Raw genomic sequence first — 72045 nt, forward strand, 5'->3', positions numbered from 1 at the left:
TACAGCTGGAGTCGTTGGATGACATAGACTCCTGTCAGAGTACATTTTTCCTTTCCTCCTATCAGAGATGTAGGAGGAATCTCAATGTTCCTCCTGCCATTGAGAGCTGCCCAATGTTTTAAGCACAATTAAAACATTGTTCCCAGAATCCATTGCTAAAGATATGTCATTAAAAACCCTTAAAAAGGCATTTATGTGATATGTTTTAAACCCAGATGAGAAATGCTTTATATATGGACAGAATCCCTTCAACTCCAATTTTTTCCAATATTTTGTACAAAATGGTAACTAAAAATCAAAATATTGACATATTACTTCAATGGAGATGTTGAGTGTTGAGCATTTTTAAAAGGAAGATTTCCTTTTATAAGGAAAGAGGGAATATAAGTATAAAGGGGAAATAAAATGCATGAATTTGGAAAATGTAATTTTTATTCTGGTGACTGTTTACAAAGGAAAGTTAAAGTTTTGAAGTTACATATTTGTTTGGCTAAATCCAATATGGAATATCATCTGTAATATAGTTATTAATGTATTTAAAAAAATATATTGATATATTTTTTTGGCAGTGTACCTCTGGTTGAGCCATTCACTGACTTAGTAAGACCAAAAGTCCAATAAATCTAAAACGTTCTTCACTAGAAGCTTTCCAGAGCAACACATAACATAAAATATCCAAAAATTAATTTGTGTTCATATTTTGGTGTAAAATTTCCAAAGCAGTCGCAATAGTTTCATAGAAAGTCTTCGTTTTACTGGGATAATGCTGTTTTTCATTGGACAAGAGGTGGGTCACCAGTCCAACATAGCACACATCTATTCTCTCAACAACAGAGATATTTGTTGTTTTAAATTTATTTAGCTTATTCAGCATCATATTGGTGCAGATTGCTGTTATACCCATCCAGCTTTCAAGTGTTTCAGAAACCAAAGATCACTCATGTAGCTTATTTGAAAAGAAAAAAATCCTTCTTTAGAAATATTGACTGTGGAAGCTAACGTTAGCTTTGGGGACGTCTGTGCTGCTGCAGCATGTTTAGCGTTGAGATGCTATTTTAGGCTTGAAGAGCTTCGTTGACTTCGGCTAACTCCTTTTAGCACAATGTGCACACAACGGGTCTTTTCTGACGTCCCATCAAATCATTTTTTGAAGCATAAATTAACATCCAGTGGGCCAAGAGAAGCAGCTTCGTCATCCACTGTTGTTTGCGGATGTGCATCAGTTTTATGGGCGTACCAGAAACACCTGAGTGCAAAGGTTGTGGCTAAAACCTTTTATATGGTTTAAACAAAAAGTAATTAGAAGGGTTAAAATTTTCAACACATTGCAATCTTTATAATTAATTAATTGAAATTACACTGCTAGAATCAGTGTAGCTAAAACAAAGGTAGCTGGTTATGGAATTTAACCATTACTGGAATCTATATCTTTAAGCCAGTATGTTTAATTAAGATTGATTAAGATTAGTTTTAATGGCCGACATTTAAAATTTCCATTTATAATGTATAAACATCAGCCTTTCTATCAGGCCAGAAAAATAGTTTGATAGAAACAAAAAATATAACCACATTAAAAGAAACGTCAAAATAAAACAATGCAAAACAGTCCCTCTTCTTTAGTTGTTCACACTGACTTCTCAGCCATCATTACATCATTAATCTGACACCGAATATATAATACTGAAAAGCATCACAGACTCTACTCAACATATCGCCTCTCCCTATAGCTGCGTAATTGACCTGTTCTTGTTGATGTGAGTTATTAAGTAGGGAAAAAGAGAACATTCAGTAATGTTCCCGAACCCTTCAACGGAGCGATTGTGTTGGAGGGAAGGCTTGTATTATGTGAAGGTAACAGCAGCCGGTGGAATGCAGGTTGTGATGGGGTGTAAGTGTCTGACAGAATTATCTCTGTCAAGTGGCTCTCTGACCACAGTTACATGATCTCATGAGGAACCCCCCTCACCCCTCATCCTCCACTCAACACACACAGATATATATACGTATATAATTATATACAGACACGGTCACAGTTAGAGCTGCAAGCCGCTCACACACACTACATCTGACCTAAAGGTCAAGGTGCACTGACTCCAGGGTTTGTCTGACTGGGCCTCTCTTTGCATTCCAGTGCCTGGAGGAGGGGGGTTGGAGCAGCCAGGCTTATTACCGGAGCGAGAGAAAGAGGGAGGGAGAAGGGGAAGCGTGGGGGGGGGGGGCTGAAAGAAGCTGGAAGATATTATGGACTATTTCCTTGCCTAGAAGCCCAGCGCTTGTTCCCTCCCACTCAGTCGGCAAGTTTTACAACAAAAGTGGAGAAAACGCTGAAAACTTGAACCTGCTGCTCTCCTCCGGCTGCCTCGGCCTTCCTAGCGGCTCGCTTGTTTTCTTTCCCCGCCGCTGCCTGCGCATGTTTCTCACTCACTTGCTCCCACCCTCCCTCTGCCTCCTTCTCTGGGCTGCATGTAAGGAGATCACTTTGTTTCCGTAGCCTTTTTCCGCGGTGCTGCAGACACACATGGAGAAGAGGATTGAATTTGAGGAGATACTGACAGGGTGGGAGGTGGAGTGGGTTGGGGAGGGGGTGGTGGTGTTTCACAGCTGCAAGAATCCCCTCCATCTTCCCCACACCAGGGCTAATGCTCCCCTCCCTCTCCCGCTCTCTTCTCGGGGTGTTTGACTCTCCCTCTGCCGCGCTGTCTATGCTTTCTGCCTGTCGGAGGGGTGGGGGTGCCATATGGAAGCTCCGAAAAATTTAAGCGGATCGGAGATAAAGCGAGAGGAATCTTACATTTGCGAGCTCAGATGTCGGGAACTATGTGGTAAGTGCTCTTCTGTTTCTAGCGAAGCACTTTTCAGAAGTTCTGTCAGTGAGAATCTCCATCTGCCTGCCCTGCTCCATAGCTAGCAAACTGGGTTTTTAAAAAAGTCTTGGACAGCTGTTTTGTTTTAGGCAAAATAATCAAACAAAACTTTTCTTTCACTTTATGTTTAAAGGTGTTTTCATCCCCTGGCTGTAAGAGGCTGTTGAGTTTGAAATTTTGAGGGTCAAGGTGGACTGATGCGGGGGGGGGGGGTGGAAAACGGGACCATATGGGGGAAGGGAATGTGGTGGGGTCAAAGAGAATGGCACGGTGGCTCAAAAAAACTTTTTTAGTTGTGACACTGACACTGAAGCGTCTCTTTTGTATTTAGAGCTGAAGTGAAGGAGATCTGCGTTTCTGCCTGATTAAATTTATCTAATGCTCAGTTGTGACGGATTTAAATTATAGAACACACACACACACTAAAAAAATTCTCAATTTCTTTAATAAATGAGGACAAGATCTAGAGAATTTACATATTACACAATTGTAAACTAAGCATGTCTGAAAACAAATTGTTTGCTCACTTGTTTTTAATCCAGAAATCTACAAAAGTTTCAGAGTTGTGAAGCCCTGTCGGCTGAGCGCCGATCTGGGTTTGGTCGGCCTTTGTTGAAATGCTTCAGGGTTGTTGAATTTTTTTGGTGGCGTTGCTGAAATGAAATGTAACGGATTATTATGACTACTGTCTGCTTCCTGCAGAAAGCTGAAGTAGATATTGGTAGATTTTGCTGCAGTTGCAAATGAACATTTCTCTGCAGGCTCCGTGAATGAGCCTTTTGTGTGATAAATTGAAAGGATTCCTCAGCAGCACTTTATGCATCTTTATAGTACATTTTGAACTATGTACTTATTTGACAATGAATTGTTGCATTTAGTATTTTATGTTTTAGTTTCTGTGCATTTCTAAAATCTTGAATTAGCTCTTTTATTTTTTTACAAATTATTTGCAAACTATTTTTTATTTCCTATTTCTGCACGCAACAGATAAAACTGCAGTTTCTCACTTGCAAAAACATTTGGTAAACGTCACCATTTCTAGGCTTGTTTATTCCTTTGCTCTTTTATTTTAACCTCACCTCTGAGAAACTTCTCAATCATCCTCACTTTGCATGAATGCAATGAGAAAGTGAAGTGGTTTTGGTCAGCTGCTGAACTTTAGTGCAGTGATTTATGTGCTTCACCTTGTTGGCTCATTGGCTGTTGACCTCTCTCTCGTTGAAGAAATCAGACCCCGTCTCTGTCTGATTCATCCTCTACCTCCCTCGCGCCCCTCTTATCATTAGACATGGCAGCAACATGGGAATTAAATGTCTTGACTTGCAATTGTGAGCATATTTCTTTTGTGGAAGGTGCTGTCAAGCTGTAATTTCAACTAATTGTGCCTTTGTTTTTAATTTGCCTTATTTAAATGATGCAGGGGATTTTTTTTTGTGTGTGTGTGTGTGTGTGTGTGTGCTGGATCTCAGTCAACAGCACTGTGTCTTTTATAGACACAGACACAATGTCTGCTGCAGAATCTAGTTCTCTATTTTGAGCATGTAGGTCACGGTATAATGAAGCAGCAGAACAGTAGGCCGTCATCATGAGGATTTGTGAAGTTTGCTGTCAAAAAGTTGCACTTTTAATAGAGGTGGCTCCTCTTTCTGCTCCAACTGTGCCTGCTAAAAACCACAAACTGCTTACTCAGCACTGAGACAAAGAAATACTATATTTTCTCAGTTAGGGATGGGTGATACAGACTTAAAAGTTTACCAGTGTATTTTCTGGTATTTATTGTAATATGAATAAAAATGATGATTAAAAATCCCTTGCAGACTTTTTTTTGTGATGGATTATGTCAAAATCCACAAACATAAATTTTGCTTTAAAAAAACAAACAGAAAAGTAAATAAAAATCTGAACAGATTATTGAATAGTGCTTCAGGACACAAGATACATGAAGTACTGAAATTTTCTGCAGTACTTTTTTTCGCTGCACTCATAGAACAGTGACAAAAAAAAAGTAATATTAACGTTATTCATATGTAAGCACTATCAAAATTCTCACTCAGAATAATAATTAAAAAATCATTATAACCAGTACAATAAATGCCTTTCCCTACTCTGAGTCACATTCCTCTCTCAGAATCTGTCCATATCAACTGGAAAAAGTTGAATCTAGAACTTTGGCTTTATTTAATTTTCTAAATAAAATTGTTGTCCAATCTGAAAGGAGCAAACATGTTTTTCAACTCTTGAGAAAGTATATGTGTGCATACAGAAGATCGCAGCAGCTTTTTGTCCTTCACACCAAGCGTAGACTTGTCAGATAACCCCTCTGACCCCCACAGCCAGTTTTAGCCTTTGCCTCATGCCTCGTCTGGTTATAAATTAGCCCAGTTGTTGTGTGCAAGCAGTAAAAAGGAAAAGCTCACTTAGCAGCAGTGATTTATTAGTTGTCGGGCTGCTGCTGACATCTGAATGACACAGGTGGCATTGAGGATGAAAACAGAAACTCAGAAGCGGGCAGGATCGGAAGGCTTCAGGAAATAGGAAGTGGTTTTCCCTTACTGCCACTCAACCAGCAGAGAAACAGTAGTTACGCTTCACTGTTTCCTGCTCCGGAGCTTTTCTTCCTTTCACTGAGCATGTTGGAGGGATGATTTTTGTTCAAACTATGCCTCTTATTACTTCAATACATTCATACAAGTTGTGCCAGTTGTTAACCTTTTCCACTTGTAGATTGTAAAAGCGTCATCTTCCTGTATCGTGTTCTGTATTATTCTATATACTGTATGCTGAAAGTCTTTTAAAAATCAATGGGTTATCCATCACTGTAAATCTAGTTGTGCATACTTCCATTACAACCATAATGCAACTAAGATAACATTGTTAGGATGTTTGTATGAGAGTCCCAATCTGGGTATTGTCTTACTCGAGCGCTGATCATATTACAAGAGTGCATGTAAATGAAATAAGTGGGCCTCTCTAGCCTCTCCTGTCCCCTTCACAACCATCTGTAATACACTTAAAGCACAACCTGTTTTTAGTGTTGATTACCACAAAGTTCAAACAACAACAGTTTGATGTGTAATTTTGATAATGTTTCTGCTTTAAATTGTTGGGAGATCATGCTGGGAGGCTAGCCTAATTTTGAATTTCACACTGTTGAAGAGAGCGGCCAAGTTCACTCAGTTTGAGCCAAGAAAACCGCTGAGCATGTAGCCCTAATAATGCTAACCCCAGTCACTGGCTCGGTTTTAATTATGTTGTCAAGAGACTGAGGAGGAGGAGGAGGAGGGACATTTGATCATTTTTCATTCTGCTAATATTTAAAGTAAAATAACCTAAATCCACTTTGAGTGTGTTGAGGTGGAGATTTTCAACACACCTAAAATCTGAAGGTGTTATTATTATATCATTACAGATAGAAAGATGGCTGCTCATTAAAAGGTCCATGTGACAAGACAAGCAATGAATCATAAAGTAATACAAATAAATACATGTTTGTTTCTTTTTCTAACCCTAACTACGCATTTTAAAACGTTCTAGTTGTCTATCGGTAATATTTGTAAGAGTCCTAAAGATTGAGCAAAGTTATATAAGAGATTTGTGTTAGGGAATAAGTCCAAACAGTAAACTGAGAGAAGAAGAATCGTCCAACTTTCCATTATTTCTTTTAGGAAAGTCTGTAAGTCTTTGGTTTCTTTTTCTTTAAAGTTTGTCCCAGGTAAGTTGGGTTGTGGATTGTTATAAAAGACTGAGTAATGTCAGGAAGTTGTATAGAGAAGTGGAAAAAGTCAACAAACTACTCTGATAAAGGAATCTGGAAGTTTAAATCTTATTTAAAAAGATGAAAACTTTAATGTCTTATGTGTCCAACACTGGCATTAAAATGATTAGAAGCTGGAGTCTAAATAATGCTCTGGGTACTTCGTGTCTTTAACAACTTTCATAAAACTGACCAGTAGACATTGGGCCACATGTAAGAAGAATGCAATAAATTCAACTTGATATTTAAAACAAAAATGTACATTTGATTGTTTACATTTAAAACACAAAAGCAACATTTACAACTTTTGGTTAAATAATATAGCATGGGGTATTGTGGTCCAATATTTATTTAGTTATTTAGACTTTGTGACATAGTCTCACAAAAATCTAGAATGATACCTAATGAGTACCCAAACTTATTGCACTAATTATTAATCCTTTTTGTTATTCTGGACATTTTGGACTCAAGATCTAATAGTAGCTTTTATTCTTTAGGCTAATCTGCTTGGGTTACCCATCAGCTGTAATAATAGTCATGCTGCTTGTAGCTTGCTAACTTTAGTCCTAGACACCATGATAAGTGGAATAGTTGGCACTGGTTTAGTTTCTGTACTATCCATGTTTTTTAAATTTATTTTTTGCCACTGTAGTTTAACTTTGTTTTCATAGTTTAGTTTTAGTTTTGAATATCGTCCTTCATATTCTCACTCCACCTTATGAGGGTTTAGTAATTATGATTTTTCTCCAGCATACTGATTTAGATTTCAGCTGATTTGCATATTTCGAGGTCTATGACATCTACTCCTAATTCGTGTAAACTTTATTTGAATCTGACCATTGGATGCTACAAACATCTGCGATAAAAACACCGTAGGAAGTTTAAAGTAGTTGTTTTGAGTCCAAAGAAGGGGTTGCAAGATCTTCCTATGTTTTCTGCAAAGCCCATGTCCCTAACTTTACTGACTACAATCATAGCATCGGAGAATATGCCGCGTGTTGATGCATTTACAGTTTGATGTATTAATAAAACAAAAAGATTTAGCAGTAATTGATCTGCTGATAAATTCTTAGAGCTAATCAGGGTAAAATGGGATGCTGTAATGTGGCCAGATGTTAACCCATTCCTAGTGAAATGACGAGACAAAGAGGTCGCTGCACCATTTCAAGGCCTCTCTCAGTGAAACTCCAAGATACGTTCTTACATGTTTTGTTTCGAAATCTATCTTCTTGAAGCAAGTCATGAATCATGAACACTGTTTAACTTTCACTCTTTTGGTGAAAACAAAAGTAAGAACTCGATACTCTGCTGGTTTGTCTTCAGCACTTAACTAATGACAGATGATAATGATCATAGATCGGTTGTTATTTAATTTTTAATGATGTTAGGCCAAGTCTTCGGCATTCCTCTGAATATCTATTATCTACTACTGTGTCTTGAATTGGTTCCAATTAATCACAATAAGCCTATTTTCTTATTCCTTAGGCAACATTCAAAAGGATATTGCAAAGTGGGGATGGTTGACAGGGTAAAATGATCTTATACAGATTTTCTTGCAGTAGAAATAACAATTTGCTTGTGTAGTTATTAAAGATAAAATACACAAATTCTTCATTTCTATTAATCATGAAAATTTTCTGCTTACAGCTAAAAAACATGACATTTAAAGTTAGAATATTACATTGGATGAATAAAATACTGTTTATGCAAAAAGAAATGTAGGCTTAATAATAAAAAGTATGTTGATACCTGCTTAGAGGTTGTCCTTTTCAAAAGTTACTTTTAATCTGAAAAATGAGATTCATCTGGACGAATATTGTAATTTATTGAATATGACATGATCCAAAGTCGTCATGTTGTCCGCCACCAGAACTGCTGCCTGCTTTCACCTGTTTTGACCTTTTGCCATTTTCCTGCAGTTTTGGCCCCTATTTCCATAATTTAGGAAAATGATCAATCACAAAAAAAATAAACTGATATACAGCATCAATGCCATGCTTAGAAATCATTTGTTTATGGGGACAAAATGGAAAAAGGTTGGGACAAAACGGGGTTAGGAATTGGTGAAGGGGCAAATTGACCCAGAGCCTTTTATTTGCACACACACAAATCCACAAACGGGATCGAATGCGAGCAGAAAAAGCCCCAAGTGGGTTGATGATGATGATGATGTCAGGATTTTAAATGAGGCTGCGTGACCCATTACCAGAGATCCATTTCGTATGATACACACAGAAGCATAGAACAAGAGATTTAAAAAAAGCTTTGTTTCTGTTCTTGTTTTCAATTAAAATCCCGTGATTATATTTTTTTCTGTGGACAGTATTTTGTTAAACTGATAAGGTTACTAAAAGATTGGAAACAGATGAGCAGTATTAACGTTTCAGTCTTTGGTCTCTAAATAATTGAGAAAAGGGTTCAGCTTTACATCCCTAAGGTGGAGCAGGAAAATGAAACAACTGGACCAGTTAGACCTTAATTAGCTCTAGCTACGATTCCACCCAATTGTGAATTTTGAGCAAACTTTTAAAATATTACACAAAAGGAAAATGCAAATTAGGCATAATTTCATCAGATGTTGACGTTAAATAAACATAATAAACAACACAATCTAGCATGGACTTCACATCTCAGAAAAATAGAAAGTCCTTCCCTCTGAGCTGGAGGTTTGCATTTTGACCTACCAGAGGATGGGAGCGTTCGTTACCTCAGAACGTTTTGGCAGAAGGTGTTTCTGTTCCCTCTTAGTGCATTAACTCTTTTTTTGTTGTTGTTGTTGGAAAAGCCTAACACCACCCCAAGCCAACATTTTGCAAAATTTTGCATTTTGCTGTTTCTGTCAATATTTGTTCAATGCAATCCTTCAAAATGCGCATAAAAAAACGTTGCTGGAAACGCGGCTTATGTGGAGTTAAGAGTTTTCTGCAGTTGTCTCGTACCGAATCTACTTGTTCTAATACAGCAGCTGTAACTGAGGTCACTGCAAGGTGCTTGGAACAAACTTGCCTTCTGAATGTTGGGTCATTTGACAAATTTCATTTCAAATAGTGCTGACATTGTTTATTTTCAGAACAATCCAATAAGTGTTTTATTCTGAGGGATTTATCTCATTTTGTGTATGAGCAATCTCAGAGATGTTTATTTTGGACAGCTGCCTGCTACTTGGGTCAAGAGATCATGATCAATTTGTCTGCTTCTCTTTGAGCAAACAGGAGTTTGTCCTCCTGTTTTGCAAACCAACGGGTTGCAGGACTTCTTTGTGAACCCGTGTGTGTTGTTGTGTGTGTGTGTGAGTCCGTCCCACGTGATTCCCTTTGTATCGTTTTAAACAGCTCTGCCTTTTGTGGACACACAAACTCTGTGCTGGGGGGAGAGAGTGAAGGGTACAGCTCTGAGCATGCAGGGAAATGGCGTCCATACATTTAGCGTTTCCGTTCTGAGGGTGGTGTGGCGTGATGCAGCTTGGCTGTTATTGGGGGGGTAGGGTGGTGGATAATGCAGACACAATGGTCTAAGTCAAACATTAGGAGTGAGACAAAGGACACTCCACGCAGGTCACTGGGGGGCAACTCTTCCCATTATCTGAGGGAAGTGATCTTAACTGGGGGAGTTTTTAAACCCATCAGCAAATTAGTGGCTGCTGGTGTGTGCTTGGGTCATGATCAAAGCCCCGACAGTGCATCTGTTTACAGAGAATCCCCTCAAAGCTCAGGACAGCAGCCACCAAACGTGGGGCTGGGCTAACAGCAAGCATGCTATCATGACTGTGTTATCGTTGTCACAGCCGTGGTGTTTACTCATGGGAAGCACAGGATACATTCTTTCTTATCTGCACTAAAGGCTCCGCTACAGGTCCAATGCACCACATACATCCACTTGGGTTTTCAGAGGAGTTAAGACTTCGTATTATAGGAATCAACTCCATTATTATGATGCGTTTATTAAAATAGCCAATAAAATAACATCTCACTAACATCTGAGAATGTACATTTTTAAATAATAGGGCGGCAACTAACAATTATTTTTATAATCGATTGTTCTGATTGAAAAAAAAGCCACATTCCGCAAATTTTTAATTTAATCACTTAAGCCTTCTTAATACAATTTTAGAAATACATTAAAAAATGCAAATAAACAAATAATTTAATTCCTTTTTAAATAAAGAAATAAACATCTTATTGCCTAAAATGCAATAACAACATTCCTTTTAGTGATTGTTTGATTGTTTAATTTTTTAGCAAAGGATGCATTTTAGCTAAAAAAAAAATACTTTGACTTAATACCAATAGAGTTAAGGCTGATCTGATAACAAATTAATAATTTGATAGCAAAAGGTGCTTAATAGGAGATGTATGTTTTTATAGGATTTGAACCGTTTGAAGCTAAAACTAGGCCACTTGAGTTTCAGGAAGCTAATTTTATTTTAAATATAAATGTACAATTTTGCTTCCAAGTGTGTTTTTCAACAAATAAAGCTTTTAGAGTCTGTATGCACCATTTAATGATTAATTGATAACTTACCTAGTTGACAATTATTCCAACAATTGATTCATCCCTAAAAAATTGTAAGTCATGTAATGTTTGTTGGTACATAAATTACATCAAATTTGGTCTTTTTTTTTAGCTGAAACATATGATGTCTTTTAAATCGCCCGACTCATTAACATTCCCAACTTATTTGATTGTTTTCAGCTAAACTGACTGCAAAGTAGGAGCATAAAACTCCAACAATATCCAGTCCTGTTAATAATCTCATTACAATTCAATTTTAATAAATTCTGTTCATTTTTATAGCTCCTATTCACAACAAAACATTAATGGAGATGTATTGATAACAGATATTCAACTTGAGTTCCAGCTCAAGATTTACAGTATTTCAGCTCCGTCTGAATATTATTCAACCCAGAGCTTTTATCTATAGAAAATGCAAAATGTGCTATTTATTTTAATAAAATCTATTGTATAAAATAGCGAATAAATCGAGTTCTCTGTTTTGAGTGTGTTGTTGCCAGGAGAGACCCAGAGATCACTTTGAACAGGAAGGCTGACCTTCTCTGGCTGAAGCAGTTGGGATTAAATCATAATTTGGTTTTACTCAATATCCAAAAATGTTTACTTTAAGGTGATAAAGGGAAAACACTTTAATACTCTCTGACATTTGTTAGACAGTGCAGTTTTTTTATTTTCTTAAACAGCACTCGCTTATTTAATTAAAACTCTAATTGCAGCGTTTTCCTTTTAAATCAGTTAACTAAATTCATTAATCGAAATGGTTTTCTTGTCATATATTTAATGTCAACAAACTTTCCGATTAAAGGACTGCTGTTTTCAGCCACACTGGCTCCTGACTCTCAGGTGTAGGTCAGGTCTGAGTGTTTTTTATGAGCCAAACAGCTTGTCAGGTTGTAACCATGTTTATTACTTTAAAACAAGGTGTCAATTATGTGGTAATTACATGCTCTTAAAGCGGCTACTTAACTGCTCGACATCAGGAACATTTATGTTTTTGTCTCCCGGAAAGCGGTTTCTGCATTTTTGAAGGTTAAATCTTGAAAAAATAAATGAACACCTAAAAGATTAACTAACAGCGAAAGAGAATCAAACTGAAATGTGTTTCAAAAATCTTTCAAATGACTGACGTGGACGTCACCGCTCGCATGTCCCTGTCCCACGGTGTGCGTCATTTTTCAGATGAAACCCTATGCGTGTTTGTGTGACTGAAGGGCCATTATGGGACAAGCTTTTAAGGGAGAACTGGGAAGTGGAAACCTAATACTGGCTGACTGCTGCTCTTGTGTACATGATCCCCACAGCTGCTGGAGTGAGAAGAGGAACGAAGGAGAGAAAAAAGGAAGAAAAAGAGAGGAGGGGGCAGAGGAGAGCACGGTGCGCTCAGTAATTAGTTGTCTGGTTTTGTATTGACCAGTCTGGTGCTTAGGCCTTGGGGACTGTTAAATTTGCCATTGAAACTGAAAGGATTATGCACCCAAAAGAAATTAAACGGGAGCAATGAATAGATTGTGGGCCACATGGTGAACCGCTGATTTTTTTTCTCATCTCCTTCAACCCTCAGCCTTCATTTTCTTCCTAAATCCTATAGGTTTGTGTCAGAAGCTCCTCTTTTTCCTGTTCTAGGTGACAGATTTATACTGGGATGATGACCCCTCTTTTAAGGAACAATCAACCCACTTGTTCCATCTTTGCCAACTTTCTAACATGGAGTCAAAACCCTCAATTTCTGTTTCATGTTAGCTGTAATGCGATGGGTGTGATTTTATGAAAGTGTAATAAAATATGCTCAAACGATGACGAGCAGGAATTGATGTGCTCTGCCTGAAAGGGATTTATGTCTCTGTGTACTCCCACGGGGGCTTGTTGTCTTTATTTCCGTAGGTGCGCTCTACGGAAATAAAGAGCGCACCTGCGCTGGGGCCATATTGTTCTTTAGATTAACGTCCAGTGTAAGCAAACAGTCAGCTGTCTCTCTCTAACACCAAATTAATGTCAGTAGAATGCGGCTGTGCTGTGGACGGAAAATTAAAGTTCTTTCCGGACATAACCGTATCACAGTCTCCTTGATATGACCTGCGGCATGTGTTTTGGGAGGCCTTCGTAAGGGCCGGTAGTGAACGTTAGACTGAGACTGCATCACTCACTGAACCTGCTGCATGGAGAGCCTCGAGCGTATCTTGGAGATGTTGCAGAAGTGATGTCACGTTTTCTCTGTTTGGATAGCTGGCAGAGGCGAGCGAGCCACTCAGGATAGTCACACGCTGTGACTTAAAGTGAAAATAAAAGAAAAAGTCTAAAATTTCTTGAGTTCCTCTTGCCACCAGTTCCCGGTATCAAGGTCAGCCAAGGTTTTCAGAGTTACGGTTGGAAAATCGATACTACAGTTTAAGTTCTTTCACTGAGATGCAAGAGAAAGTGAAACACTACATGTGTTCCCATTGACCATATAATTGAGCAATTTGACATTTCGAGAATAAATTTGGTTAACGGAAGCACTGCAATTTCCAAAAAACAAAAATCTTTTTCAGCAAACAGTTTTGTCGCTAGGATGAGGTGGTTTTTTTCAGCCATATTGAAATTAGTTAAGTTTGCAAAACTGTAATGGAAACACTTTTTTGCATCAAATAATCAACATCTGGAAGTTGCCACTGGTGCAAACCACAAAAAAAAGAAGAATCTGACAAGAAGTTCATGGACTCGTATTGCTGTGTGATAACGGCCACCTGGCTGAAAGAAGGCGCCTACACTTTTCTTTTTCATGCAAGAGAAACACATTTGTGTGTTTGGAAATATTTCCAGTCAACCTGAAGGACCTCCACAGCAGGCATCTCCAACCCTAGTTCTCAAGATCAACTGTCCTGCACACATAAACGAAATGATTGAACTACGTCTTCACCATTCCATCAGGTTTGACAAAGGCCTGGTAATTAGACATTCATTTGATTCGGCTGTGTTGGAACAGGGTTGCATCTAAAACCTGGTGGACAGTAGTTTTCGAGGACTGGGGTTGGAAACTCCTCCTCTAAAGCGAAGTCCCTAATGTCCAGACAGTCATGCTATCCACCAGAATCGGTAGCAAACCAAATCCAGCCTTCTCCAAAGTAGTTCCAACCGGCCTTTAGGGTTCTGTTTCTTTGTATCTTTTTAGTCTTTTTGGTTTTTACATTCGAATTCTGATTGAACTTAATGACAAATAGTGCTCTGTAATGACAGAGCGTTATATAGCATGGATAAAACAAGTGTACTTATTGAGAAAGTTGACTATGACTCGTATTTCTACATAATTGGTACTAGCTAGAAAGATTCTCAATGTTTAATCGGTTATCCCAGGCCAGTAATATTTTTGATGTTACATCCAAAAAGACATTTTTATTCAAACATTACAAAACATTTTGGTTTGATATGAGTTTTTCATCTGCACCAAAATGGTCACATCACACTATACACCTGTAATAGATAAACGTTAGCATGCACATGCATGTGCGACAATTTTGAGGTAAGTGCTAGTATACCTATGCTAAGTAAATGCCATTTTTATATATCTGTGATAGTTTTTTGATAAGTAGTATTTTAAATATTTTGTTTTGCTGGCTGTAATCAAAGGTTCTAATAAGTATAGATTTTGTAATTATAAGGCAAAGATTGGATCTCAGGGAATGCTAAATAACTCTTTCTTTTTGCTGTGTTTCTGTGTTATCAAGCAAATTAGCTCCACTGTTATTTTTACACCTAGCTACATTTTAAAATGATTGATTTCTGGTGTATTTCTTCTCTGTCTTGTACAGATCATTTGTATCTGTACAAGGGGTCGCTACTCAGAATGCAGTGATCCTCATCTGCAGCTATAAACCTGGCTGTCTGAGAGTTACCCCCGTTTGGGGGTCTGTGTGTGTCCCCTCCCCTCATCGCTCCCCGTAATAGATGGTCCCCTTGCTCTCGGTTTGAGCCCATCTTTAAACAGCCAAAGGCCACGGAGGTTTGTCTGTGAGCCAAGCGATGGACCGCAACAATAGGCGCGCTCCAGGTCGTCCGTTTGCGTACGGAGGCCCACGGCCGCCCCGAATCCCGGGCACAAACACGTGACGGCGCTTTGTCGACACGGCTCCCTCCGGCCCGACCGCGCCAGATAGCAGGCAGGATACAGGACGTCCAGGGTATGCAGATCTCCACTATTTGTTTTGGTTTTTAATCTGCGTGTGTTTCAGTCCACCGTCGCCTCACCAACGTGGCTTCATGCTTCACGGGCTGCTTGATGCCGGCGTCTCTACATCACGTTCATTCTGGGTTTCGTGCTTCCTGCTGTTTGTCTTTGAGGACAGACTCTTTGTCTGGCACAAGCCTTTATACCGGCTGGCTGGGATGCAGCCTGTTCTTGTGTGCGTGCCCATTCACAGCGACGCGTCTCACTATATCCCAATGTGTTTGTATTGTGACCCTGAGCCCGCTAGGCTGACAGCGTCGACTTTGAATAATTTATGATGCAAAACAAAGATTAATTTTATGTGTAAAATCTGTTTTTCCTCCTTTCTCATCATTATATTTAACATGCCAATGTATTTATTTGCCATGGGAATAGATGCAGATTCCTTCTGGCAAATGCTTATTTTCTCAGCCGTCTGTGGCTCAGGGATGAGGATCTTGCTTTTTTTTTTTTACTTTAGCATATCTACATTCATATGGAAATGAGGGGCAGAAGAATCCCACATCAACTTGATCTGTCCATGAATAGCTGCCAGTGTTTGGACTGACCCCGAGCTGACTCGAACGCACCGGCCAGCCTCCTCCATCTGACCACAGAGCCCAGGGCACCACCGCAACACACCAATATATCCTCACATGTGGACACCAGAGATAAACACGGAGACGCTCATAATCCTCCTCACCACAGTCTGCTGGTCCTGAGCTCTCAGGAATATTTTCTACCACTGCAAGCATCTGTTACACACACAAACTGCAGCGCTGAATCCCTGCCAGACGGCAGCGTTGCATTGTATTTTTTCCCTCCTTATTTTGAAAACCCTTTTTTTCTTATTCCTTTAAGATTAAGTTAACAGACCTAAAAGTCTAATGTCAAATTTTTTTTTAAGCTAGTTAAAAGATATTTAAATTATTTATCTTCACCTTACAGATTTCGAAATGTCTTTTCATCTTGAATTTGCAAAATTTTTAAAAAGGAAATCTGTTAAGAGGATAAAAAAAAAAAAAAATAATAAAATAAAAAAGGATTTTTTAAAATTTTTTATATGGAAAAATGTTTCCCCATTTTCATTATTTTTCTGTGAGAAGCTAAAACATCCAAAAGCAGCGTCTCGGCTCTGCGACGTCACTGATTCACTCCTCCGATTGGATTAGGATTATCTGCATTCACCGCGCTGTCCGTAAATTAATATCGTATTTGAGGAGCCGCGCTTCTAATAAATTTTGAGCGTGTTTCCTTCTCAGGGTTCCTCCGACACAATGGGCCTCACAGACCGAACCGCTGCTTTTGGATCTAACAGCGGGCGCCCATCAAACGTGATTTGTCTCGGTGGATGTGCCGGGTTTTTTTTTTTTCTTTTCTTTTTTTTGTCCTCCAGGATTAGAGGCCCAGATCCAACTCCAGTCTGAGCTCCTCTTGTCTTTTACTCACACACAAAAAGTTTCTGTTTGATTTAGTTTTTAATTAACTAATCATCTCATTGGCAACCGTGCACTGAGAAAGACGAGATATTTTTATTACATCTGCATTTTAGCTTAAAGTTAAATATATTATTTATATGTTATTTCATGGCATTAAAATATTTTGAAATAGTTTTTTTGCATTGGTCAGATATTTCCCTCTTGACTAATTTCTAATCTAATCTAGACACTTTTATTTTTGGAATAAAATACATAACATCAATTATTTTATTAAATAAAAATGTGTACAGTCCACATGGCTGATTTGTTTATAGTCAGAAAATGGTAGGAATTTTTGATTTTGAGGCATTTAATGAAAAGGAAAAGAAACTTATTTTCAGTACTTGACCTGATCACAGCTGATTGAGAGAAATTTGGTTGGCATTAATCTTGAAATTTCTTTTTGTTTATTTAATCACTTCACAGTTTAAAATAAACGTGTCATATGTTGACATAAACAAACGTTTTGAACGTAGAGTAGAAGAAAAGAAATCTTAGTCTGCCCCCTCTCTCAAAAGTCAATTCAATATACCATAAACAACTACACATCAATCAATCAATCAATCATCCATGTAGACACATGTTTAAGCAGAAAACAGGCAAAATATATATACATAAAGATAACTAAGTAAATTTTTTGTGTTGTCTTCCACAAATATTGCATTTCTTACATAAACAAATAAATACATACAAAAAAATCATTTTTAAAATTTACAATTCAAGCTAAAGCAATTGTGATATTTTTAATTTACTTAGAAGTTATTTAGCCAGGATGTAATGGTAGACTAAGTAAATCATGCTTCAGCTCAACTTCTAAACCAATGTTGGGCTATAAAAAGAGCAATATGCAGGAGGAGGGCCTCGGCGTGTGTGTGTAGGGGTGTGTGCGTGTGTGTTCTGTTTTGTCTCTCCATTTGGACTCATTGAAGACACAAAGACTTAGAGCAGCAGACGACTGGCTTGTTAACACACAGGCAGCGGTGAATTAGTGTGTGTCGCTGGCAGTGAAGGGGGACACTCCTCTAGTGTTATGACGGGAGCCTTTCACCGGCGTTACACTCCACTCCAGCACCCACAAGTGTCCGAGCGCTGAATGGGGAGGATTTGTTGCTCCGCACTTAATTAAACAGCACTTTAAACTGCGGTTATGCTGAAGAGGCCTTTTTGTTCCTAGCCCACCTTTACGTTTCTGCTTTAAAAAAAAAAAAGGACAGAGACCCGGCCACCGCCACAGCGGGTCCTGGAGCCTTTCATGCTTCCGATCACAGCGTCAGACCGGCTTGTGATCTGCTGCAGAGATAAGGACCGAATTTGTCCTCATCCTGTCGTTGAGACTTTTGATGTAAAATGATTTTGTAGACTCGTTCATCATTAAAACAAATTTATTCAATACCTTTTTCGAATAAAAGAAGAGTAAATGGAAGGTTTTGATTGAAATGTGAGAATTATTCCGTCAAGGCCAAATGCAGTGAAAGGAATATAGTGGCTGACTACTCAAGGTTTTAGGAAATGATGGTGAACTCTGCTCTTTGTGCGGCAGCCTGTGGGCTTGACCCGAGGGGTGGGGGTCGAGGGAGACAGGCCCCTGTGGCCCCTGTGGTCCTCACAAGGACAACAGATCAGGACCAGTGGTGTCTGAGTCAGTTCAAGTCCAGATTTGCATTTTCCCTTTAATAGGAATTAAAGATATCTTCCTAATCCACAGGGGATTCTCTGCAGCTTCCAGATAATTTTTTTTTTTTACCATTTTAATTTGAAACTTGTAAAAACAGTGTTTTCTTTTCTTTTCTTTTTTTAATTATTACAGTCAAAAGGCCTAATGTCTGCTGGGGCCTTTCGCCCTTACAGCCATAAAAAAATTCCATTAGTTTCGCGTTCAGTGTAGCTTTCCTCTCCCCTCATCCTCTCAATGATATTTTGAATTTCTGGCAGCTATAACTCGAAGACGAACGAATGCTTTTTGTCCTCTCGCTCTGCCCGCAATCACAGCCTGCTGGCAGCCCCGTCTCCTTTCAGAAAGCACAGACAGGATCGGTTCAGACGCTGTGTAAAAAAAGAATGAGAACCAGCGGCAGTGCTGGAGCTTCTCATCCGTTCGAAACTCCTTTGTATTCGCTTTGCTTTGCTGCCTTGTAACGACGCGTGAGCGCCGCTGACGCAGGCGAGGAGACGTGGTGCCGCAGCCCTCGGCATCTAGCTGCCGCCGTTTCCAGGCGTGATGATGTTCCAGGGCAACATCTGCCAGGGCTGCTGTTCGCTTCTCTGTGCGGTGCAGAGACACTGAGCTGTGCAAACAAACCCAGCGCTGTTGGGTAAACTCTCGCTCTGCTGGCCTTTTAGTTGCTTCCAGTTTAGCAGAAATGTGTGAAGTTTTACTGGCAGAGACACTGTTCAGCTGTACTCAGGGATGGTTTGATATCTGAGCGTAACACATTTTAAAAACCATCCCCTGTTTTTCTTTGTGTGACATTTTAAAATTGGAAACAAATCTCAAAACAGTTTAAAAATTTCAATGAAATTCTCCATTCAGTTAAATATCCTACATAAAATAATGTGATAAATATAAATGTAATTACAGACAGGAAGTTTTAGCAGGGAAATCCTCACACCTCCTGCCTTCAGCCACACAAACACACACACACACACCAACACACACACACACACACACACTTCTGATTTCTGCCATTATTGCTTCCCAGATGAGTAAGCTTTTTTTTTTAACATACATGTCTTCTAAGTATGTCAGGTAAAGGTATATTACTATGCTTGTCTCTCTATTTTTATATTTACCAATGAGGTCATTAATAATAATAACAAATGTGTTTATTTAAATATCCAGGCAGTAAACTAACATGTCTTTTTTTTCTTGTATAAGTGTCCAATCATTTAGCACCATTTTTGGTAGTTTAAGCTAAAATGAATTTATGAACGGGAAATTAAATCTGTCTGGTTTACTTTAACTGTAAGAATTCAGATACTAAAATATTGAATTGAATTATCTGTTGTAAATTTGTAGTGACATTTTACATTTTAGGCTCACCTTAACTGAAAAATGACTCCAAATGATTTTCTGTATCAAATATGATCACAAAAAGCCTTTTTTCTTTCTTCTTTTTAACCAGTTCCAGACCCCCTGCTGACGGCTGGTAGTTTTGTTATGTCTGGAAGTGGTTATTAGTGGCAGTAATATTTTTGGGCAGACCTCTTATCCGTGATGGGAACTGCCCTGATTGTTGTATGAACACAATACCCTGTCGTTCTTACTCCACTGGTTCCTTTCGCTTTCCTTCCTCTGCCTTTGAATTTGCTCATTTTCTGCCCCGGTTTGTCACCCCGTACCCCCACCCGCCTCAATGCCTCCCCACCTTCTCCCCCTTTGGTTCGGCCCCATCCAATAGCAACCTGTCACATGAAGCATGGCGGCTGCAGCCAGGCCTCCTTACAGCTTTCTACATTTCATGCTGAATCACATGCCTGAAACTTTTCACCGCTTTTTGTGCTCATCAACATATGTTAACCGTATCATTTAAGTAAAATACAAAATAAGATTATATTTACTTATCATAGTGCCAAATCCAAGGTCCTGAGATAAAACCTGTAATTAATTTACTTGAATATTTCTTCAGTAATTTTAATGCTATAAGAGAAAGAAGATTGGAAGAGGAATAGTTACTAAACTGTAAATTTATAAATATCACATATTTTATTTAAATAAATCAAAGAACAAACTTTCATCCTATCAGGCTGGACAATATTGATATGTTGACACCTTCAATCAAATCTTTGTGTAGCGATAGCTAATGATTAAACATGCTATTACTTTCTTAAACTATGATAGTATCGATTTTTATATGCTTGTTTTTTTCTTTGGAATTGCCAATTTTTATTAATTTGCAGTTTATGTATGAAATTCTCTAATGAACAATAATCTTTATTTAATCAGATAAAAACCTAATTGAGAGTTAGAATCTCTTTTTTCTTTATCTGAGTAAAATAAAAACATGGATTTTATTATTTTGGATTCAAGGCTAATTCATAATTATTACAATAACACAGCAGTTTAAAAAAAATTCTAGCAGAGCAGTTTACTGTAATGTATTTCGTCATAGACATATTTCTTACAGATTTTAGTTAATTTCAAATTTGAGGTAATTGAATGAAGTAATTCTGCTTTTATTTCACAAATTTTAAAGACAAATTCATTATTCCCAGCTGTTAATTGCTTGTTTTGTTTCACTTAAGCTCTTTTTTAAACAATCTAAACTTTAAGTGAGTCTATAAATAAAATCTCACATGCACTAATGTATTTCAAGACGTGCTCACGAGTCTAGAGAGATAAAATGAGCCGTTTCCTGCATCGTTTACCCCGTCACGTTGGGATCAAACCTAGCAAGAATTATTAGACAGGAAGTTTTAGTTTTAATTAAAAACGACTCTTAGAAACAGTGTGAAAAGAAATTGTAGCTCTGGGGGGCCCCCAGACACGGACCCAAGAGGGGGGTGAAATAAAAAAATGCTGGCTAAGCTATCCGTTTCACACGCGCAGGGACAGAAGGTTCGATATTCATGCGATCGATGAATGAAAAGGCACAATGGCAAAATCGGACGGGCTCCTTTTCAAAACCACGTCTCCAATGTCCCCCCTCCACCCCCTTTTCCACCACCGCTCCAACCCCTTCGCCACCACCCCTCCAGAGTCTGCAGTCGCTGGGCGGCTGGTGTGGCAGGCAGAGAGAGATAGGGAGAGAGAGGAGAGCAAGGGTTACATCAAGGCTGCTCCCTGGACCGTGCAAACAAGTCTAGACCGGTGACCTGTTCAATGGCTCCTTTTGAGGAGCGGGGCAAGTTCGGTCAGAGCGAGGAGAAAGGCAGGCGCAGCTTCTTTTCACCGCCCGAGCAGCTCACAGCCCGCCATCGACAGGAGGTAAGGAGGGCCGGGAGGGCAGGCATCTGCTTCCATGGTTACGGGCCGGGTATGGGGACCCCACTATTGAGGAAGCTCCGTTCTCATGCTCCCACAGAGGCAATGTCACGCTTTTTAAAATTGCGCCAGGCTGGGCAGAGGACCACGTCCACTGGCGGTGTGGTCGCTCCTTTTTAGACCGAGGGGGGAAATAAAAAGAAAGCATGTCAGCTTTTAGGAGGGATGTGTGTGTGTGTGTGTGTGTGTGGGTGTTTGGGGGAGGCAGCATGTGCTGGGGAAAGAAAGGAAGAAAGAAATACGTCACATGGTCAACGCAAATCTGAACTCGACTAACTGCAGCTACTTTAAAGCATTTTTATTATTACTTTATTTCTTCTCTGCTTCGGTTTTTAAGGATTCAGCATGAATGATTTATTCCTGAAGGGAGCAAAGGTCAAGTTTTATGTAGTGAACTCCTTTGTTTAGAGGTTGATGTGTTGTTGATGAAGACTCTGTCCAGGCAGCCTAAAAGCTGTAAAACAGCAACAAAGTGCCGGGATGTTACTTTTTTTGCAGCGTATATTCACGCTTAGTGGCTTTTTGTTCCCATAACAGGCTGGATCGGGTTGCGGGTCGGTGAAATGTGACAAGTCGCGTCTGCCCGCCTGTTTGTTTGTTGATTTGTTTGTGTTTGGGCACAAGCTGTGCATGTGTGAGGCGCCGGCGCGGGTCGGCTCGAACGGGGGACGGCTCGGGCTTTTTCTCCACGAAGGCGGGGTGTGCTGGAACGTTGAGTTTGGTGGCACAGCTGACGCTTTTACCCCCAAACACACTCCACACAGAGCGGACAGATGGCCGGCCCTCAGGAAGGGCTCGGGGCGTTTGGATTTGCTCGGAGACCGTGGGAACGTCTTTGGCTGACTTCACCTGCTCAGGGGAGCCTGTGTGACTGGATTAAACTGCAGTGAAAGAAGTGAGAAATTACAGCGAATAAAAGCAGCGGTGTCAAGGCTTTGAAGAGGGTCCCAGCATTCTTCTCTGATAGTTCAAGAGAGGAGAAAAAAATGGAATGAGACCTGTATTTTTTTTCTTTTTCTTTAAAGACCAATAAACATCACTCGTTTGTGTGCGTGTGTATGCGTGAGTGAGTGGAAAAAGGAGACAGGGTGGATGGGTTCATTCTGGCTTTTGGAGATTTCTTTGTCGTCTTAATTGGTACCATTTTGTTGAGACATTAGACAAGATGTTTGGCCGTCTCTGCTTTTGATTATCTCTGTCTCAGAAACACTGCCATGTGCGTGCTCTGATTTATTCCTATTAGAGAAGAATAGGGCCGTTTGTCAGGCTTTCATCTGATCGATGCCAAGATGCATGCACACTTTACCTTCACACTAGTAAGAAACAAAGTGCTGTGCATTTGATGGGTCATTAATTATGCATTTCAAGTGAGATGAATCACCTGAGCTGAAGTGTTGTCTTTAGCTCTTTTCAGTTTGAGTGCAGTTGGAATCCACAAGGACGCCACTTGAAAATGTTCCTACAGGTGTGAAACTAATACTTTGGTCCCGACCAGTTAGAAAACTATAAAAATAATACTTAAGCTTGGACTATAATCACTATATGCAGAGAGATTCCACACTGTGGTCTAAAGATCCCTAAATATTATTACTGTTGGCTTTATTAATCCATTTCTATAAGCTTGAATTGTGACATGTTGTTTTAATCTTAAAGTACTCCAACAATACAAATTAAACATTTGGGTTTAAACTTCTAGAAACATTATCCAATCACTCCTTCCATGTGAATTGTGGAGGAAAAGTTCTAAGATGAACCAGTTCAGTTAGAATCAGAATCGGCTACTTTTCCTTTGATCATTTCTGATTTGATCAGTGATTAGCAGGTTATATGCTAAAAAATCTGTTATTTTTCTTTTCATTTAATAAATTAAAACTTAGACTATCCATAATCTCCAATAACAAACCTCCACTGTCAGCGTGTACCTTGTTGCGCTTTTGTGATTAAATGAAATGGCTGCTAAAAATATCATGTGATTCCTTTAGTTTCTGTTGGATTTAAATCTGTTTTTAAACAAACTGCAGCTGAAAACAGTGTTAGAAACTGCAAAAATACAAAATCTTACCAAGTATTTTTGTCTGGTTTCTAGAGCAAATACCCCAGTAAACTTCAAATAAGACAAAGCTAACAAGTAATTTTCCAGGAGCTTGTTTTAAGTCAATTTCTTAATATTGATTAAAAAATTACTTAGTCCACTGGCAGATTATGTCACTGATAACTTAAAAAATATCTTGAAACACTTGATATAATCAGTGGAACAAGTTTCTATATGTTGCTAAAATGTTAGTGGAAAGTTAGTTTGGTCTTATTTCAAGGGTACTACAATATTTAAACTAGAAACTGTATATAAAAATACTTAGTAAGATTTAGTATTTTTGCAGTGAACTGGCAGCTCAGACCTCGGACAAAATTGGAAATTTGTAACGGCCAGAATATTCTGATCTAAAAATTCCCCACAAGCATTCTTTACTTTTTTTTATTTTTATGATTTTCAGCTTACAGCTAATGAAAACTTAACATTTGAGATTATAATACTGCATCAGGATAATAAAAAAAAAAAAATCAAAAGTTTGTATCTTAATAAAATAATGTGGGCTTAACACCTGCTTAAAGGTTGTTATTTTCAAAAGCTGCTTTTAATCTGACAGACGGCAACTTTGTGCAACAGGAAATCAAAGCATGGTATTAAAGTCATTTCTGGTGCCTCTAAATGTTGTTATTTTTTAAACCACTTGTATTCGTGCTTGCTGTTATTCTGAGCGCCTCAGTAAAATGCTCTGTTGCAGTTTAACAGCAAAAAGCACAAGAGTTCAATTTGGATTCTCAAGTGCTCTTCATGCAGGGGGTGTGTGTGTCTGTGTATATAGTAGGGTGCAGGACTAATCAAATCTAGTTTTGTCCTTAGATCTCTAAAGAGTTTTGGAACAGGAATATTAGATGACTGTGCCAAAATAAAAAGCTTTAAAAGTGAGCCTGTGAATTTCCTCGTTGTTTTCCTCATATCGTTGTTGCGGCTTCATTTCCTCTGATTCTTTACTTTCAAGCTTTTCTCTGTGTCTCGGAAACATGTCACTTGAATACTGGCAGAGTACGAGAACCCATTTGCTGTCCGACTAGCAGAACTGTTTAGCAGTGATGGAGCCACTCTCTGAAAGCGGACGGACACTAATTGGGTTACTGGAGCTGGTTCCCCCGTTCACTTCTCCACAGTACATAAATACACACTCAGAGACGTTTTGTGCTCCGGCCCCGCTGACCTGTTCACATCAGGGTTTATTTTTGCTGTGGTAATTTGCCATTGGCTGTATGGTTTAGTTTCAGAGGCCCACATCATTAATCATGGAGGGCATTACTGCAGTATAATTACACTTACTCTCAGTGAGCGCGCAACGTTTCCCCAAGTGCATGCTTCGTATCTCTGCTTATAATACAAGCAGTTTCATTAGCGAGAACTACATGGGAAGAAGAGAAGGGGCGTGCAGAATCCTCACACCTTCATGAAATCAGAGCTTGCTTTCCTGAGAGGTGCAGAAAAAAAATCGAAGCAATAAAGAATCGTAATTCCTAGTTCTGGGAATTCTGACTCGATTCAAAATACTCAAATAGATTTTGAAATGCATAAAAGTTGCACATCTTTGCTGCTCACATTCCTTATATATACTGTATATATATATATATATATATATATATATATATATAGAATAATTCTTTGACATTTTTCTATTTAAGAAAAAGCCAGGCAGCTAAGCTAACCTAATACTGTTAAGTCACAGAATTTTATGCACAAATTTAATTTTGTTTAAATATAAACGGATGGAATTTAATTCAGTATGGAAACTTTATAGAATTGTTTTAAATGCGTTTTATTTCTTTGCAGAGTATTTTCCTCTTGCCAATCACATGATTTAAACAGAATCTCTAGATCTTTTGAATCTAGAAAAAAAAATTATTCTGAATTGAATTGTGACACTAGAAATCCTAATCAAATTGCTAGACAGAAATGTTCACATCTCTAGTTATTCTCCCATTGTCTACTTTGTACGTATTAAAGAGTTCCTGGAAGGTTCTGAGGCTAATGATAACTGATGGTGATAGAGCTTAAAACAAAAAGATGACATGGAGTCGAACCACAGACATTTCCTGAAACAATTGACTGTGTGTTTTGTGGGAAGGGGGCAGGGGTACATGGGTGCATTAGAATCAGTGACAATGCTGTGTAACCCCGTTAGGATCATTATTCCACACAAAAAGCACCCCCGGGGTGTGTGACACATTTGTGAATAGCTTCTTCCGCGGGATTTAACGGGTTAACAGCAGACAAAGGGAGCTGGGATCATGTAGCCCAGCAGGGGAGACCCCAGTGGAAACACCAGGCTGCCTTATAATCCTCGCGCTGTCCCATCCCGGGTGCTTTTCCTGCAATCACACATGACTGACAAGCCTGCACAACTTTAATCTGAAGAGCTGCTTGGTGGCTACAAAGGCTCATTGTCTCTGCATTACTTCAGTTTTATAGTTACTGATTTTTTTCTAACACAGGACGGATGGGAACTTTAGCTGATTTTATCCACTGTACTGAAGTTTAACATGAGTGTTGGGATGTTGTAGTGTAGTCTCTCAATGCGTAGTTGTAGATGTGATGTTTGCTTCTTTTTCCTTGACAGCAAATGCTCACAGTTCAGTTCTGGATATCATAGTGTGTAAGATTTTAAAACGATGGAACACTTGATATTTTCTCAGAGTCTAGACTTTTTCTCTGTATTTACTTGCAAGTTAGTAGCTGTATGTGGCTGGCTACATGAGCAGGTTGACCAACTAATAAACTAGGAAATATCAGCTTTTTGTATTTATTTCATAAACAACAGAACAAGATTCTGCACAATAAGCTCTTCAATTTTTTGAGAAGTTTAGTGGGAGTCAGATCAGAGTTTTTGCTGAAGTCTGTGTCAAACTGACAAATAAATGTTATGGATGACTTTATTAAAACTGTAATAATCAACGCTGCTTTAGCAGTGGTAGAAAAAAATGGTTGCTTTTCTACTTTTCTTGTAAAATAGTAACCTAAATATTAAGCAATGCTATTTTTTAAGTTGTTATGCTGAGAATTTCAAGCTGCATCTCTCTTAGTCACAAATTGTTTGCTATTTTATTATATTTGTTTAATATAATGCATTTCTATCTTCATACATTGTTTTAAAATATGTAAATGCCAGAAAATGTAGGGATTTTTCACATAATCACATAAATTTTGCAATGATTTAAACAAAAATGTGTTTAGCACGACTCTGGGAAAATTTGTTGCAGTTTAAAACAATATTTCAGCCCAAAGGTCAAAGTTTTGTAGTATATGTAATTTTTATACTTGGGCCATAAATAAGCATATTTTCCTTTGGGTCACTTATAGCGATCTTTTTAAGAAGCTCTTAAAAATAACATATACTGAATGACTAACCAAAAGTAACTGGTATTATATTGAAAATAAGCAGTTAGAAATAGAAACATATCGTCTCTGTAAATTAAAGAATTGAATGTAACTTGTGTCAAAAAAGTGACTTCGGAGTCTTTCCTATAACTGAACCTATTTTAGAATCTCTTGTGTTTGTTTGTGCTTAGATATTTAAATATGCACGTTTCTGTCTCATTTCTACCATCTTTGTTGTTATGTTGAAATTTGCTGGCTTGCAGCTGCTCCTCTTTGTTCTGAGCACTCAGACGGAGCTCAGAATATCACTTACAAAACAAACTAATGTTCATTTTCGTTTGACGGCAGGGTCTATTAGCTCGCTGATGTACCTGGCGGTCACCTGTCTCACTGGCCGCAGCTTGAGGTGTTGAGATTTCACACCCTGTCACGTCAAACCGAGAGCACACCACATATCGGCTCCCATAACCATTTAAAAATCATCAGATCTGAATTCATCTCATCTTGCTTGTGAGCTTCAGCCTATTGACTGCTACCTCGTAATTGAGTCTGATTGTTTTGCAAAGGCCTAATTATAGCAGTCATTTCTCCTTAGTCCTGCACTAATTTGCTAATTTCTAGTGTTCTCCTTCGCATTGTCAGACAATTGCTTTGGTAATGAGAGGTTGTGCTGAAGGATTGTCTTTTGGAAGGCATTCAGTGGGGTCACAGAGAAAAGGTGCCGTTATAATAACCGTCTATCCGGCCTCTGAAATGGCAAGTCATCCTCATCGTGGTCGATTACAATCTGCTCAGCAAGACGCAGTCTGGGCAAAATGATTTGCTCATCGTGGGGCTTTCAGTTTCTTTGAAATTTACAGAGGTCTGTATGATCATGTGAAGCAGAAAGGAACAATAAATGATCCCCTTGTTAGATAATATTACTGCTGTGGGTTGCAGTGATTAAAAAAAAGGATTGATAATCCTGAGAGATTTGGGAGACTCAGACATGAAAGCGTCGTTCCGTCTGTGCAGACTTAATGCTGAAATTAGTCTAACACAGGGAGACGTTGGCCTTGTTTTATTCTGTAATGTTTTTCAAGTACAATAATGACAATAAAACTGTCAGTGTTAAAGTCCAGATTCATATTTTTTCTAGGCGAAGCCTCTTTTTGACAAGAACCCCTCTCTGTTGTCAACCTCATTTACAAAATCAAAAACATGTTGCTAAAGAGTTTGGAATTAGAAGACATGAAGTTTCTGTTGAGCTGCTTAAACCTAATATTAAAGATATCAGACATGGTTTGGCATTAGATTCTCCCTGTGTAATTTTTCATTGGTATTATATTCATGCATAAAGTATAAATCTAATATATGCGTACCACAGTTTATTTGCTTCTATTTTAAACAGTAAAGTAACTACCTACTATTGCAAAATAATATGTTGTTTATTACAGTTATAATAATTTTTTAAATTGCAGTTTTTACTATTTTATTTTGACACAAAAATATAAGTTATTGCCTGCTTTCTCATGCCTGCCTGTAGAAGGACGTTAAGCCTTATGAACTGGCAATTTTGGTATCAGTTTGGTACCAAGTAAATACAGGCTAGCATCGCTGATACCAATACTTAAAATAAAATCATTATCATTGAATAATTTATTGATTTGACTACAGTTTGTTCATTACGATTATGATAAAATACAGGGCAAAGATTGTAGGTAAATACAAGTGGGTTTTTTTTTTCATTAACTGACTACAATAGAAAATAATAGCAGCATTCTAATACACACCCTAAATAGGAATATTTTTTAAAATATATTTTTAAAAAATGGTTAATAATCAGCCATATTCATTTAAGGCTTGGGGTATATATTTTTACATAAGTGTATACTTTTGAGTTCCAGTAAGATTGTTTTTCAGCTGTCTGGATATATAATAATAAAACTGCTTACAGCAGAATTGCACAGATTGTATTTGAAAGAAAGCGGACGTTTTGAGTGCAAACATTACAAAGGCATGAAATCCTGCTCTTAAATTGAAATGTAAGCTCTTGATATATGACCTTTAAATTCCTTCATATCTGGCATGAACTCTGTGAGGAAATTTGAGAAATCGGTGGACAAATGGGAGAGAAACATTAAACAAAGTATCAATTTCATCGCTCTAGTATTGATCCAATACCAAGCCTGTTCTCGATAGTATCAATATTTAGGTCGAAACGGCCAGCCGAACGTGAGTTGTATAATGGAACATTTTTAAATTGCAACTTTTCAAAACAAAGATTTTCTGACAACCAGCCAATACCTGATTGATAATCCTGCTTTTAGTGGGAGCAAAATCTTGCTCTTTCACTTCTTCATTTCTTACTTGATGACTTGTAATCTGATAACGGTGTGAATGCTGTTCTGAGCCTTTCACTTCTCCCTGGTTTTAGTCAAATTGTCTAATCAGCCTGATATAGCTCAGTGGTAGCAAAAGCCCAGGTCGTAATGTGAGTGGGATGCAGAGTAAAAGTTTCCTGGATGGAGGTGCCACACAATTTGAATCCATTTTAATTGCTGTTTGAATGAATTTAAAAGTGCTCAGGTCAATTAAGAAGATGCATTCCTCTGCCTCGGTGTAATGTCATATCCATCGATCCAAGGAGCCTACCTGATGCAGCCATGTAGAGGACATATTTATGTTTGTGAAGCTCTGCCATTTGGAATTCATTAGCTATTGATCCTTTTTAGCGACGCTTACAGTAGGGTGGGACGGTGGCCTGGTCAGAAGCCGGGTAATCAATCTACAAACCTTTTTTTCCTTTCTGACTATAATGCATTGACATTTCAAACCCCTGCTATAATCCCTCTTTTGGTTCAGATGCAGGAATATTTTCCCCAAATTCATTTCTGATCAATTTTGGTATCAGAAATTCTTCTTTCAGATTGGTGCTTTTTTATTATTACTTTTTTTTTTTTTTTTGGTTTGGTTGTCTCTACACAGCCTCTTTTCCTCAACCCCCCCCTGCCAGCTCCTTATTATCTGAAGCTCACGCTCCATCATCCCTCCCTGCGCAGTGATTGGCTGAAGGGGAGCCATCTGTGGCCAATAGGGCGTGATGAAATCTCAGTGTTTAGTCTGGTGCTAGGCAGCGGCATTAACAGATAGGTGGGTCAGGCAAAGTCATCGCCCATGGATGGCAATTTGGCTCTTAAAGCAACATCACATCAATTTAACAGTTCCCTGACAATACTTCTATTATCCTAAACAAGCCTGACAATAAACAAAAGGTCTGTTTAAAGACAGACTGCGCTGTGTGCTGAACCCCGAAATGCAGATTGAGAATCGTGACATTTGAATTCTGTTGTTCGACACTCAGATGACTGCCGTGTCTGTGTTGACATATTAAATTTATCCTTGAGCTGGTAAAACATTTTGTTTTACAGAATTTGCACCATTTCATCTTGAAAAGAACAGTCACATTTCCTGTTTCAACTTAGGCTTCTACATATATTCTATAAACCGGATGTACCCACATCCTTTAAAAGACCTTACATGTATTTATCTAAAATTAAGGCCTTAAATTGTCTTAAATTCATATGAAAAAGGTCAGTTAGCCTTAAATCTACTAACCACAGGTATTACATTCTGTCTTGGCAGATATGTGTATTTTCTCGTTTCTCGCCATGTTCTAAGTGGAAAGTTTTTGCCAGTTGGGTGAACATCGTTCATTTTCAACACTGACTGTTGCCAACCATACAAATTGCATTCTGAAGGTCTAATTTAAACTACCAGAACCAAAAAGCTGGACCTACACTGAAGGTTTTGGGAACAAGATATCAGGCATACAATAGCCAACAACTTAATAAACCCTGTTAAAGTAAGTAAATGTAAACATATATGCTTATATATACATATTTCCATCATGATGTACAGTAAGTCTTAAATTAAATTCATAATGGCCTTAAAAAGTCTTATATTTGAGCTAGTGAAACCTGCAGAAACCTTAATTAATGTCTTGAAAAGTAGTTAGGCACTAGTTAGTTCGGTTGTTAAACCTCTGTCTGGTTTAAACTCTTGGCTTTTTTCCTGTCATGGCTTGAGAAGTGATGCCTCTTGTTTGGATGGGAAGAATAAAATAGCTCAAAAAGAAGTTCTAGGTTTTCCAAATTAGTGCATGAAAGATTGAGAAAACGGGGTCCTGTGTTTTGCTCTTAATCTATCACATTATACATTTGTTCTTTTTTGGAAAAGAGTGGTAGGTTTTACTTTTCCTCTAATTTCTTTGACATTTAACTTCTGTCTAAATTAAATTTTGTGGTTTAACTATAGTACCTTGTGAAAATCAAAACTTTTTTGCATTTCGTGATGTTGGACCTTAAACTTCTTTGGGATTTTTTTGTTATAGACCAAACCCCTGTGTGAGGTGAAAGAAAAATAGCTTTCAGCTGTTTGTACAGTTTGGCATTTGAAAAGTGGCCATTATCAATTTAGGTCTGCATTTTGATTGGACAATTTGAACACTTGAACATAGTTTGATGTAAAGCATTCCATTGTAGCTTAGGCTGCAGAACCTAAAATGTTTTCTCCCAGGATTATCTTCACCCATCTTCACACCAACTCAGACTTTCTCTGCTACAAGAAAAACGGAGATGATGTCTTCATATTCTGCAGTGCTGAAATGAAAGAATGAAGACGGCCGTCTTTCAGTAATGGCTTTTTTTAATGCCATGTTTTTATGAAGGAGTGAACAGCGAATAGCTCTCTAACAAACTGCTAAAGTTAGAAACAGAACAACTGCATTTAAAATAGTTTGCATAGATGACAGGGCCTTAAACAGAATATGATTTAGAAGCCCTTCGTTGTTTTACGAGCATCACCACCACTAACAGCATTTGAGTAAAGACTTGGTGGGCGGAGTTTAATTGGCATAGCTTGAACGCAGTCACTGACGATTGGTTATTTGCTGAGATGTATTTCTGAATATTGAACTCAAAGTATCTGATTGTACCTGTGGTAACTCAACAGTTATGCTATGAAATTTACTCTTTGCACTTTTGCAAACTAACCTTGGCAGTTCTTTTAAGTCTTAAACTTTAATGTTCAGCCATTTCAAATGTTTTAATTTATCTGAAACTGGTAAATCAAATTTAATAGTATTCTAATTTTCTGTAATCAAATGTTATTATTCCAGGTTTGTGGTTTGTGTTAAAATTCAGGCATTCCTGGCTGTGATGGGGGGTTTGCTTATGCCTTAATAGGTACTTCTCAGAGTGTTACTCATTTTCCTTCCATTTCACATTATGCACCATTTTTGTTTGAGCCTATCACATAAAATCCACATGGCAGACTTTAGGCTGTATACAAACACAACATTTTCAATAATGACGTACTTCTCCTCAGCTTTTCATGTCTGTCCACTTCTAATTTGTTGTCTCATCCTCCTTGGCCTCTCCCTCCCCCACTGACAAATGATATATTGCATTTTATAGATCGCTCCGTCCAGAAGTCTGTCTGTTTTGTTTTTTTTCTTTCCACCTCTGTCTGGCTCTCCATGGTATATGCTCTCCCTAAGGGGAGTTCTTTACCCCCCCAATTCTCATTTGAACTTTGACCCAGGCCTCCTGCTTTTCTGGATATGAAATGAGGCTCTTGGTGAGGGGATGTGCTGGAGCTGCTTTGGTTTGAGCCTGTTTAATGCCGTCTGCAGTAGATGAGGGGCTCAGGTGGCCACAGCTTGGCCATCTTGCTTTGAGGTTTGTGGACAGTTTGGGTGTCAGAACGACAGCTAAATCAATTCAGTGAAGTTCGGTTTATTATTCAACGTGGTAGAAAGGTTTTCTTCCTAAGGCAATCCAACCTTAACCAGCCTCTACCAGTAAAAGGCTTGTGTGATATTAACGTAAATCTAATATTGTGGTTACATTATTGTTCTCTAATCTTGTAACGAAACCCATTCAAATTACAGGTGATGATAGAAAGTGTTCATAAAAGAATTGATTGCATCAAAGAGGCTGTGTGTTGTGCCGTTTTCTGCAGGCTGATTACCAAAACATTACAGACAGTTGGAGCTGAGCAGGCATGAATATTTGAAATTATTTTACTGCATCACAGAAATTACCACTGCTCATGATTTTCTTTTTTTTAAGCAAAGTTTAGGGCTGTCACGATGCTAAATTTGAAACTCAATATTTATTCTGAAATACTTAATAAGTGAGACAATTTTTACTACTGTGGAATTTTTTTGAAAGCATAAAAAGGCCTGAAAAATCTACACACTGCCATAGCATGACAGCGTTTTTATTGTCTTTCTACAAAACCAGTAAGTAGGAAGCAACTCAACAGCCACGTCGACAGAGAAGTACCACTTCTCTGTTGATCAAAACCGTAGAGAAGAACACACTTAATTAATGTCCTTAATGAAAATATGAACCTTTGATTCAGCTCAAAAAGTGTTTGAAAAACAGGGATCCCAACAGTGTAATAAAACAGTTCTGTTTCCTTCTCAATTATTTTCCAAATTACGTTTTCTTTTTTTTTTTTTTTACCAAATTCCACTTTTCCATTTTTAATTTTTATGTTTTAACCACATTTACTAACCCAAAATTTGTGCAACTGTGAAATGGATCAAAACAGTTCAGCAGATCCACAGCCAGAAGTCCACAGTTACTGTGACAAATATAACCAACTGCTGTGGTTCAACAGAACATTGAAGGATTCTACGAGGTGTTTAAGTATATTCCTGTATTTTTCTTATAAACTCCAACATAAAGTGGAAAACTAAAAATCTAGTATTTTTCACATTTCATGAAAATCTCCCCTTTAAAAAATGCACCAAAATATGTCTGCAAACAGTAAAAGCTTGTTCACGCTTCCATAGTGATCAGGACTTTTGCTCATTTTTATTTCTTCCATCTGTCCCAGACATCTCCAATAAAGCACATGACTGTCTGTGTTTTTGTCTTTAGCACTCATGTTCTTGCAGCCTTTTGTTTGCATTGCTTAACCAAAAATAACTTGTTGGTTGTTTTTTTATCCCCCCTAAAAGAATATCTGATTCAGCACAGAGCAACAAAACCTTCCATAAGGTCTCTCCTCGCCTCCTCCTGATTTATTTGAATGTTGAAGAATTAGCAGTGACTAGCAGTGACAAGCTAGATGGGGAATCCATGGATTCTCCATGTTTCTGATGTGATTCATCACATGTATCCTTGCGGCTCCAGTCGACCATGTGCTGACAAAACTTATGGAAAAGTTTTTCTAGTCCCGAGCTTTGCACTAAGCTTCTAATTTTTATATATATATATTTTTTAATGTTTTCCTTTTTTGGAGGACGTCAGTGTTTAAGAGAGTATTTCAGCTATGGCTAACTGGTTTATTCTGTCTGTTTGGAGAGTTGAGCCGAGCTGATTCAAGCCCCGCCCTGCTAGACGGAAGCCCAAAAGGCCAACATTCTGTGTAGCTTTTCCTGTAAATTTTGTGAAATTTCTACTTTTATTGTGGATCAAATCAATTGGTAATGTCCACAAGTCTTTCTGGGGGAAATTATGACACCCCAAACTGTTGAGATGTGTAATATTTATTGTGATTTTCTTTAACATTAATCATTGTATAATACTAATAAAACCCTTCCTGTACCAGTATACATAGGGATGGTAACTTTTGTAGTTTTTTTCTTTTCATACCTAATGAAGCCGCCTGCTACTGGATGTTTTAGACCATTGCTATCAGCAATTTGTTAATATTTAGAGAAGGATACAAAACCATTATAATGCTTAATAAGTCACCGTTCTCGTTGTGAGAGCATTACATTGCCATGTTACAGCAGTGTTAGCCTTCCAAAAATTCACTGTTTCGTTTGGAAGCTAAGAAAGTTCAGGTGAGCCACTGCTCAGGGAGCCTGTAGCTTGGAAAAATAAGTATGTGGAAAAATACAACAAAATAAAAGAATTTATTCCAATTATATTGAAATATCCATTATTGTTGTTGTAACATATGTGGCAACACTCTAGGGCATAACACTTCTCAAGTTATAGACTGCCTGTGTTTTATTTCTGTTCCTCAGATGGCTGTAGACGTCATGTGTAAGTTTAATGTTTGTTTTTATTCTCGTCACTCAAAAGGAGTTTTCAGAGTTGGATAAGCATCTTGATTTAGTTGTTTTTTCCCTCATACTACAACAAACCAGATAAACCTGTCAAATTAAATGAGTCCAGTATATTTTACCAGGTAGTCCGATAGAAAAATGGCTTCCTGGAACTTATGAAAACTAAGGAGGCTGAGCTCAAATTTGAGTGAAGACGATACACATTTGCATTCATCTGTATTGCTAGCTATTTATTATGAAATAATAATTTAGCAAGAAAATTAGCCTTGTTCTTTGCTCTAATATACTCAGAATGGTGACAGACAGATTCCAGATCAAATTAAATCACAACACAGCTGCACACTGACGATGCTAGATATGAGGTTTATTGTGAAGCATTTGTTTAAAATGCCCGGAACATGACGAGCAGGTCTTGCCGACGACCCAGCTGAGTCTGCCGGTGTGAGGAACATTATTGAAAGAGTCAATCTGAGCGGTCCAGTTTGTAAATCCCAGCTGGTGAAAAGTTTGATTGGATCCTAATCGACTGAGCATCTACAGACACAGTGTTTTCAACCTCAGCTCACCGAGTGTGAACTGCTAAGTGGTGTTTCTCTAGGTGAGTGAGAAACCCATAGTAACACACATACAGATTGTTAAAACTAGTTATATAACTGTGGACCTTTTAATGAAATCCGACTGCAGATCTTGAAGCTCAAATGGCAGGAAGCAGTTTAGCTTACTGTTCTGTGTTTAAATTGTTCAAGTCTTCAGCAAACTTCTAAATTTATGTACACTTTAGCCACCTTGTCAGCTCATTACTTCAAGTCACCCTTTTTTGGACTAAAATTAGAAAAAATGTGTTATATTCAGGCCAGTAAGTCTTTTTTTTGCAATACTTTATTTAAAGGTTTTTAACTTTGCAGAATATTAACAAAACATAAACATGTCAATATTGCTTGACATGTTGCAACGCAACCCCCCCCCCAAAAAAACATGAGACACAAAGACGACTGACAGTTTGTGAAATGTAGCAACCTTTAACATGACTATGCAGAATTAGTACAATAAACTTGAGTTAAATTTCCATTATGTCAAAGTAGTTGCAGAGAATATTAGGAATAATGAAAATATAGCGATTCAATTGCTTTTGTTTAAAACGAAGACCCAGTTTTTACTGCTATTTATCTATAATTGTCTATAATCTTCATATATTGTCAGTTTGATTTGGCTACATAAAGTAAACTGTAGAATAGACACCTTCTTAATTTAGTTTTAATGTGTGCATTAAAGTGATAGTTGGTGCTTCTTTATCTTAAACATTGTTTTCTTGTGAGCTACAAAAGTCTAAAAACAAAACAAGCAAAACTGTACGATAAACTCCGGTCACTGACATTTTCTCTAGTGTCTCATTATTAAAACTCTTAAGTGTAGGAATAATATTATGGAAGATTTTAGTCATTTTAAAAGCATAAAATTGCTTTACGCAACAATACAGAAGCCATAATCTTTGCCATAATTCTTCTGTTTTAGTGTGAGAGGTTCACGTTCACTTCCACAGTATATAATCTTGTGTTGTCAAGTCACGACAGTGTAACTCAGTAACTACTGTTACAGCTGATCCATAAAGTCAACTGCTTAGAAACAAAAAGTAAGGAGCTGTTGGTAATTCATAAGAAAATCATCCTCCATATTCTGGTCGTTAAACTGAAGCTTTAGTTAAATCAGACTTCTTGGCTTTCTTGGAAGGGGAGATTTAAGAGGAATGTAATACATAGTTGAGAACCTAGTTTTTTCCACTTTCATCACTTATTGTATTTCAATGACTCATTTAAAACCCAATTTACTGTTTGTGTTAGCTAAAACGTCTCATACGGCTGAGCTAAAGTGGGTAATAAAGCCCGTGGTTGTGAGCTTTATTGTATTCAACTTGATATATTTAAATCAAGAGGTGGAATATAGAGCTATCGTTTATCTTGTTGTGCATCCTGTCTTGTATTTTAAAAACAAAGTGAGATCTGCGGTGAAATCGTGAGCAATGAACACGCCTAGAGAGTTGACTCTGGAAGGGGTCGATCATTCCAGCTTCACACAATACTCCTTACTTCTCCGACTCAGTTCGCTGGGCAGCCTGGCAGACAGAGGTTGCCATGGCACCGCTTTGCACCGCTTTCCCCCAGAAGGTGCCAGATTTAGGGAGTGGGGCAGGCTGGGCTAACATGTTGATTTAGACAAAAGATGTCTTTCCAGTGTCAGTAGAACGCTTAGTGGGAATGTTTTGGCTCTGTGGCAACAGATCAGGTGATCTTTTCAGTCGGTGTTATTTAGCGTTGCCAGGCAGGAGTCTGACGGAAAGACACGGGAAGAAGAACGGGAGAACTTTAAAATGTGAGGCAAGAAAATTAGTTTTATCCTCTTTGGTCATCTCTAATTCTCTTTAGCGTCAGAGAAGATGGCGGACAGATCATTGCTGAACCATACTTTTAGTGACTCTCATGCTTTTGGCTCAGATTGTGTCTGCAGATGTGTTGCTTTATTGAAACTGACAGAAAACTTCAACAGAGAGGTCTCACTTCAGACTTTCCTTTGGTGCACTGCGGCTGCAGGAATATTCAGCAGCTTGTGGCTCTCTGGCAGCGCCACAGTTAATGTTAGCTGACCGTAGCATGCTTGATTACACTGGCATCTCTCTCAAGCCCTGCTCTCCCCTCTTTGCTATCTGCGGTCTTGGCTAAGTCAAGCTAACCTCTCCCCACATTGCATTTGGCCAGCAACAAAGACCACTGTGGCGCTTCTGTGGCCTACTTTGGAATAATGACACGCAACACCACCATGCTGGTTATTATTATTATTAATTCACTCTGCCAAGGAGATCCTGAGGTTAGAAGATTTTGTCTGATATTTCTTCAGGGAAATTCCTGTAAAAGTGGGATTCGGATTGGTTTAGAGATGGGTGGAAATCCAGGATTAGTGTTTTTTTTTCAGCCTTGGAGGAGGTACGCATCATCATATTTTACTGCTGAGAAGTGCATCGTTTCTAAGCCGAGGCACGGCAACTCGAGAGTGTTCTGTAATTTGTGTTTAAATGTTTTTTTCCCATGTAGATCGGATGCCAGAATAGTTCCCGGCAGATTTCGTCATGTGATATTTTAGTTTTTCACCATGACACTCCTCATAGAGTTTCTCAGGCACTGCGGGCTTTTGGTTCAGGATTAAAACTGTAGATATTCAGCAACAGAGGCCTATGGTTGTGTTCTGTTGTGTGGTATCTAAAAACAATCTTTTTCCTTTCTTTTAGGGCGGTGAACTTCCAATTTGTCTCACCAGAAAGTCCTTCACCCTGCCCAGTACACATTCTTGGGTAAGTCAGCCCAGTCCTCTCCCCATCTGTTTGATGAACTTTGATTGTTTGCGATAACTTTTAAGGAATTGTTCCAGAACTGTGTGAACGCTAAAGAGAAGAGTTGCTGCCAAAACATCATCTAGCCAGAAATGTTTTTGTGATGACGTTATTTGGTGTCACATCAGTACGCTAGCCTTTTGCCCAGTTATGTTGATACTTTGCCCATGACCATTTGGCACAAACCCGTAGATCCGATCTTGTGGCAAATCTAACAGCACAAGCTCGCTTCTGTGGGTCTTTGTCACTGTGGTGTGAACATCGTCTTTTGACTTTTTGTTTGTTTTTGTTTCACATAACAGACCCATAACACGCGTGGAAACTGCAATGCTTGATTGTCTTAACCTTATAGAAGATGGAGATGCACCGTGTGTTTTTATAAAGCTGCCTATTCAGAGACCTCTGATTTCAGTAACTCTTTAGATATTATAAGAAGATAAAATAACAACATACACAATACCTTTGTACCTTGAGTGGTCATTAATTATTAATATTTGGAGCAGGGAGTGTGGGAGAGCAAACGTTATAAAACAGGATTCTTTGAACATTTACCAACAAATAACAGAGCTTGCATTTTAAATTATTAGTACTCAAATCAGCAATTAGCAGAGTTAGCATAGTTAACATTAATAAAGCATTAATCTTTGTGAGTAATTCTGAGATTTCCAAAACAGTTTCACATACATCTCTTTTATGTCTTCATCTCTTTCACACTCTTTGGCAATTATTTCGACAGTTTTCTTTTAAATAGCTTCTAACTTTCTTTGTAAGCATCTCAAGGAAGCTGAAAATGGCTAACTCTCCTCACTTTATAACAACTTCCACACCAAACAGCATTGTCATCTTCTCAACTCCGTAACATTTATGTGTGGTGCTTTCACTGATCAGAAAAAATGTCCAGTCTGTGAATCGGGTCGGATCAGGGTGAAAAAGGATCCCGGATCTCCAGCAGAATTCTCGGTGCATCTCCAGTTCCAGATCAAGAGTCTGCAACCTTTTCAAACCAAAGACACATTTTTGCCCTCATTCTGGCTACATGCGACTAGTTTAGAGCTGCAACTGTTACACATGTTACAACTTATAATTTTTCAGAAATATCTACATGAAATTTGTCATTAAAAAAACTATTTTATTTCTACTTTTAGGTTTTACAATAGAAGAAAATATAAAACTTAAGCAACAAAAGGATGGATACATATTATTCTTTGTGATGTTAATGTTTGTGGAAAATTAAAGAAAGAATACAAATAGCTTCTAACCTAATAAAAAGTAAAGTTGATTTCTTTAATTGAATTTAATTTAATTTATTTTGTTGTGGAAACTGAATGCAAAAATCTAAAATCTGATAATATCTGCTTCTAAAAATATCCGTTGGTTCTTTATTAGTTTTGGCCAAAGCAAAAGATCCTTTTTCAGTTCCAGATCTGCAGGTTGCAGACACTTGATCTAGAACATTCCCTGGGCTTAGGCATGAAATTTGATGATGCTAAAAATAAAAATAAAATTAAAACAGAAAACAACTCAGTTTTTGTTGTATTTAGGGAGGAGGGATCCTTGTTGAAAATGTGTACATCCGGGTTGAGGTAGTAGGTTGTATGGTTTAGAATGATACCCTGGGAGTTAACTGTACAACCTTCTAGCTTTCCTTGGAGTACATGTATGACATCAACATGCTTAAACATTTAATAGTGGCTCTTAAAAGTTTAATAAAACTGGAATGTTTTCCCATCTGTGCATCTCATGTTGAAGGATCAGCTTTAAATATGATCTACCGCATGATGCTCAAAACTTTTAATCGATATTTCATTTACATGTTTATATGCTGTCATACTACACATTACGCATCAGTTGCACTGGCCTGTAAATACGCAGAATAAAAACATTACTTAAGAACAAATTAGGTCCAGTTTTATGTAGAGGTGCACCGATCCGATATTAATATCTCTTATCGGTCCTGATATTGAATTTAAATTGAGTATCGGTGACAATGTGTCCAATGAATAAGAGTGGATCTATTCAGTCTAATTCTATGCTTTGTGCTCTAAGCAACATCATGCTTTATTAGTTACTTTACATTATATTTAGAGTTCTTAAGTGCACTTTCTGAACCATTTGAAAGAAGGTTTGATGCAGTTTATTCTTGACGAAGGTAGTCAACCTTTTGTTTTAGTCAGTTTCGGTTTCTTTGTTATTTATTTTGCAATGGCTGTTATACTGCTAATTTCACTGACTGAATAAATTAAAATTGTGTTGAATTTACATGCTTGACCTAGCTTGTGAAGCTATTGGCGTAATAAATGTGATGTTCTCAAATAAATTTGTAAATCAGTTCATTTAAGTCTCTGTTTTAAACAGAAGAAACGTCTCAGACTTTTGTATTGAAAGTAAAAAAAAAAAAGTGGATCGGTGCATCCCTGGGTTTAAGCTTTAAAGTGAGATTATTTTTTTATTATTTGAACAAAAATTATACCAATTTTAAAATCTATTATAAAAACCAATATGCACTATATACACTACACATACAATATTGTTTTAGCCAGCATTTGAGCCAGTATTTGGTGTTTATATGAGGCTATGGCCTCCTGAACAGTTGATAATTTTTCCTCAATGATCAAACTGGAAACTACCTCATCTGTTTACGTTTCCTCTGCGCCTGGTGATGCATTGTCCACAGTTCTGTATGATGACCATTTGCGATGTGAGATCTGGTTTCAGGCTGAAGCTTGCATCTCTGTTTACTGTGGACGTGAACGCGGTACGGCTGCCTGAGACCTCATCTCGACCACGGCTTGTAAAATGACTCCGAAGCGGCACGCCGGAGAAAAATGGCCTGGCGGACCAGCTTGAAATTGTTTCTCTTCAGGGTGACTTGATCTGAAATGCAGTCTGTGCAGAGAGTGCTGGTTGTAATTTCTGCTGTAGTTCTTTATCATTGTGACAGAGTATTTTCACTTTGATGGATGGCGGTGTTTTCGCTATGTCTGGGGCCGCCGCTGACTGGACCGTCTCGCTTAAAACTTTGTCATTCAAACAATTAGGTCAGGTTTCAAGTGGATGACTTTGCATCATTTTTTTTGTGGTTGTTTGATGATCACTTGGAACTGATTTGGCTTTATGTTAGTTGAAATTCAGCCCTTGATTTTATCAACAATATTCTCCTTATGGCTAGTGTTGAAACATACTCTAAGTGAAAGGATACATCAAACACAAAGACCCCTCAACATAGCCCTCTGTTTCCTATTAGTTCAGATACTGAGCACAATGAAGCAGAGATCTTTGGGTCATCAGTAATGACAGCTAGCAATACCAACAGTTTCAACCTGAATCAGCCTCAGATTGCCATCCCAGGCTTTGTCATTAAACCGGTTTCCATGTGGGAACACGATCCTGGTGAATTCCCAGAAACCCTAGAAGCCCTTTTTATCCTGGATTTTTTCAACATCCCTGTCAGGAAGCTCTGACTCCTCAGCCACCTAAACATCATCCGGCTTCTCGCTTACAAAAAAAACGGTCAGAAGCGACTTCAAAAACCGGCTACTACTACGCGCAAAGTGCGGAAGGTAATATTTCCTTCAAAAGCAAATGTTGTGGCGTTATTTCATCACAGATTATTTCAAAGATGGAAACATCTCTCATCTTTAGCAGAGCAGAAAGAGACTCAAGCTGGGCCTTGCCTGTGTTTATTTTAAGACCTGCAATTACTTTTCATCTTTCTTCACCTCTGGACCTCAATGGCTCCTCCAGATGTGTGGAGGGAGGCTTTGCTGCTGCGAATCATGCTGCCTCAGCACTCCCCTGTCCAGCTGCTCCGACAGTTCGGCTTAAAGCCGTTGGGTCCAGCTGCGCCCACATTTATGGTTTGGTTAAACAGATAAATTATAGGGATTGATGGGAACTGCTTACGTTTGGTGCATTGAATAGCTGCAGTGTTTCTATTTTCTTCCAGCCTACACTGCCATAACAGTTGGATGACAGAGAAAAAAGATCATTTTAATCATCTTCAACTTGGCTCCAAACTAGCTTGTCATTAACTCTGTTTCTAAATAGTCTTGAAAAGCCTGAAAATGTTAAATTTGAAGTCTGCATAAGTATTAAGAAGGAAAGTATGAAAATATGTTTGACTTTTCCCTTATTCATTTATAAAAATTAAAAAAAGGAAAAATGTCTGAAAATTTATTCAAATGAAGCTTTATGCTTTCATTTGCAACAGCACAAATCAACAAGTTATTGATGTTTTTGAGTTATTCACAAAATCCTTAGATAAATCTACACTACTTTAAAAATGAACAAAGGGCAAAATCACCCTAATAAATCAGGACTGTAGTCTGGTTCTGTGTTGTCTGGACTTTAAACAATGGATTGCTATTTATTTATGATCCAGAAATGAAAGGATCAGATCACAAACTGCTCTAAAGAAACTGCATTTAAGGTTTTCTAAAAAAAAATCACTAATATGCTTTAATGTCAGGGTTTTAAAACATCTTCATTATGTGCAGATTTTTCTTTGTAGGTTTCACATTTATTTTACCTTTTTGTCTTTACATCTGTATTTTACCATTCAGTTTTTACCTTTTTTTTGTTCTATTCTATTTTTTAGGGTGAATTGTGCAATCATTGCTCTGTGTTGTAGTTCTGTCAAAGGAATTAGGGTGTTGTTACACTGTGGCCAAACTACAAGGCTCTTGATGCAGCACTGCTAACAGCGCTGTTGGAAGAAATTTTAAGCACAGCGTTCAGCATTTTCCACACACCCGCAAAAGAAATCTCTACATGAAACCGTCTTACTGTTTTTTTTGATTGGAGGTTTATATTTTTGTTACCTAATCCACTACTGATTCCATTAGAAGGGAACGTTGGTCCCTCTTAAAGAAATTGGCTGAATTTGCCAATTCCAGTTATATCGCTTACTGTACGGACCACTGGGTTAAATCTGTTAATGGTCTATTAAGTAAGTTAGCTGTTATTGTCGGGTATCGTGCACTCGTTTTGAACAGCTATGCCCAAACTTGATTCATACCCCTCTTAGATATAGACTAAAAGTGATTTTGATCCATGGCTGACAGACAAGTACAACCAGGTCATGTCTTCATGTCTGCGTTTATCAATAGTCACCCCATTTTTCCATCTTAGTAACTTTGTCGCTATATTTAGTGAATTTTCAGACAACAAGATCAGTATCGACAGTTTAGGCTTTTCTTATTGGTGCTAACCAATAATATTGTCTGATAACCAAAAGGTAATCAGACAATATATGACAATTTTTTTTTAGATTTCCTGTTACAATTTAAAAACAGCATGTTGAAAATAATTTATAACCTCCTCAGTAATCAGTAGAGAAGCCTGCACTGGCATTGCAGTAATCACAACTTTTATATAATTCAAGTTTTCTCTTCGTTATTATTACTTCTTGCCACAAAGAATGCATTGATGAGATCAAAACTTTAAATTTAAATCTACCAATCGTATGAACACATTTTGGTTTAACTCATAAATTAAAATGATACTAGGCTGAAAAAGTCATAGATACTACCTATTGAGACTCTGTTTAGTGTATGACAACTTGTAAGTCTTCAGATCCAGATGCTAGTAAGTTTAGCATTGTGCTAGTTGATGAGTTGAAGAACAAGTATGTAATAAAACTTAAAGAAGGAAATGTTTTACACCGAGAATGTTCTCACATTGGCTTGGAATTTAACTTTTGTAGGAACACTGTAAGCTGGACTTCTTATTCTGGAAACAATAAACGAAGCATTCACTGCTGTAATTTATTAAATCAAAACTCGTTCCTGCAACTGTACGTCATATTAACAGATGCAAAAAGGAAAGCCTTACGTTTTCTATTTTAAAAAAGCCCCAAAACATCCTTGTCCTCCAAGTCTTTCCAGCTAAACTGAGAGAGACTCAGAAACAGTAGTTAGGAAAACAGAAAACTGATCTCCTGACAAACCAACTTCTGCATTTCAACAGATAAAATACTCTTTTATACGTGTTCTGACTTGAGGTTTCAGGAACATCCACATATTCTTTAGGGAGTACCTGAGAGAGATTAAAAAAAAAAGTTCAAAGTCATCCAGTTACCACCTTCGGTTTAGAGAGCAGTGATTGGCCTCTCACGCTGGTCGTCATAGACGGGAGAAAACCTTAGTAACAAATCGGCCCAGATCAGAACGCTGACATTTCTGGCCGGAACGGCTCTACAGCTCCTCCGACTCACAAAATCTCTCTCTCCTTGTAAAATCGAGCCGCTCGCCTGCTCTGTTTCTTCCCGAGGAAGCGTAGCCCCTCGGTGTGGTCTGGTTAATGGCAAATGAATAATCATAACACAGCGATGGCAGACGGGGGTGTCATCGATCTGTCTGGAGACAGCCCCTCTCCGCCTGCTGCATCAGCCACTCTCCCCCTATTGATACGCTCTTGCCCCTTGACCCCTGGGACAGATCAATAGCATCGATTGGAGAAGGGCAGGGACAAGGGCAGGATCTGCTGACTGGCCCGACAGCTAGTGTGACAAGACATGATCGTCATTAATGTCCCGCTGGCTGGCTGGCTGGCTGGTGAGGCGAGACGCTGTGCATCACATATTTTCTCCCCGCCGCCTCCCTCACCGCTAATGTTCTCAGTGACCAGACTGCACGCAGAGTGTTGGGGGGCATGGATTGTAGAAAAGCAAATGTGTGAGCTGAGTGATGTCTCTGGTCTCCTGTACACTTTAAATCAAGAATCTGTTTGTGTACGGGTTTATGGTTGTGGACTCGTTTCCTCTCTGGCGAATTGCGTGTTCAGTCTGCAGCTGAAACAAGATGGGGGGTTGGGAGTTCAAGCGGGGTGGTTGGTGTTTGTCTGAGCGGCGGTGGATAAGGAGGGGCGAGATGAGACGACGATCCCAGACTCCGCAGTGACACGGCTGTAATGGAGCTGATTGATCACCTGTATTGCCGCCTGCCGGCCCCGCTGGCTTTAGCATACCACCAACTCCCTCCGCTCGGTCTCTGCGTCACCGCGCCAACCATCCCCCCTATAGACTTCAACCTGGCCAAGGTTTTGACATTGGCTCCAGGATTTTAGTTCTTTACATCCCGGGTGCACAACTTGACGTGCCTTGTCGTTTTTCTGCAAGATGGAAGCACAACGGATCTTTTGCCATGTTTAAAAATATGTAGATATTTTCCAGTTTGAACAGCAGATTTCCATTTGAATTAATAATCAATCAATGATAACATTTGCAGATCTCTCCCTCCTGCCCTTTATGTGGATCAGGGTCATAACCCTAATCTATCTAAGGGTCCTGAAGGTGATTAAGCTCTGAGAATAGGACAAGCTGCCAAGGGCAAATCTGGTGTGAGAGAAGGGCAGTTAGGAAAATAGCCTTTTTAACATCTTTCCAACTGCTTGCATTTATATCATTACTATATACACCCATTTATAGTTGTTGTTTTTTTGACAGCTGACCTTTCAGTTCAGATTTTCTTTCTAAGGATTATCACACATAGCAGAAAAAAAATTGCTGTAGCTTTCATGATGGAGGTAGGAAAATAAAGGAATTTAATTATCATCACATCTATGCATCAAAATCTATTTGTACCCAAGCTTTATCTGCTCTTTATTAATCTAAAACAATAGTGCATGCTATTAATAAACATTTTTATGTAACTATAGTTAGGGTTAGGGTTAGGGTAGGGTAGGGGTTAACCCTAACCCTAAAATAAATATATTTATTTTATCACTGTATCTTCTAAGAAAAGACCAGTTTTAAGTGTTGAAGCATTGGGAAGCTCCAGCTATTTGAAGTTTGGATGCCAGGCGTCTTCCAGGTTGCGCCATTTAAACGACGCCTGGACATCAGCACACAAAAACAGAAAAGTAATTTTTTGTTCTGTTTTGATCAATTCTGAAGTACAAAGAGAGAAGACTTCATTCTACAGTTTGGTTTTATTTTCCAGTCCATACCATCAACACTTAATGCATAATTATGTAAAGATAAAGAAGAGAAATCCAGGCGAGGTCAAAAAATTTCTAGTTTTGCTGTGTTTCAAATTTAATAACTGCATAATAATCATTGTTAAAACATTTTTAGAATTTTGCTTGATATCTTTACAGATAAATATATCTGTACAGATAAAGATATTTGGCGTACAAGCTTTTGCATGTACGCCAAAGCATTCAAGTTGATTTAATTTTTTATATGCTTTTTCAAGTGTTTTGGGGGATTTTGGTGCCGTAAGTTAACAGGTAAAATTTTGAAATTCATTAAATAGATATTTAATGAATAGAATATATAAATTTTGCCTACCAATTACACATCAGAACTGGTCAAGAAAAAGTCGATAGATTCCAGATTCTAGAATAAAAATTATTCAAAATTGAAGCAGCTATTTGATAATTATGCAAAATATGTATCTGAAGATAAAGCAGACTCTTTATAACAAAGGTGACACCAAAAGAGACTTTAGCATAGATCTATAGAAAAAAGTTTGAGCTGTTTAATTTTAAGTTTTATCTCTGTAGCTCAAATGTGTATTACATTTATGACTAGGGCTGCAACTAATAAGTATTTTAGTAATCATTTATGTTATTTATTATTCCAAAAAATAAAAATTGGCACATTCTGTGGATTTTCCATTTAACTGTTTTATATTGTGTGAAAAAATACAAAATTTTTAAAAGATGCAAATAAACAAAAATTAAATTTATTTTTAAAATAAGAAAATCAATATTTTATTTCCAAAAATGCAGCAAATAGCATTCATTTAGGTAACGTTGATCATTTGTAGCAAAGGATGCATGTGCAGGTAAAAAAAAAAAAAAGTGTAATAGCGTATGATCTTTTTTTTCCTTTCTTTTACAGATTTTGAACCAGGTGAAGCTAAAACTGCCACTTGAGGTGACTTGACTGTGTTCTTTCAGCAAATTACCTTTTTTTTCTTTTTAACCTAATCACTGAACGGCTTGGCACGAAAATATCAACGTTCCAGACCACTCAGGTCTTCTGGTTCTGCTCTGCAGCCCCAGAACCAGAACCAAACCTGGAGAAGCAGCATGCAGCTTCTATGCACCTCACATGTGGAATAAACTTCTAGAAAATTGCAGAACAGCAAAAACACAGAGTTCCTTTCAATCAAGACTCAAAACCCACCTGTTTAAAGTTGCTTTCGTAAGCAGAATATTGCTCAACATATTTGATGTGCAGCTGCTTGATGATTTTGATGTTGGCATTTGATAAGTTGTAATGTTTCTTGCTTGTTTCGTAGTTGGTGACTGTAGCATGTTTTTATGTTGTAAAGCACTTTGAATTGCCTTGTTGCTGAAATATGTTATACAAATAAAACTGATGTGACTTGGAGTCTGTATACTAAAGTTAGCGATTAATCGATTACTAAAACAATTGACAATTATTTCCATAATTGATTCACTGTGATTAATTCGATTAATCGTTTCATGTTTATTGAAGTAGCAGCAATATGGAGGGGTTTGCCTGCAGATGTGCAAATCTGACTTTGCAAGTCCTCTAAAGTGCAAAGAGAAACCTTTCGACTGTTGGACAGAAGACTGACCAAAGTGCCGTTTTCCAGCCGCAGTCACAATATTGTGACAATGCCTCTTGTGGTGACCGTGTCACCGTCTGTGTGTGTTGTCTGCGTCGGTCTCAAGTGACCGGTAATGCTGGTTGTACGGTGGTTGTTTGTCGTTGGCGTCCAGGTGTGTTTTGTTTGTGACGGTACCGTCCGTTCCAGTGCATCTTCTTCCATTCACAGACAGTTCACTGCAGTGTGTGTGAGTGTGTTTGTGTGTGCCCCTGGAAGGAGAAAAAATTGATCAGCACAGGGAGGAACGTGTTCACCAGCAAAGGCTGGATGGAGGGAGTGTGTGTGCGTGTGTGTGTGAGACAGAGAGAGAAAGAGAGGAGAGATAGAGCGCGGGCTGTCGCTGCAGACTCCTGCTGCAGTATCTCACTTTGGGCAAGCAGCTGCAGACAAGCGAGACAAGCAGACAGGTACAGACCTGGCGGGATGGGAGGGGACGGGCATGGGCTGAGGGTGTGGGGAGGTGTGTGTGTGTGTGTGCTGGGGTGGGGGGCAGCAGAGGCAGGGCTCAGGATGCAGGGGGTCAGGCTGGATGGAGCGATGTTTCTGGCTGTTTGTTGTTGTTTGTCGGGATCGTGTTGCAGGATAGAAGGAAGGAGTGAAGAACACCAGCTCAGGGTGTCACGACATGGCTGATGTCCCCCTCTGCTCCCCCTCGTCTGGCATGGTGGTGGGGGGGAGGAGTTGTGGTGGGAGAGGGAGGGCTAGGATGCTGAGATGGAGCTGACAGTGCAAACGGATGAGGAGGACGAAAGGTGGGGGTGAGTCGAGGGGACGGGGTGTCCCACGCCTTTGACCTGCGTCTGGCTGCAGCTTCCCACGAACCCTCCACAACCCCCCCTGCATCTCTTTCTTTCACACCTTCTTCCCCCGCTGCCATTTTCCAGCCTCCATCCCTCCTCATCCTCAGCACCGAGGCGGACAACAAAAGGACTCGGCGGCAGACGGAGGAAGGAGCGTGGCGCGTCAGGTGGAGCGGAAGCCTCCACTCTGGCTGATGCTCCCCAGAGAGGAGTCAAAGACATCTATCAGGCTGAAGGGGAGGGGTTAGGAGGTGGCTGGTGAGGTGGGGGTTGGGGGGCTGGGAGAGTGAGTGGGGGCAGACAGTGGTGTGTGTGTGTGGGGGAGAGGGTTTGGGGGGTACAGTAGCCAAAAAAATGACTTGGAAGTGTTTCAGTCTAAATTAGTTTGTCATTTTCTGCTGTTACTACCTGGATTCTTCCCTCCAGCTGTGCTGAGTCGTTTTCAGTGAGCCTGAAGCTCGACGCCTTTGACTCTGACAAGTCGCCGCCTTAGTTCGGCTGGCTTGAAAGTGATGGAAAGTGAATTGGGAAGGGGAGTGAGGGTGAGGGGGGGGCAGGTTCAGGAGATGGCTTGTGAACCTGCGCCGGGGACGAGTCTGCTCATCTTTTTTGTTTTCATATAACGGTTCATTAAAAATCTTCTTTGTACGTGGAATTTCACTCGCATTCTCCGTGAAGCAAAACTGCTGTGGAGCTGCCGAACATCGAAGTGAACTCGATGGCGTTTGCACCTTTTGTCGGCGAGCCAGAGGCTGCCGGGGGGGCTCCCTGCACCCATCAGTCAGAGGGGAAGGAAAGGGAGGGACAGTCCAGCAGAGTGGTTCTGCTCCAACCAACCTGGAAGGGAGAAATGTGGACTGGCGATCAGCTGGGGCTCTTTAGGACAAAGGCTTTTCTTTTTCCAGCACAAAGGCTAGTTAGCACAGAGCAGGCGGTGCAGGCTGTTGTCTGTTTGAGCCGGGAGCAGCGGAGATCATTTAGGTCCGACAATGTATCGCTTTCTCCTGCCGCTGCTGTCGTCTGGTTTTACCGAGTTGATCTTACATCTAAACATGTTTTCACCTTCACATATTGTCGCGCTCAAGCTTTTTCGAGCTAAATGAGAAACATTCAGACTGAAGATGCGGGAGCATTTTCCTCCGCTTCCAGGACTGAGTTGTCTGGTTTTATGACGGCAGACAGATACCTTCTGGCTCTGGGTGCCTCTGGGCTAAAACCGCGGCACTTTAAAGTGTCAGTGCTTTTGGAAGACTGTGTGTGTGTGTGTGTGTGTGGGTGTGCGTTTGTGAGTGACGAGGAGAATAAGGTGTCATTCACTGCCCTGCAGCTGACTGCAGCTCCTCTGTAGACTCTGTCGTACTTCACCTGCTCCCTGAGACCCTAACTTGTGAGCTCTCTTGATAAAAAATCACGGGTTCGGCTCTCGGGACGCTGGCGGAGGGCACAATCGACTTTCTAACAAACGTTCCAAAAGTGGAAGTCAGAATCAAGCGGCAGCATTTGCACGAGGGCAAAGCAACTTTCAGGAAGTGGGAAGCACATCACGGCATTTCTGCTGCATGGACGTAAAGGAATTTGCATGTTTTGCTTTTCATTTTAAAATCGTTTTTGTTAAAAAGACAACAAACATATTGAATATAATTTACGATTGCGGCAAGAATGCTGCTTCCAGATTCTGTCAAATGACATCTGAATCTTTGTGTCAGCATCCACAATCGAACGCCACTCTGGTGCGATACCATCCGATTAGAAATGGCAGGTCACCGAATCGCGTTCTGATCAACCAGTAATGAGACTAATTCTTCATCTGCTGCTTTCAACACTTCCGTCTGATTCACAATTTGTGTTTTCTCACCTCTGCAATTGCTTGATATTATCAACATAGAGATTTTAATTAAATTTTTAACAGATCTAATTCATCACTGAAATCAGTGTTTGTGCACACACCACCTCTAAGCTAACTAACAGTGCGTGAAAAAGGTAAAAATGTTTATTTTTAAACTTCTGATAATCACCTGCAGCAACCAGTTCACTCAGAAATACAAGCACTAGATTTTCTCTGGAGAGAGAAAAGCAACTAGGTTGAGGAAGGAATTTTATTTCAGGAAGAAGTGGATTTGTTCATATTTGAATAAGCGAGTTAGAAATTCCTGTCTGTGTTTAATCTAATCACCAGAGTTTATGATTTTAACAGGTTGATTGAATTCCACAGGCGTTCCTGTGTTTTCTGTCCCGTCACGGTGGCGAGATGTCCCAACTAAATTAGTTCATGACCTAAATCCTCATTAACGAGGCGGGTGAGAACAGCTCAGACAGACCTGAGAGGAGACGAGGCAGAATGAAAGTATTCCATGACTCTCTTTCTCACACCGACTGTAGAGGTGTAATTAGGATCTAAAGAGTAGTTGCTCTTCTGTGTGCCATGGAAAGGTTTGAATTCATTCAGTGTAACAACTTGACCTGGTTTTTAAACTTGGATGTTTTTCCCAAGACAGCACGCTTTTCTGAAAACCTCATTTCTCCTAAATGACTAATATCCAAAACACTTGATTTTCTCTAATACCCTTCTCTCCGTCTCTCTTCCACTTCTCTCTCCTTCCCTAATTATGTTCTCTTTTTTTCTTCTTTTTTTTTCTCGCCACCTCCGTTTGGTGTCACACTAAAAAATGTCGATGCCAAACTAATCAGTGTGTGTGTGTCTGTGCCACGGCGCTCCCAGCAACAGCTGAAAGAGCGCCGTGCCCCGTGAATACCAAGCAGCCGGGCGCAGCGCGGCGAGGCGGTGGCGGCGAAGCACTGGAATGAAACCGGTGGCCACAAAACAGCCAGACAGTTTTATTAGGGTCTGTCTGACACACAGCAAAGTCTGGCAGCAAACCGATCCTCACACACACACACACACACACACACATGCACACAACAGTAAAAAAAAAATAGAAGTACCAAGCTGAGAATAATCCACCAAGGACCCAATAAATATCACCCCGTAAAAATCAGCTTCTGGCTGGTTTGTAGCTCCTCTTTGGGGGAAAAGCAATTGTGTTCAAAGTCAAAGTTCTGTGAGCTGCTGCTGATCTGCATTTCTAAAAGAAACTCTTTCATTTAAAATCTCTTCGACATTGACTCTGACGCAACAGATATTTTTATATCAACCTGTTTTAAAGCGTAATTTGTTCAGTAAATTGCTTTAGGTGTGTTAACGTTGATAGAGCTGACAGAGTCATGGCTTCTGTCATTGAAATATCTGATTCTGGAGACTATGACGCATGTTCCTGATGAAATCAGAATTCATTGTTTTTCTCTTCTGGTGAATCATTAGAGTGATTTATCTCAGTAAATATATCAGAACTAAGAACTCACAAAAAACAAGAGCAGATTCTTTGATGCTTTTTATGATTTTAATTACAAAAAAATCCCCAAAAAGTTGAGGGACAGATGCATTGATGCATAATCGAGACAATCTTGTAATTCTTGGACTTAATCTTATAATATCGTCTGGAGCTAGTTGGAGCCAGGCGACGTCTGATTGGTGCATCTCCACACAGCGGGGGCGGGGTGGGGATTTTGGCTTGTTTCTCTTTGATTTTGTTGCATCCTCTCCAAACAGCTAATGCACTTGACAAAATGACAATCCGGTATCAGTGGCAGCGTAAATTGAGTGTGTTTAATTTCATGTTAAAGGTGGCTTTCAAACGCGTTTAGTGAAACCGAACACTTCGTGCCTCAGCTCGACTCAAAGCGAGGCGTCACACTTTCACCATCACTTCCCAATAATAAACAGTCGGAGTGCTACTTGTGCCTCTCGTTCCAAATGACTCCAGAGAGTGTGTGTGTGTGTGTGTGTGTGTGTGTGATTGTGAGAAAGGGAGAGAGATTACGCTCTATTGTTCAAAGGTGGTCATGTAACACAGTTTTGATAAAGGCAGGAAGGATGGATTTCATATTTATCTGCCAGATTTGGGTTTAGGTTCAGATCTGATGGATCTTTTTTTCTGCTTTCATTGGATCTTGAATCTCATCAGGGTGGAGGTGGTGCTGGTGGTGGAGGGGGCGCAGGTGTTGGGGACGTGTGGGGTATAGGTAAACGGCTGACGGGACGCAGAACGGAGGGGGCGGCGTCTGTGTTTCCAGACACTGCGGCAGGAGGCCAGACAGTCACCTGAACACACACGCAGAAAGTGCGCTGACGACGGCGTGTGCAGTCGCCCCACACTCGCTCGCTCACACACACATCTTACACACAAGCAATTTAATTTTTAATTCAATCAGGGGGGTATAAATCACAGTGCCACTTGTAATGTAATTATCCCCGTGCATCAAAAGCACAAAAGTTTCTTTATTATTCTCGGGGCGACGGGGACGAGAGATAAACTCCATTAACTTTCACAGATTACAGAGAGTGCTGTGGGAGGTTTGGGGGAGGAGGAGCGGGGGGGGGTGTCTGTTTAAAGGCGCTGAGGCTGGCGGATTGTCACAGTGGGCCTGTGGGTACGGAGCAGGAACCTGGAAAGAGGGGCCGATGATTGAAAACTAAACAGCAAAGCTCAGAGGAAGCCGGCTGTCAGCCTGGCAGGCCAGAGGTCTGAGCACAGCCAACAGGAGGAGACTGACACGGTTCCATGTGTGTGTGGGTGTGTGTGTGTGTCTTTTGCAAAAATATGTTGTTTTTAAGGGGGAGACTCCTCTGTCTCCTCTTCCTCCTGAGGTCCCATGTTATCTTGCCCTCTCTCTCTCTCTCCAATCTGGGATTCACTCTGTAGGCGTTACCAGGGAAACCTTGTATCTGGCTAACAGCTTGATGGAGTTATTGAACTGTAACTGGCTGGGATAATTACGCTCTGTCTTGCAGGTTGGCCGTCCAGTGGCTGGGACTTAAAAGTGACCTATAGTTGGCCTCACATTGTTACTGCATGCCCGAGGCTTTTTAACCCCTCAGCTGCCACACAGTTGGACTTCGCCACACATCTCTAATCAAGGTTTACAGTCTTCCTTTAGGATGTCTCAACTGCTTCCAGTTTAACAGGCTAAATGATTTTCATTCACTGTAAAACAGAATATGGATAAACATATTGTCCAACATCATCAACAGTTAGAAATACGTTTGCAGAAATGATGAAAGTTTGTGGCAACAAATACATTCCAATTGAGAAACATCACTGTAACAAACTTCCACCATGGCACAAGCCATAATACTGTAAATGTCTATAAAAAACAAGCCTTGATAATATGTTTCCCCAGTAGAGCAACTAAAAGTAGGACTGAGCTCAACTCTGGTATCTTTAAATCTATGGTTTCCTTCTTACAAAATACAGTTTCTGGTTTCACATCTGGACACAGTTTTGGACTGTGTTTAAGTCAAAATTATTTACTGAGGTTCTCCTGAGTTTGTAGAGTTATTCATCGCAATGCCAGAAAGTTTTCTCCAAAGGTCACACACCAAATTTATTCCAGTGAGAACTGGAAGAACTCCTAAATCTTTTCACAGAGTTATACACGCTTGTTGTTGATGTAACCAAATATCATGTTATTAGCGGTTTGGCTTCATACTGAGGCTTCATACTGTACCTGTTTTTAACATTTATTTTTGTCTTTATTTTCCCAAAATATTTCTGCACCAGTAGGTGGCGATAACATCCGCATCACGAATTTTTTTAAACTCAGTCTAAGTTCACTAAGCAAGATTCTCACAATAAAATTGTAGCTTGTTTTTAACCTTGTTGTGAAAAATCGACCTCTAAAGTAGGCTTTTAAATCCACATTACAAGGTGTTTATACTCAGATACACTCTATATTAGGCTTTAGTTGCCACTAAATAACAACCTGTGCTGTGTACTTTTCAGTGATGTTATTAGTAGTTATATGCACATGTTGCTTGTCGCAACAGGATTTTTTCCTTTTCCTTTTCTCTCTTTCCGCCAGTGTAGGAGCAGACTTCAAGTTGTTGTATTCTCTTTCTCTCTAATCTTATCTGCTTAATTTCCTTATATTGTTCTCCCCACTTTTTTCCCCTTTTTTGAATTCTCTGGAAATAAACTCAAAGAAAAAAATGGAAGCATGCATTAAAGCAAAGCTGTATCTGAAGAAGAAAGCGACGCAAAGCTTATGAAGTAAAATTTTATAAAATCTAAATTTTTCTTGCTAAAAACATTGCTTATGTAGGCCAAGGGATAAAATGAAGGATAAAATATCAGTTTTGCTGGCTATTGTTGGTGTTGGCAGGACCTACATTTTTAGCAGGTTCAGGATTGTATCACCTTCATCCTCAGTTGTCAGGAATGCGCCAGAATCCTACAGAACTGATTTGTCCCTTTATTCCAGCATAAGGGAAATCGTCTCCAAACGTGTGTAATAAAAAAGATAAAAAGAATATATATATATTCGCAATATTCCAAACCACTGTCTTTCAAAATTACTGCTTCCCAGTGCAAGTAGAAGCTTAAATGAATATGAAATAATTCACTACATTGTTGCTAAATTTCTGTCCCTGCTTTTTTCTGTCCAGGCCTTCAGGTAATAGTCCGTCTCTGTCGTTGCTCAGAGGTAAGCCGGATCACAGCAACACACCACCAGTCTCTAGCTGCGCTTCCATTACAAACATGCGCAAAACTTTGTCAATATTCTGCTAATATATATTAAAAAAAAGATCAACATCCATTTATCAATTATGTGACTTGTGATATGAGAAAAGTGTTTCCATTGCAGTTTTGCCAAGTAAACCAATTCTGACACGGCCAATCAAGAAAACACGTTCTCCTCCTGGCAAAACTTTTTATCGAAAAAAAACAGTTTTTTAAAAATTGTCCTGTTTCCATTAGGCAAATTTCTTTTCCAGACGTCAAGTTGTGCATTTACATGGTTTATGGAAACGCAGCTACTAACTTCCTGCTCTTCAGTGTTGTTCCTGTCCTCTGTGTTGTCGGCCGACAGAAGCAGAGGACAGTGTCAGCTTTGCGCGACTGTCCTGTTTTGCTTGTGTAGTTGCATCAGCCTTGCGAGTCAGTAAAGAGAGTCGTACTGCGCTAACACACGCTCTGCGTGAGATAATTAGCCTGGAGTCGTTTGAAAGCAACTCGGCTCTGCCCAGGTGTCCAGCGCTCACAGAGGGAGACCAGACGACCTTTCCCTACGCCCCGTCCCACTGCAGTCACTTAAAACAGTGATGGATGTCCCTCCATGCGCCCGTCCCACCACCCTCCACTCTGCTTCAGCAACACTCTCACCTTATTTGTCCCTTCTCTTTCTCCCTTCTCCGCCATTCGTTGCCTTTTATGCCCCCCACCCCCATCTCCTCCTCATCTTCGCTGTTCCTGCATAGTGATGAGAGGGAAGAGGTAGAAGGAAACCGTGGTGAGGAGGCGGGGTTTAAACCGAGCGCTGGACCCCTTTTTCTACCTGTCAGAGAAGGGAGCGTCAGATTCTCTTCCCCCCCTCCCTCCTTCCTCCGGCTCCTCATTAGTATGCAGTGGGTGTCGCTCAGGTGACATGGCTGCTGGATCCGGTCCCGACTGCAGGAACAGCAGCAGCAGCGTGGAGGAAACAAGGACAACAGGTAAGGACAATGAGAGCAGGAGGGGGAAACAAAGAGGAGGAGAGACAGAGACGGACTTCTTCTCTGGAACGTGTAAACAAGCTGAGCTGTTGGGAATCGTTTCTGAAACTGAAGCGTTCAGCCTAGATGGAAAATCTACTCAAATCAAACTGACGATTTCAGCTTTTTCACCAGTGACTCTGTTAGTAGTGTCGGTGTTAGGGAAAAGAAAGTCAACCGCAGTGTCCTGTTCTTCATGTTGTACACAGTGATTTTTAATAAACATCTCAGAATAAACACGCTGTGTGTGTGTTTGGTCTTTTCCACTCGTCGTGTTTAACTCCATACAAGCAAACAAAAGACGGAATTCTGCACTTCTCTCGCCAAACGTTTTCATTGTTTTCACATGGAAGATTTTCATTCCCCTGATATCTGGGATATGAGTTTTGTTGCCAAAGGCAACAGTGACAGGGGCGTATTAGACAAATATTCATACTCTGTGTGCGGAGGTGCGTGTGTGTGTGTGTGTGTGTTTGAGGAAAAGAAAAGATGAGAAAAGGAAAAGAGAGAGAGGAAAGACTATGTATGAGAAGGTGTGTGTTTATTTGCTTTCCATCTATATATATATGTGAGTGTCTGCGCGCTCGTGTGTGTGTGTGTGTGTGTGTGTGTTAGGGGAGCAGTGCACCCAGGCTGCAGATATCATCCATCTCCCTGTCACCGGCCCAGGGGCTGCTGGGAAAGCGGCAGACAGCTCCGCGGCTCCGACAACGAAGGCTGCATCCTAATTTCTCTCCGCTGCAGAAGGCTGGAGAACGCTGCGCCTCTCCTCCCTCACCACCCAGTACAGAAACCCATTAACCCCGCAATCTGGCAACAAAGCGCAGCGCTGAGCTCGGGGCCCGCCGCAGCCGGAGCGTCCTATCAGCTCCCATCATCCAGGAAACAGCAGCAGAAGTAAAGAAGCAGCTGTACGAAAGGGCATCTTTTCAGGAATCGCTTCTAATCAGAAGGTCGTTCTACTGACTCATACTTGTGCGAACGCAGAGATTCAGTTTTTCCACAATGAAGTCCTCCTAAAGCATCACTAAGTGGATTACATGGCTTGTTGTTAGCCATGACAAATTCTATTGAAAAGCTGCTACCACACATTCCAGAGTTGTTTTTATTTTATCTAACTGTATTTAAATCCATTATACCTCACTTTTAATAATCACTCGTGATTTGTTTATTAAAAACAAAAGATTATTTTAGGTGTAATTATTATAGGGACACTATACAGATTAAATATGTAAATGAATTCATTATTTAGTAAGTTCCTTTTATTTATTATTCCAGTTATTGCATACGCTAAGCAAATGTCCACATTTTCAGGGCTAACTTTCTCTTTACACAAATATCACAGGCAAATGTTACCTGCAGCCTGGATGTCGATGGAGGAATTCTAAGTTTGCGATCAAAGACATGCAGAGGTTTCAGAGCAGCTTTAAAAAAATCTAAAATTGGGATCAGCACAGGCTGGGTGGGAATTTCCAATTTACCTTAAGCCATCACTGATTTATGAAGAGGTAATAAATCATTTGTAAGAATTTGGTTTATGTTTGCAAATGCAGTTAAATATTCCACTGATTTTGTAAACATGTCAGATTTGGTCTGACTGTTATGTGATGAGATTTTAAATAAAGACATTTCACAGCAAAAAAACAAAGTTTTACCAAGTATTTTTGATCCAGTTTCTAGTGCAAGTACACTTGAAATAATACAACACTGACTTGCAAGTTTTCAGCAAAATATAGGAACTTCCTTAAAGCAAATAATTCCTTAATTTTGATTAAAAAATGTTAGCCGCATTGGCAGATTATTTCCCGTGTAGCAAGACATTTTCCCCATGGTATAAGTGAAATAATCTGAGTGGAGCTACATAATTCCTTAACTGATTTTAAGGAATTATGTACTTAAAATAAGCTTATATATCTTGCTGAAAATGTACTTGTAAGTTAGTTTTATTTTTAATTCAAGTGCACTAAGATATTAGAAACTAGATCAAAAATACTTTTTTGTGTTTTTGCTATGTTGTTCCATACTCCACAGGAAACGACTCCATATTTTCTAAAAACATTACCTAAATTTTTAAGCTACAAATAGGGAAAAGAAATTAGTATAATGAGATATCCAGTCCATGTATCAAGTATCATTTTCTTTCCCATATTATATTTACATTAAGTTGATTAGACTCCTAATAAAAAAAACTTTTGTCTTCACTCCCTGATAAAGCTTTTTTCTCAGACTTCTCCTCCCGAGTCCCGCTGACTATAAAAGCGACCTGTGTTTAGTCACATGATCCATCCATCTCGAATGATATAAACCAAAAAGAACTGCGTGACCTCAGTCTTCTCCTGATATGAAAAAACATAGCGGCTCTCTGGGTTTGTCATTTGCGGTTTACGTTTCTATGTTTGACTTGCTGTAAAACATGAACTCCTGAACCGAGCACACATGTGAAAGAGCTCCATTTCCAGACAGCTGCAATCGTCGAGTCGCTGGAGCTTCAAAGCAGCAACGAGTCACTTCCTCACCTCCAAGCTCACATGGAGCTAAAAACGCAGCGGGAGCCTTTTGTCCTTCAGCATCCTCCTATGAGGGGCTAATTTTACACGGCGTCTGTGCCAGTCCAAAACATAAACACCACCCAGTCACGTGTCTCCAAATATAAATAAACGTCACATTAAAACAAAAATTAAAAAAAACTTGTTGGAATACACTGCAAAAAAACAAAACAAAATCTTACCAGGTATTTTTGGTCTAGTTTCTTGCAGGACTGGATAGTAAATGGGAAACAATCCTGATAGACACGTAATCAATTATAGTAGAGAATATTCAATATGTAGACCATTCACTTCAAATGGCATTCTGGGAGATGTAGGCAGAGGAATGCGGTCCTGAAGGGCCTGCATCCTGCATGTTTTAGTTCTCTCCCTGGTTTAACGCACCTGCATCAAGTGACGGCTCATTAGAAGAGCTACGATGAACATTGACTTGCTAAGAGAGAGAACTAAAACATGCAGGATGCCGGTCCTCGAGGACCCACTTTGGGTACCGCTCATTCTCATGGCGAGCGAAGCAAGGTGAGTGGCATCAGCTAACTCATGCGCTCTTCGGTTACCTAGCAACAACCTGTTGACTAACTTACGCAGTTTCAGATTTCGCAACTGTTCATTTGATCCATTACTCCTTAAAAATAACGTAGAGTGAAAACTGTGGATAAAATAAAAAAAAAAAGGTCATACCACCAGCCTGGCAATATTTTTAAAAACTTATCAATAATTCTCGATATAGACAATTATCAACTTATATGAAACGCTTATATAAGGTTTTCAGCCATATTGTCTAGCACTAGTTTCTCGTGCAAATGTCTCAGTGCACTTGAAATAAGACAAAAATAACTTGCAAAGCTTAATTCCCGACTATTGAATATTGAAAAAGTACTTATCATTATTTCATAACATGGGAACAATGTCTTGTTATAAGTGAAATAAGCTGCCAGTAGAACTTAGTACGTTTTTCATCAATATTAATGAATTATTAATTTAAAAGAAACTCATTTATCTTGCTGAAAAGTTACTTGAGTTAGTTTTCAAGTGTAAAAATACTTGGTAAGTGTTTGTGTTTTTCAGTTGTAGCTATGAAATAACTGGCCTCTCTCATGATTAACATTTTCCATATTGCAGCCCTCCCTGCTGTGTTTAGGTGCTCCACTGCACCGTTTCATCATAGCAGCATCGGGATGAGGGGGTTACAGCGGAGCGTCCCGGTGGTTGTGAAGGCCCCGTGACAGTGATTCAGCCTCAGCTTGGAAACGCTACTCTGAGCTTTAAAAGCCCTCTCTGAAGCCTGAGAATCTGCAAAGCTAAAACACAAAGGCTACTTTGATTTCTGAAGTCAAATAAACATCGTGCTAGTACATGTTATCAGAATCTGCTGACTGCGTCTCTAACTAAATGGCCTCGGGGAGTTTCACACTGACAGGAGAGGGGGAGGGGGGAATACGGCAAGGTTATCAGATATTGCAAATGAGGCTTGAAAGCACATAAACCCTTCTGTAGTGCATTCAGCTCGGAAGCCTCTCAGTAAAAGTCTGTGTTTATGTTTTGCTTGCAATTGTTCACCTGTGTGGGAGAAGAGCCCAGATTTTTTTAGCTGGGTGACCAAACAAAAGGAAAATGCTCGACTCACTTCAGTTTAAAGTAAAATAAAATCTGTAGAAGCATTAATGTATTAAATATGAGGAAGTAGTTGAGTTATTAAAATACTTACATGGTGCTTAGAGAAGTATCCTTGTGTTTCACCGGACATCATGAAGTTTCAGTTTATTGAAACTTGCACATTTAGAATAAGATGGAGATTTTTTTTTAAATACATCAACTCCAGTGTTGTGAATAGCCTTCAGCCCAAAATTATTCATACACCTGGCAGATTAAGATTTAAGTTGTTTCCTTCCTGACAGGAAACAACTAACACGTTTGGCTAAAGATAGAACAATATTAAAACTATTATTTATATTCTTCCTAAAAATATTTTAATCAAACTCATCCTTTAATTACTGACCAGTTTGTTTGGGGTTTTTTTGTTTGCAATATTTTAAAGATTGATGTTACAATGTAACCCTAATCTTTATCTCCCTCCACAGATTTTCCACAGATCAGAATCAAGTCTGGACTTTGACTGGGCCGCTCTAAAACATTAATGCAGTATCATTTCCAATCAGAGGGGGAAAAAAAACAAAACATGTTGGTAAAATTAAAACCTAAATCTTCCAGAAGGCCTTCTCTTCTCTTCCTGGATTAGGACGAGCAAATTAAAGTAGCTTAAGTAGCAGAGGTCGAGTCCTAATCCACTCTATCAACAATAGTGGTTTGTAAAAAGAACAAAAACAAAAATAAACTTTTTTATATAATAAACTTTAACTGCATGTTTCTATAACTTTCTCTGTTTATTTGACCTCTGGTCCCTTATTTGATTATTTTACTAGTAATTACTGGGAGCTTCCTCCATTTTGGATCAGAGTATTTCCTGGTTCTCACTCTGGTCTTCAGCTCTCTCTAAAGACTCAGGGTGTTCAGCTGTGGAGTTTCACTGAAGTGTCTGTTCACGGTGTTGGGTGTGTGTTCTGGATCGTTACCTTATTAGGAGGTCAGTTTCTATCCAAAGTTAACGTTTGTTTTTCCTCATGTCTGATTTTGATTCAAGTCCGTCCATGTCATCTTTTACTTTTCAGCAGAAGTCCATCTTTGTTTACGTCGTCCGATCTTTCAGGAGGATCATGTAAGCACAAAACTTAAAGAATGTAAAGGAAGAGATGACAATAAACTGTTTTGCTGATGGCAAGTTACAAAGTTTCAGATTTTTAAATTGTCATATAATCCATCCACATGGATATTAACCATGAAAATGAACAAAAATCAAATTAATTTAGTATGTTACATTTTAGCCATTAAAATCCCATCATTTCTATTCAAAAAAATTGAATACAACCAACTCAACCAAACTTGTTAAACTTATTTTAAGTACATTTTAATAGTTTTTTTTTTTTGTCAATGCAGACAACATAAAACAATAGTCTAATGATTTGAAGTGTAAAATACTAACTTCGGTTCAAAGCGGCAACAACAGTGAAATTCTGTTGACATTTTAAGAAAGTTTTTTGGCAGCAGCTAAAGGTTACAGTTAAACAATCAGTGGCGAGAAACTAGCAAGAGACTTGGAGCAGCTGCTGCGATCCGGCAGACCGGCCCCGCACAATATTACAGCAGAGAAATAAATAATAAAAAATAAAATAAATGTGGGTTAACAGACACTGGACTGTACTTGACAATATGTCATATAATTAAAACTCAAATAAGAAGTCAATAAATAACTTCATAATGTTTTTTTTTACTTTTAAACATAAAACCATAGTTTCAAACTGTGAAAATGTATAATTTTTTTCTACCGTTCTTAATAGTCTGTATCAATTAATTCATTTTTTTCCTATTTTTAATATTATGTTTACAATCTTTTTAAAGCCCTTTGTGAGTTTTATCCGTGAAATGGGCTTCATAAATAAAATGTACCTACTTTCTATAAAATAAATGGCAACAACTGCCCTGTATTGAATAACACATACTAATAATATGTATTAATAATAATACTTCTCATGCTTAAGGCTGTTTCGGTGAAGGGTTGCAGGAAGTTCTGGCCTCGCTCATGTGCTTTATTGGTGCTTTCAACAAAGACGGTACTTGTTGAATTACAGTAGGAACGACTTTTTCAGCCATGCGTCAGTGGAGCACTAAAGAGAAGCTGTTTCTGAGGCGCTGGCACCGTTTACGGTTCAGCATGTTGATGAACACGATCCAGGACACTCCAACGACCCTCTCGGCTCCCCTCACTATCATCTGCAGGAAACATCTGGCACAGCTGGAGCGCCATGCTGAGACGGAGCGCGATAAATGCGCTTCCAACCCGCAGCTCTGTGGAAAGTTCTGGGGAGGATTGGAGGGAACTGATGCTTGTTTCATCTCACCAGGTTTGAATCTGAAAGCTCCAGTCCAGCAGCTCAAATCCTATTTTCTGTCAGAGGTGTCAAACTCATCTTTGTTTTGGGCCACATCAAGATAACAAATGTCCTCAACAGGCCAGTTGTGGCAGAATATATTGGTAAACTGCTGTCTAGTCTCGGCGTTCCGAGAGTAATTCTTGAAATTAAATCACATGGAACATATTTTCCATTTGTTGTAATTTGGCAGAATATTAATTAAAGACTCCCTTGATTTGACTGATAAATATTTAAGCACACAACTGTTATCTTGAAAGTTATATTTATTATTATTTATTTGACTAGAGTGTCATATTTTTATTTGTTAAAACTGTCATCATGTTATGACAATATAATATAAGAGATAATCTGTGAAAAGATTGATCTCCTCCCCGAACTATTATTGCCACCTGAAGGAATGGATTGCTCCCGACCAAAAACAACCAATCAGAGCCAGGAGGCGGGTTTTAATGCTGTCAATCAACCTCATATTTTCACTGTTCAATGTGCTAATGGTGGAGATAGAACTTACAATTACAGGAAAACCATTTATCCGCTGTCATCGGTGGCCCATGCTAACTAGGCTTAGCATTCATGATTGACAGCGCTAAGACCCGCCTTCTGACTCTGATTGGTTCGTCTGTAGTTAGCTCGAATTTCTCAGGTTTTCTGGCTCAGGCTATGTTGTCACCGTATGATTTCCACAAATATGTAGAAAGAGAAAAAAAGGTATATTTATATAAAAGTACAGTGCAGCTTTAAGGCCAAGGTTAATCGACTAAAGAGGCAAAAAGAAAAAAAAAGTGTAAGGAGTTCCGGTCTGAACTCGTGCTTCCCACACGGACATATGTATATCTGCAGTTTATTGATTCGTCTTTATTTCACACTCGCACAACAACGATGGCGCCCACGGCTTGCCACGCAGCCAGGCGAGCGTGTACCTCCTCATGTCCTGTCACGCAGGCTGAGCAGCACGTTCCAGGAGAGGAGAGCTCAGACATCCAGATGTCTCCATCCTTCACGGGCTCACTGGTGCCTGCAGACAGCGGCGCGGCGCGGCGCGGCGCGACGCGGCGGCGGCTGCGGCTGCGGCTGCAGCAGCAACCTGTCAGCGCTCTGATGGACAGCCCGCTGCAGCTCTGACATCAAGGAAGCTTTGGAATCAGCTGCTGGAACAGAAGACCGAGCTGGCATGTTTTCTGTCTGTTAAGAAGACAGTGCCTCGTCATCATTATCATCATCATCATCATCTGTGAGATGGGAGTAATTCAGGCCGGGAGAGGGGCTGACAGCTCCGCTCCTCTGGAGAGAGGAGAAACAAGTTACATGTTACAGTCCGCAAAGTGCTCCGAATAGATTTCACATGTTCAGTGTAGCACATGTTCTCCTCATACGTTGACCTGCTTCATACAGTGAGAGCCACCATGGAAACAATGAGTCCTCGGAGCTCCCACTGTACTGTAAACCCACCGTCAGATGAGGTGACCCGAGGATCTGACTGGCTGTTTGGCCTCCAAATGGACCTCTAGCGCCATCTTTTGGTAGTTATGGGTACGTCACTGGCTGCATTGTTCGCCATCTGCTATTAGACTATCAAACATATCATGGCAACTCCCGATATGGCTATCAGTGTTTTTCAAAAACCAAATGATCCGACTGGTGTTATGTATATTTAGACAAAACAAAACAAAAAAAATTAAAAATTGAGTCGATATTTATTTATACAGCATTTTGCACAGGTCCATAAATGAAAGCATGACCAATTAGACACAAACACAATAAAACAAATGGAAGAAAAGGTAAATAAATAAATAAAACAGTCAGATCATTTCTGCTAAACTGGAAATAAATATTTTAAACCAAAATTAAAATCTTAAATTCAATCCAAAAGCATACAGGCAACCAGTGCAGGGAGCTCACACATCCAGATGTCTGATGATGATTATTCCAAGCAACAGCATTTTGACCAAGCTGCAGGTTGAAATTGAAAAGAGTTGTCCATCCCAGCATTAAGAGAGTTGCTGAAGTAATAATAGCAAATATTATCCTTCCACAGCCTCCATTTACTGCAGGGGTCTCAAACTCCAGTCCTCGAGGGCTGCAGTCCTGCAACTTTTAGATGTGCCTCTGCTGCACCACACCTGAATAGAATAATTAGGTCATTAGCAAGGCTGGGAGAACTGATCTACACAAGGAGGAGGTGATTAAGCCATTTCATTCCAGTGTTTTGTACCTGTGGCACATCTAAAAACTGTAGGTCTGTGGCCCTCGAGGCCTGGAGTTTGAGACCCCTGATCTAGATAAAGTTGCAAACCATCTACAAAACAATGGAAAGATAATTTTCTTTTCCAAAGAAAAAAAGGGAAGCATATACAATGAAAAAAAGTATAAGTCAGAAGACAGAGCCTTGAGGTACTCCTAAGGAAAACTGACCCAACAATAAACATCTGCTAGACAGACAGGAGAGAAACCAGTTAAGATCGACAGACTGGTCCAGGTGGGACAATAAAACATCACAGTCCAACATGTCGAAAGCAGCAAAACGAAAACCGTAGAATCTCCACAGCTGGAAGCAGATCATTAAAAACTCTAAGAAATCCTGTTTTTGTGCTTTGCCACAATTTAAGTCAATAATGTTAGCAGCACTTCTTCTCTAAAGACGAACAAAACATCATCAATAAGGGGGGAAATGTGGAGTTTACCACTTTGCACAGAGAGGAAATAAAACCATCCAGCCCTATAAAATCCGAGCTGCTGCCAAAACCGTGAGCACCATCTTAAAGTGTCAAAGCAAACAGGCTAAATGACAGACAACCAGCCGCACTTTCAGGCATGTTTGTCTTTAGGTCCAGAGACAGACAGCATCACTTCAGAAGCCTCTAGGAGACAGCAAGCTGTCACACCAGGGACCACCATGTAGTCAGTCACGTCTCTCTGCAAAGTTACTATGAGGAGCTTGTTAAAACTTTGATTCTGCACAGAGTCTGTCTTGTCTGGGAAAATTCGGGTCATCCCCGCCATCAGAAGTGAATTCCACAAATCCTGCTCCTCTGTCTGTCAATTAAATGTGAAGCTCGGGCCGACAGCTCTGAGCTGGGAGACTTTTGTAGACTTCAAAAATAAAGTGTCAAAATGTTCAAATTTAGAAAGAGTCAATCTACTGTCTCTGTACTGAATATTTGGTTTATTTATTAATAATAATAATAATAATAATAATAATAAAAAATCATCTAGATATTTTTGTCCCTGACATTTTGCAAAAGCATCCTGATCTTTTCAGACACAGATGCTGTAAAAATGTATAATTTTGACTTCAAGATTTTAAGAAACTGCACTGGATGGATGGATGTGTTTATACGATTGTTTTTATTATATATTCCTGGGTATGAATTTAATTTGTCTTGCTAAGTGCTTTCAGGGGACATTTGCTGTGAACTGACACAAAACAAACAGAATGAACTGGATTATTATTATTATTATTATTATTATTATTATTATTATTATTATCATTGCTGCGACAGACTGGCGACCTGTCCACAGTGTACACCGCCTCTGGACACGTTCTCTGGCGATAGGCACCAGCTCCTCCCGACCCCTGTAAGGGAGAAGGGTGTTAGAAAATGGATGGATGGATAATCCCATTGCAGATTTAGTGTTTTCCTTCACTCTATAAAATCAAAGTTTTGTCTACTGGGATTTCTGTTGTGATGAGCCGTATGTAAAAATCTTTAATAAGTTATTAATGATCCATAGTTTTGAGCTGAGGTATAACTTGTCTTTTAACAAAACACATGTCAGAAGTGGATGTTTGAGTTCCAGCAATGTCAGTATGTAATTTACCACACTTAAAGTGTCAAAATCATCATAAAACAGATTTTTTTTTTTTATGGGTTTTGCACTTTCACTGCAGCATTTATTGAATCTCTTGCCGTTTGTTTTTATAGCGTCCCACAGCAAAGGCATCCCAGTAGCGTAGCAGAGTGACCTCATGACGGGACTGTAGCCATCTGTGGGAGGAAACCGCAGGGCTTTATAGATGTAAATGAGCCTAACTTGCAGAACCGCTGTGTTTAGAAGCTCTGAAGCGAAGTGAGCTCAACCGGCTTTCGTGCTGTCACCGTGAATTAGTCTGCAATCTGTCTGCCTACCGAGATCCACCAGCAGGTGATGGTAACACGGCTCTTTAAATCTTGTCAAATTGCAGAGTTTTCAGTTTCTGCGGCTGGGTTTGTGTCATTTATGTTCTCTCCTGGAGGATCCATCCTCGTCCTCAGCCTGGGTGTGTGTGTGTGTGTGGGCGTGGGGGTGTGTGGGTGTGTGGGGGTGAAGGTGTGCACAAAGATTTACTCCATCAACTCTGGGGTTCTGCGCCTAGAAACAGGCAGGAAGTGTTTCGGCTCAATGGGGCTACGACCGCTGGAGAAAAAATGAGGATGTGATGTGAACCGCTACATCACTGAACACTCAGTTTACCTGAGGAAGTACTTGAAGACAGTACTTAACGAGACAGTCATAATTCTCTAGGTGAACTCATGATCTTGAATGCATTATTAAATAAATCTCTGATATATCAATTCTCATTATTGTGACATTTAGCAAATGGAAATAATTTTGGTAATTCAAACGGACCTAAAACAAGAAAAGTCTGGTGTAATTTAACTCTAGGCAGAGAGAAAAAAAGTTACGTGAGTCTTTTCATTTGGTGTAAGTAAACTTCTGGTTCAGGAAGTTGGTCAGTTATCACCTCTGATCCACCTTGGGAGGTATTCACATGCCCATAACAACACGACATAGTGACAGTTTTAATAAATATGGAAGAAAAACATTTTAGTAAAAGTTGCATATTGCGACTGTAATGCTTAGTTTGGATGTTTTGCAGTGATGTGTGTTTTTTTTTCTTTAACTGTTTCATTTGAAATTCCAATCAAGAGACTCCGGTGTGAACAGTCTACAACCCTGAAGTCATCCAAGTTCACATATGACATGCAAGACGCCGTGTTTACCGAAGTAAATATGGAGTCCTAATCAGAGGTGACAAATTCTGAACATCTTTACCATTCTCAATTTTTCTAGTGTTCACATTTATTCTGTCTCCTTCCTGCTTCCTCTGGTGCAACATTTCAGTGATGTAAGATTGGGATGACATGAGTCATAACCATTCAAATCAAGGACTGCAATTTCCATTCATAGAGTACACAACCCCTATATGAGCTTTTATTCTTCTGCTCATGTTGCTAAGGTGCTAAAGAAGCTAGAGAATGAAAGATTAGAAGATATTCTTTACCCAGGAGGGCTTAGATATTTGTAAATCTTACTTTGTTTCCTTTTATAATAAAATGTGATGTCAATGTGATCACCTGAGTGCTAATACTGGGACAAGAAGAGAATATATGTGTGTTTAAAAAAACAAACAAATGGAAAAACATTAACTACATGAACTGAAAGAAAAACATAAGTCATATGTTGGATTTTAATTCAAAATAAAGTATTTACCTTTGAGATATTAAAACATCCAGGAGGAACTGGATGGCATGCCAACTCTGGGCTTAGCAGTTCTTGACTTTTTCTTTATTATTTTAAAACCAAAAGTATTTGCTAGACCAACATACCATGCATTAAAACAAGTTATAGTTGGTTAAAGACATCAAGAATTCAAGTCAAAAGTGTTTAGTGAGATGCTCAAGTCAAATCTAAAGTCATTAAATTTGTGACTGGAGTTTGACTCGATTCAAGTCTCTGTGGTTTGAGTCCATACCTCTGTGAAGCACAAAGAGAAAATATTCCACGTGAAAAACAATGAGCCCAAACTTAGCGTGGAAAAACGTTATCAGAGAGAGAGCCGGTAGATGAGTCTTTCCAAGACTGATTTAAGGTCAGAGCTGTACATTTAATACCAACACCCATATTACAACACTGCAATATTATGACCCAAATGTTTCAGACTCATCTACATGATCTGAAACAGCAAATTTCCCTCAGCCAGGAGCTGCAACAAGGTAAGATCAAGGTCAAAGGATTCATCTGATAGTTAGCTTCTTTTACAGCCAGCAGGAACCAGTACACGAAGGAAAGACAACGTGACATAACAAATAACTCACAGGATGCTCAATATACAGATACAGGCAGTTTTAAGCCCTTTCTATTGAGGAAACCAGGTCAAATTGCTGCCAAGGCTGATGCTAACGTTTTGTTTTGTGCTTCAGTGCCACAAGCCTGCCACTAGATGGCACCAACGTGCAGTTTTGATAAAGAGAATAAGCTCTACTGCAAGAGTCTGTCAATATTTAAACTCCTCATTTTCCCATGGAAATACAGTCACTGGTACATCCATTATCTATCTATGATGCTGTTCACCTTAACAACTTGTCCATGGACAAAAACTGGAGGTGGCCGGGGGGAGCCTGGTGGTGACTCCTGTCTGTAATAAGATTTGAACTTCTGAAATTAATAACACAAAAGAACTCTCTTGACATGGAAACATTAGTTTATATAACTCGCCATTGCCCTATCCACTTGAAACTTGCGTCCTCTATCAGAGGACAGAAAACATCAGGGTTTTGCTCAGTATTTAATCACTCAATCGAATTTATTTGTATAGCACATTTCAGCAGGAAGGTGGTTCCGGGTGCTTTTACTAGGACTGTGCTCTTGCAGCTAGAGATCTCAAAGGTTATGCCCCCAGACTAAGGGTTACAGCTCTTAGTGCACAGATGACCATTGAAGCCTTGACTCTTCTCAACCTTTTAGTTTCCTTTTTGATCTCTTGGTATTAAATTGACTTTCTTGTGTTCCTTCTTCTTTAGGTTGTTGTCGCTTGGGATTGCCTCATCTATAACTAATGCTCTACTTTCTGCTTTGTCTACCACCACAATATCTGACTGGTTCCCCAACAACTTTTTATGGGTCTGGATCTGGAAATTGTCTTAGCCTTATATTTCCACCACTATTACCAGTGCTGCCCACTTTGACTGGGGAACCCTTAATCCATACTTGCAACAAATCTTCCTGTAAAACCAGGTTAGGGTCCAACACACCGGAACCAAATGCCTGAATTATCTTCTCAGCATCCAAAGAAGTTCTACAGAGTCCTGCCAATGATCTGCTTATTTAATTCAAGAGTGTTGCAGAAAAAGAACCTCTAGGAGTTGGCGTCAGACGTTGTGGGAACTATCCGTCCCATATCATTACACCACCACGAAGCATGAACCAGTAATGCAAAGCAGAATGGATCCACCCAGTGTACAGCTCACCTTAAATTCTTCTTCAAAGTTTGACATGTCGTGCATTTAGAGATGGTATTCTGCATAACTTGCTTGTAGCATATGGTGGTTTGAGATACTGTTGTCTTTCATTTCTCTGTCCAGCCTCCTCTGACCTCTGACCTGACCTGACAACGGCTGCTCACTGGACATTTTCTCCTTTTTTTGGGCTGTTTTCTGTAAACCTGATATAGATCAGCACTTCCTGAAATATATTGTATAACACTCCCAATATGTTTGCATTCACAACAGTACAGTGGAAAAATAATCCCCCCTGACTCCGCACGCTGTCGCAGCAGATGGAGCTGCGTGTCTTTATTTGCTGTAAATCTGACAGACAGCTGACTGTGAAGCCTTCTGGCACTGCTTCACTAATTAAGTTTACTTTCAAACCTACTAGGTCTTCTGGGAAGAACCGACCTGTTCAAGACAGTCAGCATGATGAGCCTTGTCAGTCAGCCTTCATATAAGTAACAACTCATCAAATGTTCGGCGTCAGACCTCGACCGTGTGAAGTACAGCAGTCTTGGTTTGAATGATTAAATACGACTTCTACTTCTAAGTCACATTTTTGGCCACATTAAGCTCATTTCTATAGCCGTATTTGACTGTGTTGAACTACCAGCTCTGTGATCAGACAGAGCAAATCTGGAGATGTGAAATAGATGAAATGAGTCCAAACAGATCTGTTATTGGAGCTCAGAGGAAATGCAGAGTCAGCTTTCAGCTAATGAAGTGCTCATCAGAGGGATCTGTGGTCTCATTTACAGTCCAGTCACAGTAAAAAGTAAATAAGCCCTAAAAGCTAAAGGGTTTTACATTAAACACTCAGAATATTTACTTACCAAAATGCAGAAGCATTGTTTGACATACAAAATCCACCTATACAGCTGGCAGAGCAAATGATGGAGGAAGTAGAAATCAGGTGCTGTGGATCTAGTTCTCTTGGAACTGATGATCAGGAGGAGATTTAGCAGTTTTCAGACAGAAAGGTCAGAATGCAAAATTAGAAGTATCCTGTCCATGAGAGAAGCTGAAAAACTAGTTCCTACATTTGTTACTTCAAAGCTGGACTACCGTAATTCTTCTCCAAGACGTCCATAACGTGCAGCTTAAAACCTTCAGCTGATTCAAAATAATGAAACAAATGTTATAAGGAAAAAGAGAGATCGTACTTCTCACATTTTAGCTCCCAGTTTTCATCCACAAGGCAGACTTAGGCTTAAAACTTTCCTTTTTGATCAAGCTGGCTTAGGTTATCCTGAGCTATTTCTGTGGTCATGCTGCTATAGGCTTATGCTTCTGGAGGACAAATTGAGAACTTCTCCTCCTGTTACATTCTCCTACTGCTCTCCAATTCTGCAGTTTGCTGTTATTCCACCTTTATGCTCTCTGATGGTATGTTTAAGGTGGTTCTCCTCGTTGTCCTGCTGCAAGGTGAAGCTCCACTACAGTCTCAAGTCTTCTGCAGCCTCTAGCAGGTTTCCTTCCAGGACTGTCGGATATTTAGCTCCATCCATCTTAAGGTCCGGGTTTGGTGAGCCTCGGCTAACAGATTGGGAGAATACAGCGCGGTCTGAAGAGCCTCAATTCAGATTTATCTTCAGTTCCAGCTTCCCACTACTTCTGATGCCAACTTCCAGCAGGATAATGGACCATGTC

General features: G+C 39.4%; 1 long non-coding RNA gene across 1 annotated transcript; it reads left to right on the forward strand.

Moving 5' to 3' along the window:
• The first annotated feature begins 2278 nt into the window (after positions 1-2278).
• LOC116728473 (uncharacterized) lies at positions 2279-56852 on the forward strand. The gene is made up of 3 exons (XR_004340992.1): positions 2279-2822; positions 38537-38599; positions 55525-56852. It is a non-coding gene; the product is annotated as an uncharacterized LOC116728473 (long non-coding RNA).
• The last annotated feature ends 15193 nt before the right edge of the window (positions 56853-72045 follow it).

The sequence above is a fragment of the Xiphophorus hellerii genome, chromosome 11, assembly GCF_003331165.1.
Source record: "Xiphophorus hellerii strain 12219 chromosome 11, Xiphophorus_hellerii-4.1, whole genome shotgun sequence".
Classification (NCBI taxonomy): domain Eukaryota; kingdom Metazoa; phylum Chordata; class Actinopteri; order Cyprinodontiformes; family Poeciliidae; genus Xiphophorus; species Xiphophorus hellerii.